The 71,859-nt window shown below is 45.3% G+C and overlaps 1 protein-coding gene across 7 annotated transcripts; it reads right to left on the reverse strand.

Annotated features, from left to right (window-relative positions):
• Positions 1-4,171: 4,171 nt before the first annotated feature.
• On the reverse strand, positions 4,172-25,116 carry EPCIP (exosomal polycystin 1 interacting protein). Of its 7 annotated transcripts, none has more exons than XR_010825243.1 (3): positions 19,890-24,156; positions 8,103-10,709; positions 4,172-4,952 (listed from the first exon to the last, which is right to left on the reverse strand). XR_010825243.1 is itself a non-coding variant. In XM_066978200.1 (3 exons), the coding sequence occupies exon 3, from the start codon at positions 9,006-9,008 to the stop codon at positions 8,331-8,333; it is 678 nt and encodes a 225-aa protein (XP_066834301.1). In that variant the 5' UTR covers positions 9,009-10,709; positions 19,890-23,753; positions 24,368-25,116; the 3' UTR covers positions 4,172-8,330. The 7 variants fall into 7 exon arrangements, 4 of the variants coding, with proteins under 4 accessions (XP_066834301.1, XP_066834308.1, XP_066834306.1 ...); XR_010825240.1 differs by having other exon boundaries at positions 4,172-6,630; positions 6,840-10,709; XR_010825239.1 differs by having other exon boundaries at positions 6,175-10,709.
• Positions 25,117-71,859: the final 46,743 nt, after the last annotated feature.

A 71,859-nucleotide genomic window follows, 5' to 3' on the forward strand; every position in this document is an offset into this window, starting at 1 on the left:
AAACAGATCTTTCAAGTACATTTGTTGGAAACTGGAGGGGTTTCATCCTTCCCACACTATCAAGAGCATACCCAGCAACCACTCTTTGCCAAGCACTGCTGGAGTCCACACAGGATGAGATGTGACAGGCTTGGCTGCCATCCTGCAGCCTCTCCCTGCTGTGGAAAGCTTGCTTTTGTGCTGCTATCAGTCCGCACTGGCTTCCTAAAGTTACACTCAAACTACTAGTTGGAAGGAAAACTACAGCCTCTATGTCATTTTTTTTTCCTGTTATGAAAAAACTGCCTCAGTTTCCATTCATTGGGATATCCAATAATTATACATCAAGACTAAAGACTGGCACATACATACAGGTTGAACCTGATACATGGAGGACAAAAGCATTGTGTATATAAATATTAGTCACTGTAGATATATGATGAAACACCACAGGTTGTTGGTTCTTGACCTAATGCTAAGTTTTAGAGGGTGGTTGAATGCAAGTATCTTATGCTGACATTTAAAAACAGATTGACTAAATCACATAATTGTTTCTGCTGTGTGATACTTAATGTACTGCTGCAAGTAGTTCATGTGCAGACAAAAGAAACCACCAACTGAACTAATAAAGCTCGCCATGTATGCATTATATACTTTGGTTTGTATTTTGTGCTTTCCATTGCTCTGAGGAAATTCTGTAAGCCTCTGAATGGCAAAACCATATAAAATTTAGATTGGGAGAATCAGGTTTTAGTATCTGTTGGAGAAGAATGGGTGAACTGCAAAGATCAGTGCAATATTGGTGCTGTAAATTTCTGCTGGTCATGTAAGTGAGAGGATGTTTTTTTCCTGATTCCAGGAAAATCTCTGCAGTGGTTACTTGTGCACAAGAGTAAGATGTCTTTTACACGATCCTTACTCAGAACACTGCTGTGGCAAAATGAACTGAAACTTTAATTTGCACCTTTAGAAAGCATATGGATTTATTAATGTCGTGATTTCTTCCCTACAAGGCCAGAATACGCATATCCTCAGTTACTGCTGCATGTGTGGATTTCAAAAAGTAACCTCAGCAAAGCGTTGCTGTCATGGCAAGGTACTTTGTTACTGTGCTATTCAGTACATTTTTTACTAGAGGGCAGCAAAGCATCAGTTAGTGAATTCACGGAAGGTGATTTAGGCTTGATTTTTAACAAATTTTTAACAGAAGGTTGAGAACATTTAGAAAACAATATATGTGCCACACTTTTTTTTTTTTTTTTTTTACAACAATATCCTGTGCAGGATTACTGATTAGCCTTTGTGAGGGCAATGTTAGTACTCTTGCTCAGACTGTTAAAGGATGAGATTCCTGGACAGCCAGTAAGACTTACTTGTCTCTGTTTGTAATATGCACCAAGCATGTACATGCTCAGAATGACACCCCTGTTCCCAACATCTGTCAGTTCAGCTTCAGCTCCTAACCATGTTTTAACTTGTGACAAAATTGTGAGAGGGATCACTAGAAACATTTTTGATTTGGGGAGAAGGCTTACAGTTTATTTCTAAGGTGCTGACAAATTAAAACCGTCTTTACAATAGCTGATTTAATAGCTCTCTGAGTTAAATCGAGTTCAGTCCCCAGCCTTCAAACATCCATGTGCTTAAATCTGTTAATTTGCAATTGCAAAAGACCCGATTACTTCACTAGTTAATACATGGTTGATTTCAATGAGAAAGCTCGCAGTAATGAAGTTATACATGTATTTAAGTAGTCTGAAAAATTAAGTTGTGTTACCTATCAAAACCACTCCATCATTGATTACAGTTATAGGAAAGACTTAGTTTAAAGTTGCTGAAGCAAACTCATAAGTCCCTCAGAATCTTACTAACTGTTCCCCTCAGCACATGTATTTTATCCTAGGTCAAGAGAAAAAAATATTATCTAAATCCTTTGCTGGCAATGCAAGACTTATGAGTCGCTATTCCAAATCCTTTATTACATTATATGCATTGATCCCAGCCTTAATCGTATCTCATAGAACGTGAATCCTGCAGACATGGGCAAGGAGTGGTCTTCTGACTATCTATGCTGCCCTGACATTTGATTTTCAGGGGAATGGCAATCTTTCTCCCACAATGCCGCTGCAAATTGTTTGCTACTTGTCTGCCTGAAGCCTTGTCTCCCTTATCAGATGAGAGTTGCAGAACGGGTGGTTCTCCTTTTTTTTCAGAGGGGAGAGTTTACCATTACCATAAAAGATGAGGTCAAGTTCCCTGCATTTGGGGAAATTGCAGGAGCCAGCACACCCAAAGATACAGGCTTTTTTTTCTTTTCTTTATTATTATTATTTTTTTCTGGAAAAATCATCTTTGTGGTTATGGTGTCCCCCCTGTCTCTTGCCCAGCTCTTTCCTAAGATGTGCAGAGGGTGAGAATACCCTGCTACATGTACCCTCCATCACCTACCGAAAATCCAGCCCACCGTACCCCCAGCAAACACAGGTTGCTGTCCATCTCACATATGCAGCACCGGTTGTGCTCTGAGGTGGGATGCAGACTGTGTACCCCATCCCTGCTGTCGTAAGAGGCTTGGTTAGGCACGAGTAGGTCTTGGGTGATGCGCTGGAAGTCCAGGCGGTGCCCACTTGTGGTGATGTTGGTGACATCCTTGCCAGGTGTGGTGGTTTTACCCAGCTGGGCAGCTGAGCTCTGCCACAACTGCTCTCTCACTTCCCCTCCTCAAAGGGAAAGGGGGAGAAAATTCAATGAAAAGTGCTCAAGGGTTGAGATAAGGACAGAGAGATCACTCAACAATGATAGTCACGGGCAAAACAGTCTCAGCATAGGGAGATTAATAAAATGTATTACCTATTACTAACAAGCTAGAGCAGTGAGAAAGAAACAAAGCACAAACTAAAGACACCTACCCACATCCACCCTATTCCACCTCCTCCCCCTGCGTGGCATAGAGGAATGGCAATGGGGGCTGTCGTCAGTTCCTGACGCTTCGTCTCCGCCTCTCCCTCACGGTCACTCTGACCCTGCTCCACGCGGGGTCCCTCCCACGGGATGCCGTCCTTCCTGAACTGAGCCTGCGGGGGCTGCCCGCAGGCAGCAGCTCTTCAAGAACTGCTCCAGTAGGGGTCCATACCATGGGGTCCATCCCCCAGGAGCAAACTGCCCCAGCACGGGTCCCCCACGGGTGGCAGCTCCCCCCAGACCCCTGCTCCTGCGTGGGCTCCTCTCCACGGCCTGCAGCTCCGGCCCGGGGCCTGCTCCTGCGGGGGCTCTCCATGGGCCGCAGCCTCTTCTCCTCTGCATTTGTACAGGGTGAAATGGGAATCATCATAGAATCATAGAGTGGCTTACCTTGGAAGGGACTTTAAGGACCATCTAACCCCAACCCCCCGTCATAAGCAGGGATGTCACCCACCAGATCATGTTGGCCAAGGCCGCATCCAGCCTGGCCTTGAACACCTCCAGGGATGGGGTAATCACAACTTCTCTTGGCAACCTGTTCCAGTGCCTCACCACCCTCACAGCGAAGAATTTCCTCCTAATATCCAGTCTAAATCTATCCTCTTTTAGTTGAAGACCGTTCCCCCTTGTCTTATCATTACGTACCTGAGTAAAGAGTCCTTCTCCGTCTTTTTTGGAAGACCCCTTTAAGTATTGAAAGGTCTCAAGGAAGTCTCCCCACAGCCTTCTCTTCTCCAGGCTGAACATCCCCAGCTCTCTGAGGCTTTCTTCACAGGAGAGGTGCTCTAGCCTCTGATCATCTTTGGAGCCTTCCACTGGACTCGCTCTAACAGGTACACATCATCTTGTGCTGGGGGCCCTAAACCTGGAGGCAGTACTCCAGGTGGGGCCTCACAAAGGCAGAGTAGCAGGGGACAATCACCTCCCTCAACCTGCTGGTCACCCCTCTGTTGGTGCAGCACAGGATGCAGTTGGCCTGGGCTGCAGGTGTGCACTGCTGGGTCCTGTTGAGCCTTTGGTCCACCAGAACCCCCAAGTCCTTCTCTGCAGGGCTGCTCTCACTGAGTTCTTCTCCCAGTCTGTGCTCATGTCTGGGATTGCCCCGACCCAGGTGCAGCACCTTGCACTTGGACTTGTTGAACCTCATGCAGTGCACGTGCGCCTGCTTCTCCAGCCTGTCCAGGTCCCTTTGAATGAAGAGCATTGGGTGAAGAAAGGAGGAGTGTCAGGCTGGCATGCATTAGAACTTTATTGAGGAAGACTCATGAAAAGGAAGGAGCACAAACAGAAGGGCCCTGCTCAGAGGTACAAGCATAGTGACCATCAGCAGTTATGCATGTTGTGCAGAAGATATTCCCAGAGCACAGAGATCAGAGCATCCTCAGTCCATGAAGTGGCTTGCAGGGCATTGTTAGCTGCTGTCAAAGGTGTTGGCGTGGGTCCTTAGCAGGGGTAGCAGGCTCTTCTGCCAGAGAAGCTGCCCAGTACTCCGAAGACAGAAGTTAAAATTCAAAACACCAAAGAGAATGATGTCACCAGCTCAACTGATTCAGTCTCTACCAGTAAGGAAGAAGTACCCGGTCCATCAGCTGATGAGGTGATAGCACACGTGCAGTCAGCTGCTAGCAGTGAAGAACCAGATTCCACCACAAACCCTGTTCACGTGTTGCAGACTTTATCACTAGCTGATGACAAACCTGTAGACTTGTCAACTAAAAACGAAGGTGATTCAGAGTGTTCAGAGTCAACACAAGAAAACAAAATCATCTCATTTGGTTTTGGCAATACTTCAGACTTGTTCTTTGCAGATCTGGCTTCCAAAAAGTCTGGAGACTTTGCTTTTGGCTCAGAAGATAAAGACTTCAAATGGGTGAATACTGGAGCAACTGTGTTTGGAGCACAGAAAACCAGTAAAGCACATTAAGACGAAGGTGGTAGCAATGATGAAGTGGTACATAGCGACGATATTCATTTCAATCCTATTGTGTCCTTACCAGAGGTGGAGGTAAAATCTGGAGAAGAAGATGAAGAAATTCTTTTCAAAGAGAGGGCAAAACCTTACGGATGGGACAGAGATCACAGAATCCCAGAATCACAGAATCATCTAGGTTGGAAGAGACCTCCAAGATCATCGAGTCCAACCTCTGACCTATCACTAACAAGTCCTCCACCAAACCATATCACTAAGGGCTACATCTAAACATCTTTTAAAGACCTTCAGGGATGGTGACTCAACCACTTCCCTGGGCAGCCCATTCCAATGCCTAACAACCCTTTCAGTAAAGAAGTTCTTCCTAACATCCAACCTAAACCTCCCCTGGCACAACTATAGCCCATTCCCTCTTGTCCTGTCACCAGGCACGTGGGAGAATAGACCAACCCCCACCTCGCTACAGCCTCCTTTAAGGTACCTATAGAGAGCGATAAGGTCGCCCCTGAGCCTCCTCTTCTCGAGGCTAAACAACCCCAGCTCCCTCAGCCGCTCCTCATAAGACTTGTTCTCCAGACCCCTCACCAGCTTCGTTGCCCTTGTCTGGACTCGCTCAAGCACCTCCATGTCCTTCTTGTAGCGAGGGGCCCAAAACTGAACACAGTACTCGAGGTGCGGCCTCACCAGAGCCGAGTACAGGGGGACAATCACTTCCCTAGCCCTGCTGGCCACACTGTTTCTTATACAAGCCAGGATGCTGTTGGCCTTCTTGGCCACCTGAGCACACTGCTGGCTCAGTGGAAGGAGCGTGGTGTTGGAAAGATAAAGATCCTCTTCCATACACAGAAGAAATATTATAGAGTCCTAATGAGAAGGGACCAAGTTCTTAAAGTCTGTGCAAGCCATGTTATTACCAAAGAAATTAACTTAGTACCATCTGATACATCAAACAATGTTTTAATTTGGACGGCCACAGATTATGCTGATGGTGAAGTAAAAGTAGAATATATTGCAGGCAGAGTTAAAAGTCAAGAAATGGCTATTTCATTCAAGAAGAGGTTTGAAGAATGCCAGCAAAGCTTGTCAGAACTGCAGAAGGGACAACAGTCTCTGCCAGCAGGACTGTCAAAGGACACCAACCCCGTTGTGTATTTTGAAGTTTCTGCTGATGACAAACCTTCAGGACATGTAACCATGGAGCTGTTTTCAAACATTGTCCCTCGAACAGCTGAAAATTTCAGGGCCCTGTGCACTGGATAGAAAGGATTTGGATTCAAGAACACCAAATTTCACAGAATACTTACTGACTTTGTGTGTCAGGGAGGTGACATAACTGACCATAATGGAACAGGTGGACGGTCAATTTATGGAGATGCATTTGAAGATGAGAACTTTGAGGTGTTGGAGGCTTCTGTCAGGGGTGTTGGCGTGGGTCCTTAGCAGGGGTAGCAGGCTCTTCCGCCATTGAAGCAGCCCAGGCCTCCGAAGCCAAAGCCTCCAAAGCCTCCAGAGGAGATGGGCACTCTATGGGAGCTGAGGTTGCTGCCCACGGCAGCTGATGCGGAGGATCCAACAGCGGTGTTCTGGGGGAAGGAGCTGAAGATGGGTCCTGGCAGGGTGACCACCACGTTGGGGGCTGGATGGCGACATGGGAGTCCTTGCACTGCCTGACACAGGGCTCGCTGCAGCTGTTAGCCAGCGGGGTGGGTCCGCAGTGGCGGACATGTCGTAGCAGGACATGTCTGTGGTGCAGAGGGTCCCTGGAAGAGAGGGTGTTGGGAAGCTGGAGGGTGTTGGGGGCGTGAGGAGCGGTGCTCGGGGAGGCCAAGGGAGTGGGGAGGCCTAGGGTGGGGCTGTGGGGAGCATGGCGATGGGGAGGCAGAAGGGCTGCTGAGGCTGGGGGCAGAGAGCGTGTGGAGAGATAGGCCTGGTGGGGCGGTTGAAGGAGGGGAGCAGCGTTCAGGCTCACCTTGTTGAGCGCAGGGGAGAAAGCGTCGGGAGGAGTGTGTAAGGGTGCGAGGCACAGGGCCGGCTTTTACAGTGGTCCCCAAGTGCCCGCGGGGCAAGAGAGCCTTTGCGCATGACAGCATTTGGTGTGAGCTGCTCTTACACGCCAAAGCTGATCAAGTAATGAGGTGGGGTGTGTTGTTCCTGCAATGCTCCACCTTCATTTCCTCCTGTTGAGGATGTTGGAAGTGGCAGAACATTTCAAGTGAGAGTATTAAAGACCAAGGTGTAGTTCCTGAAGGTTCGTTAAATGGCTGGTAGAAGATGCATCCAAAGCATGGGAGAAGTGCGTTGTCATCAGTGAGGCCATGGTTTGGCACTCATGAGGCGTGGTCAGCGGCTTTGTTGCGAGGAGGGGGCCCCCTTGTTGGCATCCCCAGCAGGTTGGTCAGGGCTTCTCAGGTATGCTGGGCGTGATGCGCTACCACTTGCGTCACGAGCACAAGCAGGGGTTTCCCAGTTCTGACCATGTAGCAGAGGGCAAGGACAACTGAGCTCTCTCAGTTTGTCTCTGAGTAGCTTGTAACCCCTTCAGATGCCTCAAACTTCACAGCATTGGGATATGTCAACAGGACAAGGCCAGTAAATGTAGGGAAGGGATTATTCCCCTTACTATACTGCATACAGAGTACTACACGCAGTTTTGTCCACCCCCTGTGCAAGAAAACTGTTGGTCAACTGGAGTGAGCCCAGTGGAGAGCCACCAAGATGGTCAGGGGCTGGAGCACGTGGCTGTGAGAAAAGTGTGAGGGAATGGGGCTTGCTCGGCCTGGAGAGGGGAAGGCTGAGGGGGCCGTAGTAGCAGCCTCTCTATGTGGAGGAAGAGCTCTCTGAGAAGATGGAGCCAGCCTCTTTGTTGAGGTACAAGCTGGGAGAACAAGCAGTGGTTACAAACTGAAACAGTGGAGGTACTGACTTAAAATGTGAAAAAAAATTCCCCATGAGGACAGGCAGACAGAGAAGCCTTTGCCCAGCAAGGCTACGCAGGCTCCCTCCTCAGGGTTTTTCAGGACCTGCCTGGAAAAAGCCCCAAGAACCTGGTCTGGTCACGGAGCTGGCCCTGATTTGGGCAGGGGGGCTGGCTGCAGACCTCCTGAGCTGCTGTCCAACCTGAGTGATTCTCTGGGAAGCTCAGGCTGATCTACAGCTGGAGGTATGTGGCTATGTTTTCTTGAGACACTACCCTAAAGTAAAATTTATCAGGAGATTTTGGTTCTTAGCTTACAACATATAAGAAGAATTAGTAGTGATGTTTTCCCATTGTTTCATGTTTTCTTCTTTAAGGAAGCATTTACTGAATTAGTCTGATGAGTCTGTATTGCTTTAAATGTCTCCTTGTAGAGAACACAGTCAAAATTCTCCATCCCGTAATGGCTTCTTCTGACCAAACCAAAGAAAAGTCCCATCTCTTAGTGTTTTGCCATACCTGTGGCTACTGACTCTGTTAAAGAACTCAGTAAATGAACGTTACAACATAGCTCTTGTTGTCTGAGGTTGAGAAAACATCAGAATACAGCAGGCTGGGAAAATACTCCGTGATACTAGAGACATTTTCCACACTGTACGACTTCAGCAAAGAGTATCCATTGAAAAGAGAGGTATCCAGAAAAGAAATGTATACTAGCATTTGCCTGTCTTTGTTGTGCATCGCAAGGTAGTCCTCTTTTTCATTGTTGCTGCTACTGGAGATGGTTACGCTCTGCTCTGGAAATTGTCCCTTGACCTTGTTTTTCACCCGGAGCTTTCGCAGTCCCCAGATGGTCAAGTATTCTGTCGGGAGAGGAGCGGTGCCACAGAAGGAGAGCTTCAAATCACACACCCTTGTGAAATTGAGGAGCATCTCCAGCACGGAGGTGTCTGTGAACCAAATGGTCAGGTCACTGTTGTAGTTAGTTTTTTCCATGGTAGAAGGCAGCACTGTTCTGCAGTTGCACATCAAGTTTGCCAGGTTGTAATCACAGTCATGGATATCCGCCAAGCAGCTGCAGTTCCGAATTATGCTTTCCTTGGTGAAAATTAGCGTATGGTTCTTCTGACTTCTCACAAAACTGTCAGCAATGTGTAAGCCAAGGAAACCAGCCAAAAAGAGAGATGGCCAAAAAGAGAAAGTGGAGAAGGCTATCGGCTTCATCAGTCCTGGTGCCAAGCTGCCAAGCGTCTTCTCCTTTTACACAGTGAATTATATCACTTGTCTTTACCTACTGAGGAAAAACAATTTCTTTATTATTCTGAAGACCACTCAACAGTTAACATTACTTTTGCTTTACTTTTGTGCTTTCTTTGCTTCCCAACAGATAGGGGTGAAAAACGACCCAGTTCTGCACTCACTGTGTGAGGCAGTCTGAGAAAAGCTTAAGACAGAAGCTGGAAGCAGTTTGTTTTACACCTGAATTGCTAAGCAAGGCTTGTGATAACCTCTTTAAACTGAGTGTGGGATGTACTGGGCACGGGGAAAGAAAGACAGAAAGGGTGGCTATGGGCAGAAGCACTGCTGGATGCAGCACATATCCTTCTGAGCTATGTGGTATGGTAATAACTTGTTGCCATAAAACCTGCTTTTCACTCATATGAAGCTACATCTGCTCCAGCCTTAGCCTGTATGTTCGGGGGTGCAAGGATCATCTCTCACTGTGTCTCTCCACGGTAACCAGCATAGGATAGACCTTGGCTTTGCTGGATCCCCCTTCATTTAACCCAGCAAAGCAAAGTAGCACCTACAGGAATTGTCATGGACAATGGAGCAAGTTTCCATCCCAGAAACGCTCCACCTCAAATGGCTGGAGCAGGTTTGGTGGGGACTCTTGGATTCTCAGCTACCAGCTTTTCAGAGCAGGGTCAGATCTTGGGTTCTCCTGGCATGTTATTAAGTGATGGTGCAAGCAATGATGAAGAATATCATTTCTCAACAAAAATCATTAGATTTTGGAAAGTTTGTCTGATTTGACTGCAATTATTTTGAAGCACAAAGGGACATTAGAGCCACATTTTGACCACAGGCAGCAGGTACTAGTGAAGGCAACAGTAGGGCATGTACTGGGCAGAATTTCATCCTTGGAATGTGAGAAGAAGGTTGATCCATGTCCAGAATGTGTGTCCAGCACCTCAGAAAACATGCCAATGCAACTACGGTTTCGCGAAACATAATGGATAAACAGGAAAACAATACTATTTATAATGAAAATGTGAATTGGTTTGGTATATTATATAATCTACCATCATTAGACAATGAAATCTTCTGCTATAAACTTCATCATAATTTAATAGAAAATTAAGGGAAAATGTATGATTTAGATCTAAATGTTTTAAGCTCAGTCCTTCCTGAAAAGTCAAGTGAGAATGTTCTTTGACTAATATAAATTATATATATATAAATGTATTTTGATCAAATAGTGTGTGTCCTACTTTCCCACATTTCTCACTTACAGAGGACATAGTCCTTTAGTTGACCTTTTTCCTTCAATTTCAGCCTCCTGACAGTGAATCTACAGAAACTGTGATGGTTTGCAAATGGCTAGAAGTTTGACATCTGTGGGAAAAGGTAGAAAAGGGAAAGTTATGTGCACATGGGGGGGGAAATAGTCACATAAGAAGTGGTGGTCTCTGGGCTGGATTCATTTCCAAGAATGAGATCTTTAGTTTATGATATACAGGTCTGTGAAGACATCAACTCAGTGTTTAACAGCAGTGGAAAAGTAATTAAATTGTTAAGAAGTTGGATGAAATGAATGGAGAAAAGGAGGCACTGTTGTTGAGCTACTGCATAAATCCTTTGCTCATACTTGCCTGCTGTGTGCAGTTTGGATCCCACTGTTTCAGAAAGGGTATCACAGACCTAGAGTTTGGAGAAGAGCAAGAGCAATGAGATATGGAAGGGCTTCCCTTTAAGTAAAGTGGAACTAATGAGGTAGGACTCTAGACAGGAAAAGGGATGGTTGAGGGAGGATATGGTGGTGATCTGTAACAGCACAAATAGCATGGAGACAGTGTGTAAAGATCAGTTGTTCAGTGATTTTTTGAAGTACAAGAGCAAGACATCTCAAATAAACCCAGTAAGGTCACACCTGGCTTGTTAATCCTTGGCAAAGGATGTTGGTGGTACTAAAAGTTTACACAAACTTGAGGCAGGACTGGATAAGTTCAGAGAGGAGAAGACCACTGAGGTTGTCATGTACACAGACAACACACCTATCACAGATTGTGGAAGGCCCTGCATGTAAAACAGTTGGAGGCTAAGAAGTTATAGCAATAGGTATCACGTGTTGTCTTCCCGTTTGAAATCTCACCTGCAGGACTTCTTACAGCTGCACTTGGAGATGGCTACTTGACTAGACGGATTTTTGGTCTGACAGATTATGCCCATTCTTATACAAGGCTTCTATATTGTAAAAGTAAGCAAACTAACTCAAACATGATTTAATTTTGTATGTACTCTCTGAATTTGACATGTTGTTTTCTCAAACGGAGGATACAGACATTTTAATGTTTAAATCAAATATTTAACCCATGTTCCACAGACTTATTGTGGAACATACCAGAAATACCAATCCAACTGTTAGATAATGTTTAACTTCAAAGGTCAGGCACACACAAGCTGTGACTGTTCTGGTATCCTTAACGCTAGATGAATTTGATCTTTGGTATCTAAGCATTTAATCATGCATCACGTTGAAAATCCTGTCTACTAGAACTTCACATTGTGTTTATTTGCTCAGCTCTTCAGCTTTGGTTAACAGTTGTGATAAAATAAATAACAAATCTGTAATATCACCACTGTTTCACAAGTGAATGAAATTACTTGGATTTGTCTGTTTTGGAGATAGTATTTGCAAGAATTCCTAACCAATGTTAGCAGTATGAGTATGAACTAAGTAAAAGAGATTTTAACTGAAGATTCATCAGTTTTACATTTCAAATTCCCACCTATGTCAAAAGGGGTAACGTTTTTTCCACTAAAATATGAGAATTTAACAGTGATAAAATATTAGAAATAAAATAATTTGCAGCGTCCTTATTAGTTCTAGCTCTTGATTCCTTTTAATTGCTGTTGTTGTTATTGTTGTTGCTTGTCTCCACTAACTGAAGAGTAGAGAAAGTTCTCTACTGTCTTGCAGCCTACAAAAGAAAATTCTCTTAAAAGTTTAGCTGAGCTGATAGCATTTGGTCTCTGTCCCTCAAAATCCAAACAAAATTCTAAATCTTGGCATTGCGGGAAATGCTATCTCCAGAAACACTTGCTATCTTCTTCTGGTCCCTCCAACACAGAAACACTCCTATCAATTCATTTTTCTGTATTTGGTTTCTGTGTGACTTTGGTGAGTGATACACAAGCAATGAAATACATGGTGCAGGTTGTCTGTCTGTGAAATTTCAAAAGCACCTGGAATGCACCTTTACTAAAGCTACAAATTATCTACAGGAAAAAAAAAGGGTGCCAAAAAAAGTGCTCTTACCCAAATTACTTTATTGTCTGAACTGGTTAAGGCTTGGGAAAGGCTTGGCTTTAATTTTTTGTGGGAGGTGGCAGCCCTTTAAGGAACTAGTATCTTAAAATATAGATGAAATTTAAATGCACTAACATGATGGTTCTTACTCCGAGTAGTATCTTGTTGAACTTTCACCACTGCCACAGTGCTGCTAGGAAGGAGGGGCCACAGCTTACCAAGAGGTTCTTTTCACTGAAAGCCTGGGGGACAAGTCTATAACTTGTCTTTGTAGAGAGAGGCTCAGAAGAGCCTCTGTTTCGGTAAGGAGAATGCAAAGCAAAAGTCACAGACTTTTAGGAGAGGTGTGGGAGCTGAGGGACAGGAACTTGTCATGACATGATGTGGGGAAAAGAAAGAGGATCAAAGAAGAACATGGGTCTGAAAAACAGAGGTAATTTTGGCAAGGCCTCTCCTTCCTCCAGGTAGTCAACAGCACCTCCCAGTTCAGTATCATCAACAGACTTGCTGAGGTTGCACTCCGCTTCTGCAGATCATTGATAAAAATGTTAAACAGGACTGGTCCTAGAACCGAGTCCTGGGGGACACCACTGGTGACTGTCCACCAGCCAGATGCAGCCCCATTTACTACAACCCTTTGAGCTCTACCAGTAAACCAGTTCATCATCCAGCATAGCATGAACCTGTTCAACTCACAGCTGGACAATTTTTCCAGAAGGATGATGTGAGGAACGGTAGCAAAGGTCCTACTAAAATTCAGAAAGACCACATCCGCCGCCTTCCCTTTATCCACCAAGTGGGTGACCTTATCGTAGAAGAAGATCAAATCACTAAGGCAGGAAACTTTCCCGTGATGAACCCATGTTGACTATGTCTGAAAATAGCTTTGGTCTTTAAGCACTTTTTAATATCCTCCAGGACAAGCTTCTCTGTAACATTTCCAAGGACTGAGTCTAGACCTATTAGTCAAGGACTAATAGGTCTGTAGTTTCCTGGGTCTTCTCCTATGCCCTTCCAGTCAGCCAGGACCTCCTCGGACTCCCGGTAATTTGGTAAATTGTTGAGAGGGGTTGAGCTGTAACATCCACTAATTCCTTCAGCACTCTGGGGTGAATTGTTCCCCATCAACTTGTGAACATTAAGCTGATACAGCTGTTCCCTTACAATTTTGGTGACCACAGACAGAAAATTGTTGCTCCCCCAGTCACGCATGGTCCTCCAACTCTGAGGTCTGGGCAGCCCAACATCTGTTGCTATTGTTAAATACTGAGGAAAAAAGGCATTAAATGCCTCTGCCTTTTTCTCCTCCTTACTTGTTAGGTGACCATCCTCTCCAAGTATCTCCAATATTTTCCTTTGACCTCCTCTTGCTGTTGGCATACTCGAAAAAGCCTTTATTGTTTTCTGACTGCACTGGCCATTGTCAACTCAAATTGGGCTTTGTCTTTTCTTGTTTTCTCCCTGCAGATGTGTACGGCAGCTCTGTACTCTCCCTGTAAAAACCAGACCTTTCTTTCAGAATTCATATAATTTATTTTTCTGCCCTAGTTCCAGACGGAGTTCTCCATTCAGCCAGGGCAAATCTTGCTAGGTTACTAGCCAAGAAACATTTCCCGCTTCAAGACAGGTGGGTCCCATCAGGTCCCAGCAGATCTCTCATCTCAAAGACTCTTCCATGATTATAAAACCCAAAATTCTGGTGGAGGCAGCAGTCTTGGAGCCAGGCACTGATGACCTGGGCTCACCTGTTTTGTTCCCTGTCTCTCCCGATTACTGGGAGGATTGAGGAAAACACTGTCTGTGCTCCTGAGTCCTTCCGTTGTCTCCCCCAGGGCCCTGACACCCCTTTTTACAGACCTCGGGCTACCTGTAGCCATGTTGCCAGTACCCACTTGAAAGAGGAGGAGTGGGCACTAGTCCGAGGGCTGTATTATGCCCCTGATCCGAGCCCTGGGGAGGCTGCAAACTTCTCTGTGGAGAGGGCCTGGAGTGCAGATGGAGCTCTGTTCCCTGAGGAGGGAGCCACCTCTGACTTCAGCTTGCCGCCATTTCTTCACGGTGTGGGTCCTGGTGCTGCGCGTGCTGCGAGGCCATGGTTATGACCTTGGAGGCAGAACTTGCTTCCACTCCTTGGTGCCCCTCACGCTGCTGCCTTTATCCTGATGCCGATCAGGTGCCAGGCCTGCTTCAGTACTGGCCATGCCAGGTTGGCACGTGCGTGCCTGAGAGGGCAGAGCATGGCCCCACTGATCCATCACCTCCACATACACAGGGTGCACAGCCTTGGGGTGCCGGGGCTCAGGGACCCCCTCAGACACCTCGTGAGCCTCATGCTCTGCTCAGCACTTGGCATCTGCTGTTGCCGATGCTGCTGCTGCCATTAAGAGTGAAGTAAAATCATGTAAGCATTTTTTAGCTTTTCATTTTATACTAGCAGACTGCTGAACTCAAGAAAACAGAATGATATTTCAAATCTAAACTCAGCAAATGATCTGAATGCTCTTCCCTCACAAGTCAGTGAACAAAATCTACCTGCTTTTACATGCCTGTTCTGGTGTCAAGCATAACTCCTTTGTCTACAGAAGCTTGAGTTAAGAAGGAGCTGGGCTGCATTTTATTTACATGTAACTGTTCAATTCAGCTGTTTTAGACAGCTGTTCTTGTCCAACCTCATACCTGATTTTCATCAGCCTTTGAAAGTGGCTGGAACAATTAAAATGGTGACACATTTTCAAATAAGAAATGATTGAATTCTTCATCAAGCAGTTGCAGTGAACTGACTGATAAATTCATTCTGATTAAGACAGACCGGCTCTGTAGCCTAAGTATGGCATATGCTGTAGGACTTCTGTGCTACTGGTGGAGGTTTGGTTTTGACTTTCAAGTAACAGAGTCTAGAGCTCCACCGGGCTTCAAGATGACCTCCAGCAGCAACAGTACCACCATGGGTTCATCTGTTTGTCCAATGCAGCAAAAAGACAGTCTGTCCAGATTGTTGGTGTTTTATTGAACACCATCCATTTGAACAACATGGTTTATGCATGGCAGCATTAATTGTAACATCCCAAACGACCATGTTTCAAATGAGAGATAGGTGGGATGTATAACAACAAGGCCTTCACCCAACTTCACAGATACTTCTTCTAAGTTAGTCTCATACAGTCAGCGGACAAATAGTGTTTTGAAATGATGTGCTGTAATTGCAATGTTTTTTTTTATCAATGACCGATCATCTTCTGTTTCAGCTTCCACCTCCAACAAATCCACCCCCTACTGAGGTGAATTGGATGAAATAAAGCCTGCTTTTCTTCCCTTCACAACTTTGCATAGTCTTGTTTTGGAAATGTATTTAGAAGTAGAAAAAACACTAGCAGGTAAATAGCTGCTGAGTTATACCACCCACACTGCCTTGCCATCTGGAGTGACACAGTGGTAAGCCTTTAGCATTTAAGAATGAAGTGAAAAATTAAATCAGCATAGAAGAATAAGCCAGTGCCTCAACTAGCAATTAGAGTGCATTGCCCCAGAGGTCTTTATACCTGTTTTTTCTCTTGCAGAGTCACCCAACTTCACTAAGCACTGGCAGAGTACCACTACGCCATGGGAATACTGGTGGTTGGTCCAGTTCTCCTCTAAACAGCTGGCTTTTTCCCTGTGGTTATCTGCCAATCCCAGCATTACAATATCTCAAAAAGGTTTTGAAGTGCAGATTTTGGTTTCAATGTATTGAAGAGATACCTCAAGTTAGGTATCAGAAGAGAAAGACTCAGCAATTACAAAAGAAGTACTGGTCAAAACTTTGCCACCTCAGGTGCTTCCTGGGAAATGGAGAGGTGGAAGTAGGGTATATTCAAGATCAAGATATTCTTAATCAATCTGAAGAAGTTAATCATCAAGAAGGCTTGGTGATTGGTATCATCTTCTTGAGTTTCATCTGGTATTTGAGTTTCCTGAAGCCCACAGTCAGCTACCATACTCTGCTTTAGATAAGTCCTCCTTGACATTGAGGGGAAACTCCTTCACCAGCACAGATTTTAGGGCTTTTTGTGATAACCAAATCTGTAGAGCTGATTACTTGTAGAACAGGGAAGAAAGCTCAGCACTAAGCGCCAACAACTAAATAAATCCATAGTAAAACATGCCTAGGAGTACCTGGACACAGTACCTAACTCACAGAGCACAGCCAGGGAAATAACGCATGGTGCCCCGACCCCAGAGCATGGACTCAGCTGACACAGGTGGATAGCACAGCAGCCTATATGTTCAGTAATGAGTTCTTCTTTCCATGCAAAAACTGGAGGAAAACTAGAGCCTGGCTTGATCCTGGCCACAGTGGGGAAGGCAGGGCTGCCCTCAAGCTGGGGTCTGTGCTCTGGGGAGGGGGTCAGAGGGGCTGCATGCTCTGCTCAGTGTCCTGCTTAGTGGCAGCCACAGGCTGTGATGGTTTTAGGGAAGTTTCACATGCTGAAGATAGCACTAACCTGCTTCTAGAAAGAAAAAAAAAAAAAAAAAAAAAGCCCAATTTTTGAACAATCTAAATCCAGCTACTCATTTGTTCATTTTTACCCTGAGTGGGGGGCCTTTTAAGTGAAAATCGGATTAGACATAGATACCAGCAGAAAATGGTTCTGGTGTGACTGCTTGAGCCGTGAATGTTTTACTTGTGCATCCTCTTTCCAGCATTGAAATCCCTATTTTATAGCATGTAATCCCAAAAGTTTTCTGGCAAAAGTTTCCAACCCCCCTCCTTTTTCCTCACAGGTTTTGATAGCTCAGGGAGATTTCCAACGCTTATTTAGTAATAGTGTCATTACAGGTTTCTGAATTTGCTTTGATCATTCCAGTAATTTTTTATTTTATTTTTTTGCTAATTGCAGATCTGTGTATGAAGAAAACCGCAAAAAAGCAATAAAAAGCCTTTGACTGTTATGTGAGAATGCTACTGTCTCAAGAAAAGTTAATCCTATTCAATGGAAGTCCCGAGCCTATACAATTAATTTCTTCACAGGGTGCTTTCTTCCATTCTCTATTCAGAAAAAAAACTAATTAAAACCCCTCATTGATCACTTGTGTTAACATGTGCCTATGTGAAAGTGCTGTATTAAGCAACTTATTTAAGAGCTTAAATCCATATAATCTTGTGCAGCTTGGGTAACGTACACAGGATGAATACCAAAACCACCCAATTTAAACCAAAATAACATGAAAGGCTGGACAAAGCCAAAAGCATTTAGAAGGAGAGCAACGAGGACTGCCTCTTTCTTTTCCTGTGCACATGCAGGTATGGGAGAGACATGTAAAAATACATTGCACTTCACAGCAGAGGTGGTAGCAAGGAGGTGGGCAGAGCAGCGCAGATGGGATGACAGCTTCTCCAGGGAGGATGCTGCATTCACCTGCCACACAGGAGCTTTGGAGAAGACCACGGACATGATCCTGTTACACAAAGGAGCAAAGTGTGCTCTGGGCTTTTGTCCATCTTTTTCTGTGCTATTTAACACTGATCTAACCTGCAAAATGTTTTTGGAAAAAAAAGGTGGATCTAAAGAATGCTCAGGGCTGCCATTTGATGACTGTGTTCTCCTCCTGTTGTGATGAAACACTGGGATTTTTTGAAGTGCAATTTTCACTTTGAAATAATAAATTGAACACTTCTATTATTATTATTATTATTATTATTATTATTATTATTATTATTATTATTGTCATTATCATTAAAAGATAGTACTAGCAATTTGCTTGGCAGTCTATCAGATGTTCTGGAAATAACTTTTATTGTTAAATTGTAACTGAACAAAATCGGAGCTCTGGTTTGCTGAGAGGAAGGGTGAGGTCAGCTCCTAAAATCTACTGAACCAAGCAGGTGTTACGATAGGAGGGACATTACTGGAAAATGGAAATGACTATGCAAAATGTAAAGAGTCAGACTCCTAGTAAGTCTAGTCGGAGTCTTCACTTCTGAGAAGCCACATTATCTGACCAGAAGGCCCTAGGGAGGCTCAGGCCTTGAGGGAAACAAAATGCCTTTTGACTCAGTGGGAGTTTCAGGAGTTCCCCAAGCGTGCTGTTGGCACAGGGAGGTATTTCTTTGTTTAAACAATTACTGTATTTAGTTACGCCACAGATAAATGTAGGAAAATAAGTTGGTGATAAAAGCTGACATTCTACACACTTCCAGACTGCAGCATGAGCCGTGCTTGTTGCTGATAACTTGAAAATTGTTTCCTCATTTGCCCGTACAGCAAAAGCCTGAGCCATTGTCCTTAGGCTGAGCAGCCAGTGCTGCTGCAATGGTGCTGTCATGTGTAGTGGAACAAATTCCTAACTAGCAATGATAAAAGTGCAAGATAAGACCAGCCATTCTACTGTACGGAATGTGAACAACACACCGACCCTTGGAAATCCTGGGCAACCAGCTCTAGGTGGCCCTGCTTGGACCAGAGGACCTCCAGAGAACTATAGAAATTTCTTTCTGTTGCTATCTAACCATGCAGCTAACAGCGTCAGTCTGTTGGCTGCCTGATACTTCTCAGCAGTGACTCCTACAGCTTTCCACTAGTGGGACTGCCAGCAGCTTGAACGCTTGTCCTGATGCTTGTGAGAGACCCCTCTAAGAAAGAGGGGCAAGGAAACAAGACCAAGCTCTGGCTTTGCACCAAAGAGAAACCATAGAGTAAGTGGATATATGTTACACTGTGAAAAGAGCTCACTTCTACTTTAAATCAAATATTAACATTTCCCAGCATCTTCCTGGCTCCCTTCTTGGATGACCTAGTCATTTTCCTTCCAATAGGCTCATTTTAATGATTTTTATTAAAGAGAAGCCTTAACAAAAACAATTTTCTTCAGTACTGGGGCTGACTCTGAATGCATTAAATACACATAAGCTACAATGTCAGGGCTTTTGTGCTTATTGTGATCGAAAGACTGATTTTTCAAAAAGAAGTGTATAAACATACTTTAAAAATAAATTTGCATGCTCATGAATGTAATTTTCATAAAACTAGTAATTTTGTAATTATAAGATATGAACCATCAAATTCCTCTTTATTCATCTGTCCACAGGAGGGGACACCTCCTGGGAAATCAGGTGTCCCAGGGGTGGGCGATCAGCACTGTCTGAACACCAGAGTCGTCTTTGGTGAATCAAGCTGAGTACTTCAACACTGAAGTATACGAACGTTAATTTCAAAACCACTTTTTAAAATTCTCTGGGTTTTGTGTCAAGCCAACTACTTCCTGGAGCAAAGGTGTGTGAACATTAGGAAAGAGATCTTGAGTGCAGCTTTTTGGCTTTACTATGTGCAAGTGCTCTTTCTAACCTAACCTGCACAAAAGTTCAAGTTAAGCATTACACTAAATTAAAGATTGACCAAGCCCCAAAAGTTTAGCTTAATTCATTAATGGAAATGGTGTACAAAGTGTATATTAATACTTCATTTTCTTTTGTTCAAATCTCAAACTAGAGGAAAAAAAAGATGTGAGAAAAGAAAAGCAGCATGTTAGGAAGCTTTTAAGAAATGCTAATTGTCATTAAGCAGATGGAGACTGAAATCCTAGAGCAGGATTACCTGGTGCCAGGTGTCTCGGTTCCCCTTCACGCTTTTGGATAGCGCATGGTGTCACTGCCAGGAGACTCCAGAGCCATGTAGTGACAACGTGATTATTTTGCTTTGTGCTTACTGTGCTGCTGGCCTGATTTATAATTAAATGGTAGAATAAAGCACAGATCCTAGATACTTCTTCCCTGATCCTCCTCCCTCGGTGTTTTTCTCAAGGCAGTTTTAACAGAAGGCAATGAGACAACTCTTCTCCACTGGAATAATTCACAGCAATACCTCTGCTGCCTTTAGCAGAACGACTTGCCTAAAGAAGTGTTTGCAAGACGGAGTAAAACCTTTCCACAGATCTTTCAGGTTATTATTCATAGAGCTATTAATTATTACCTTGAGCATACGGGTACAGCGTATAAACAATTGCAACACGTCCAAGACAAACTTTGCCTAATCTGTTATTTCCCCATGATTACAAAACAACAAATCTGAAACAAAATACCTGCCAGGAGGAAAGAGTCAGTGGCGAGGAAATAATTGTGCTACAAGAGAAATGGCCTCAGTCATTAATACACAAGCTATGAAGTGTACCCCTGTTGTTTACCACCCCCTTTTTAAGACAAAACAGAGGCAGCAACTTACCCTTTCTCTGTGTGCCGGCAGAGTGTCCGTCAGCGTGCTGCAGCCCTCCTGGAGGCAGCGATGCTTGGCGCTGGGGTTAATCCGCAGGGCAGGCGGGGACACCACTGGCTCTCCCACTCGCTGCTTTTTCAGGTTCCCCGTGGGGCCGGCAGCCCCCACGCCATTCCCCTGACAGCCCAGAGAGCAGTTCAAGGCCAGCTGGTTTTGTGCCACCACGACGGGGCCCTACCTGTCTTTGTTACCTCTGCTCCCACGCTGCTCCCACGCCACCGTGACTGGCCCTGAGGGTTGTGCCCTCCGTTGCCTGCTTTCCACTGTACTGAGGCTTTGGGTGCAGGTTTAAAACAGGAAATTGCCTGTCCTCCACAGCCTCATGTCATGCTCGAAAGGCCGTCTGCCCAACTTGAAGGACATTTTCCATCGCAACTCTGCTGTCAGCCACTGCTCAAACTCCGTGGATGCTCCTCCATCACCCAGCATGGAGAAAATCAAATTTGTCACCTAAAGCTAAAATCTTTACAGCTAGCAGGTAATACCCAGCCTGAACAACCAGCAGCACTGTTTGTAAGGATGGTGCAGTTGTAAGCAGCTTCACAAGGAAATGCAGTAGGAGGATCCTAAAAAATCATGAGGCAACATGCTGCAGGGCGAAAGTGCTCTGGCAGGGCACTAGTAGGGAGCAACGAGTGAGAATCTTTAGGAGGTATTTGTTGGTTTGGTTTGGTTTGGGTTTGGTTGTGGTTTTTTGTTGTTTTGTTTTGTTTTTCTGTAAACACAGCCAGACCTTTGCATGCCCGAGATCCTTCTGGGAAGTGTTGATGTTGTTACCTGAGTCAGGTAGCTTGGTCAGAATTATTAAGAATTTTGGAAGCAGTGTTTCAGTTTCTGCCCTTCAGATTTTCATGCAGGCACCTGGATTCACAAAATAGCCTTGCTCCGAACCATCCTAACTTAGCTTCGTGTTTTTCTGTAGGGCTAACACAAAGTGCCTTCAGGCCTCCCTCAGTCCACTGGATGGAGTCAAACAATTTAACACTGGGTCTGGCTGGCAGCCACTTCAACATCCTAGCCACAGAAACTGAGCAGACCTGGGGGCTGACGGCTGTATGTGCTTCCACACCAAGGGCCTGTTACCAACACGTTTGGAGCAGCTCTGAGTGACCTTCCTCAAAAGAAAGCATTAGTCACTTTACAGCACTAAATGTGAGAAAAGGTTAAAACCAATAAAGAGTCATCTACTAACCTGACTGTATTTATTTTTCTTTCAAGGTATCATCTGGAACAACCAATATGTCACAAGTGAACGGTTCTTTTAGAAGAGTCACAATCACAGAATGGTTTGGGCTGGAAGGGACCTTAAAGACCATCCAGTTCCAATCCCCCTGCCATGGGCAGGGACACCTCCCACTAGACCAGGTTACCCAAAGCCCCATCCAGCCTGGCCTTGAACACCTCCAGGGATGGGGCATCCACAGCTTCTCTGGGCAACCTGTGCCTCACCACCATTCATGGTAAAGAATTTCTTCTTTATATCTAATCTAAACCTACCTTCTTTCAGTTTAAAGCCATTAATCATTGTTCTATCACTACACTCCCTGACAAAGAGTCTCTCCAAGAAAATTATAGGTTGTTAAGGCTGGCTCATCCTTCCTTTTAGCAGGGATAAATGCATCCCACGCTCTTCCACCATTACTGCTCAGGAGGGTACCACCAAGCAGGTAGATTCACAGAATCCCAAAGTTGCTTAGCTGGGAAGGGACCTCAGGAGGTCTCTGGTCCAATCTCCTGCCCAAAGCAGTGCCAGCTCTCCTCAGGGTTTTCTCTAGTTAGCTCTTGAAAACCTCCAAAGATGGAGCCTGCACAACCCCTCTGGAGAGTCTGTTCCAGTGTTTGATCACTCTCACAGGGAGTTTTTTTCCCCTTATATAAAGTCATATCCTTTCCTATTTCCCACTGTCTCTTGTTCTCCCATTGTGCACCTCCATAACAAGCCTAACCTTTTGCTGATGACTTCCCCATAGGTCCTCCATCACCCTGTCCTAAGCCAAGTTTCTAGACTTTACTTAGTCAATATGCTGGCTGAAATCCTCCCCAGCTTTTAGCCTTTGTTAAGCCATTGACCTCTATCTCCCTGCATCTAGTAGGGTCTCTGCAGCAGAAACATGCCATCTTTCCCGCCCACGAGTAGCTCTCAGCTCAGCCACGGTGCTACCACAAGCAAACAACAATCTCCGTAGTACCATAGTCCTTTAGACAGCAAGTTCTTCTCTTAGTTGGTAAGACTGCAATATGCTTGGCACTCCCACTCATGACATTTTGTCCCTCACAGCACTGCAGGATTGGACTCTAAACCTGTAATTGGTTCAGAGCCAGGCCGAGGGATGGATTTGAGCCTCGCCTGGGTTCAGCACTCTTTCACGGACTCACAAATTAGCCAAGTGGTTTTTGTCCAAAAACGTTCCTACTCCTGTCCAGCAACTCTCAGTACGTCATCGCGGGTGATGGTAACATGTTCCCAGCTGTGTGCAAAGCGGGCTGCCACAGAAGCACTTGCATAAGATAACTGATAATTTTTGCTGTTTGTCTTTGAAGGAAAGTAAATATGCCTTTTATCTATTCTGTGTATGTGTATACACATACATAACTTCTTGAATCAGGAAACTATTCTGAGTTTCATGATTCCTCAGGGAGAATGTGAAGGCTTCCTCAGGGAGAATGTGAATGAGAGAGCAGGGGTGCTCTCTCCCCTAATCCTGTCCATTCTTCTTCAGTGAATGTAAAGAAAAATCCTACAATGCATCATAAATGCATCAGGTCATTAAAAATAAGCAGCAATTATGTAAGAGGTTAAGTAGCACAGCAGGTTTACGGAAGAGTGCATACATCCCTCAGTATGCACTAGCATCATATTGCATATTATGACATAGAGTAATAATAAACAGGTACATTATGTATATGTGTTACAACAGTATTAAAATTATAAGAAAACATGAACTAAATAATGATTCAGAGTGATAAATTAATGTTTGCGTTAACCATTAAGGTTGGTACTCACTGTTCAGTGCCAACCATAGAGTGAACAGGATATTTTGTCCTGTTGTCAATGGATAAACACTTCTAAACAAACAAACACCCAAACCCCACTTCCACGCTTGGCGGCTACCAGTGCTCTTCTGAACCTGCTGGCAAGGACTGTGTACACAGAAGCGAGGTCATCTCCCCATCTAAGGCTCGAGAAACCTGATGATAAAGAGGAAAAGAAGCTAGCTACTTGGTCACTTCCAACAGTCCACAGAGGAGCGTGTTGTCAGGTATGGCTGTAGTTTTTGTTGTGGAGACGGTTGTGCACTGACTGCTGGACTAAAACCTCTGGCTGATGGCACCATTCAGGCACTTGGCGGTTATGCCTAAACTACAGTTGACATGCAGCTCTACTATCTTCGCGTTGTGAACGTCATTGCACCTGAGCAGTGGGGTACAGACTCCCCATAAAGCTCAGTTCTCTGCAGTTCCCCCTGAATGCAGCCCCTTAAAGATCATTAAGAAAATTAGGTTGGTGGCGTTCAGTATTGTGCCAGGCCAACTCTGCCATTTGTCCATGTCCTTTGACAGCGGGAAGCTTGTACCTACCACCTGCAGTAACAGCTCCCTGAGGGGAGGAGAAGGCCTGGACCCCATAGGCTCTGAATCAGTTCTACAAGTACCTATACTGCTAATAACAATCCCTGCCTAGGAATAATGCCCTCAATAGCATGCTTTAACTTTTGGTTAGCCCTGAGGTGGTCGGGCGGCTGGGCTCGATGGTCTTTGAAGGTCCCTTCCAACTGAGCTCTCCTCGCCTCGCCTCGCCTCACCTCTCCTCTCCTCATGTTCGTCTCATCTTTTCTCGTCTAGTCCTGTCCTGTCCTGTCCTGTCCTGTCCACCTGTTTGATCCTTCAGGAAGCTGTAGTGGGTTTACATGGCAAGGTTTTGGTAGCAGGGCGCCATAGGGGTGGCTTCTGTGAGAAGAATCTAGAAGCTGCCCCATGTTAGGTAAGGGCCCTGCCGCTGACCAGAGCCAAGCCAATAAGTGATGTTGTTTGCGCCTCTATGAGAGCATATTTTAAGATAGAGGAAAAAAATGTTGTGCCACACAGCAGCTGGGAGAGTGAGAGGAGTGAGGAACAGCCTTGCAGGCGCCAAGGTCAGTGAAGAAGGAGGGGGAGAGGTGCTCCAGGCTCTGGAGAAGAAGTCCCCTGCGGCCTGTGGAGAGGCCCCTGGTGGAGCAGGCTGTCCCCCTGCAGCCCATGGGTCCCACACGGAGCAGATCTCCACGCTGCAGCCCGTGGAGGAGCCCCCGGTGGAGCAGGTGGATGTGGCCTGGAGGAGGCTGCGGCCCATGGAGAGCCCCCGCAGGAGCAGGCCCCGGGCCGGAGCTGCAGCCCGTGGAGAGGAGCCCACGCAGGAGCAGGGGGTCTGGGGGGAGCTGCCGCCCGTGGGGGATCCGTGCTGGAGCAGTTTGCTCCTGGGGGATGGACCCAGTGGTACGGACCCATATCTGGAGCAGTTCTTGGAGAGCTGCTGCCTGTGGGCAGCCCACGCCGGATCAGTTCAGCAAGAACTGCATCCTGTGGGAGGGACCCCATAGCACAGGGGACGAGAGTGACCAAGAAGGAGCGGCAGAGAAGAAGCGCTATAGACTGACCATAACCCCATTCCCCCGTTCCCCTGTGCTGCTCGGGGGGAGGAGGTGGAAGAGGGTGGATGAGGGGGAAAGGTGCTTTTGGTTTCTTTCCTTTGTTTCTCGCTTCTCTAGCTTGTTAGTAATAGGCAATAAATCTTACTGTCTCCCTATGCTGAGTCTGTTTTGCCTGTCACGATAATTACTGTGCGATCGCCTCGTCCTTATCTCAACCCTTGAGCCCTTTTCATTGTATTTTCTCCCCGTTCCTCTTTGAGGAGGGGGAGAGAGAGGGCGGTTGTGGTGGAGCTCGGCCACCCATCCGAGTAAAACCACCACAGAAGATTGCCAGCTTTCCTTACTGTGCAAAAGCACCAGAGAGGCAGGAGAAGCTCCTGTGCTGCAGGCACGTCCCTGTGGTCTTCCTCAGGCACAGAGAGGTGGCCCTGCCACTGTGCCAAGCTGCACTGGGGGTGCAGCAGAAGGGAAAGGGACAGAGGGCAGAAAACGTGTCAAATTTCAATTTGTAGTGGGCTTTTGCTTAGCTGGTGCAGGGTGAGGGCAGTGTGAGCTTGGCTTTGCCTGCAAAACGCCATGCAGACATAGACTTGGTTTGAAAAACCTGCTAAATTGACATGACAGACATCGTGAAGATCTAAGCAGCAAATTAAGGAATTAGTGTAAATAGAGGGATTTCCAGTACTGTGGGATGATTTTATCTTTCAAGTAAATAACACACAGAATGGAATGCAAATTTGAGGGGGAAAGCAATCAAAACTTCCAGTCAGCAAAAAGCTCCTAGCTAGGCTACTGTTTCCAAAGTTGATTTCTGCTCCCGTCTGTGTGCCTTCAAGGATAACAAGTTACAGCAGCTAAAAACACCCCGTCCTGAGTTCACCTGTCCTTTCAACATTGCGGTGCAGGGCAGGCAGCAAAATAAGTGTGTGTGCATTGAGGTATGTGTGCACCTGTAACACATCCGAAGAGCCAGCATGCCACACTTTTCCCTTAAAACTCGTTTCCGAAGCCTTTAAGCGGGGATGTGCGTGTAGCCAGAAGGGGAATGCGGCAGAGGGCACTCGTGGCCTGGCTGCTGGCTCTGCGCTGTGGCCACGCGTGCTCTGGCAGGGCTGGAAATGCGTGGCATGGTGGGCACGGCCTGTGCCCTCCGAAATAAATGCAGGCCTGGAGAGAGGGCCTGCTGGGAGTGACAGCCTCTCTTCCGGCAAAGGAAAGGTCAGATCCCTGGCTGGTATCAGTCAGGGTGTGTTACAGATTTCATCTGTGCTATTTAATGAGCGATTGGATGCAGCAAACCTCATGCAGCAGTGATGCCAGATCATCTGCGGTGCAGCAACTTCCCTCTTGCACGTGAATCGCTGGCACCAGTGCACAGCAGCTCCCCAGCACCCAGGGGAGATGTTTCTGGTGGTTGAAGCCCCCCAGCAGCACAGGGCAGGCCGAACGGCTCCCCTCAGCCTTGCCCCCCGGCTGGGACAGGACACAGATGGCGGGGGAGAAACCGGAGATGTCTTGAGTTTTCCTCTTTCTGGCCACCCTTCACTCTGTCATCACAGACTGGGAGGCTCTGGAGGGGCACACGTCAAGCAGCCACTGCTGAGAAGAGATGCTCGGGGAGTCTCCCCCGGGGCAGGCCCTCCCTGGAGCATCTCGCTGGTGGCGTGGGACATGGGGTAATCTCTGCTGCTGCATTTCTGGGAGCTTTGGATCAGGTCTGCCAAGCTGCTGGTGCCTGTAGCTGCCCCAGCTCTGTCAGGGCTGCCTCGTCTGGCACTGGATGTGCCTGGCTGGAGCTACGTGCTGCCTGGGGCTCCTGAGCACTGCCCCTCTCCAGGGCATTACTGCAGCCAGGGCCAGAGCAGGTGGTGGGACCTCGGTACCCTGAGCTGATCCTCCCAGGCTCGGTTTTGCACAGCCTGAGTTGTGAGGCACATTGACCATTAGGCTGCACTGCTGATCATGTATCTTTTCCTTCCCTTCCCTGTCCCTGTTTTTTTTTTTTTTTAATTATTATTATTTATTTTTTTAATTAAGGAACAGGGAGGTGTGGGCTTGGGTATTTTTCCAGGGGGGACACTGAGGGAATGCTGTGCCCCTCTGTCTCTCCCTGAATCTTTGGAATTGCCCTCCTAAATTCCTGGTTCAGGGGAGATGCTGTGTGGATCTGTGTGCTTGAAAGTGACAAGAAATTAAAATGAAAGCAAGACTTATAGCAAAGGGGCAGCGGAAGGGCCTTGTGGCTTGGTCAGGAAGACAAAGCAGCAGGTGCTTAAGACTCAGTGGTTTCAGTGGGAGTTAAGATGTTGGCTGAAGCAAGAGGCATTCCTGACAGCATTTTGACCATATGCTCATGGGAAAATCCATGGCCTTTCAGAGGCAGTGATACTAGTAGGAAGCAAATAATTTTCATTGCCATTAAAATCTCCTGAAAAAAAAAAAAGAATAAAAAGAGAAAAAGAAATCAAAACCAAACCAAAAGTGTGTCACTCATACAAGCATTATGTTCCAATTTTGGGGACCATGCTCATCGTTTCTTTCTGTGTTTTACTAAAGCTCTAAAAGTTCACCTCTGGGTTAATAAATCTCATTACTGGTGCACTGAGTATCGTTTTAATACATTTCTATGTTTGAAGTGGAATGCTGGAAATGATCACATTTTTCCTGATGAGCAGTCTCTAGTAATTTTAACATGTTGATGCAGTACACTTGAACCAAATATCATGCAGAATTTCTATAATATGTCATTCCCTTTGTGTCACACCTTCATCTCTTTATTCAAGGTAAGAATGGCATTTAAATAGTGCACATTTATTTTTCACTGAGGAGAAATGTTTCTTGCTTCTTATTTAAATCATTCCTAGTTAGGACTCTTCAGATTAATTAATTTTAGACCCAGATCTATTTCTATTTATAGGATCACAAACACACATCCAGTACTGACACCCAGCTAGATAACAAATCCTATCAGCAGGCTGACTTTCCACTCAGCACTCCTAGTACTTTCGTTCCTACCAGGCTGCTGTTACAAATCCATCCAGGACAGAAAATTAGGAGCAGCTGGATCATCAGAAAGTAGGAAGTTATTCTAGCTAAAAGGACCTCACTAATACACTTTATTCCCAGAAGACAGAGGGCATCAGCTAGCTGATTATTGAGAACAGTTCATTTTCAGGAAGCCAGAAACTCCAGAGAATACAAACATTTTACAAACTTGGAGGTTTTATTAACTCCCAGCTGCAATCTGTGGAAAGTGAAATCACAAAAAATCCCTTTAAAAATCTCAAAACTGAACATCATGCTAGCTTTGCTACAGATACTGGAGTCAAGTATGGAGGCACACCTGACTTACAGGGTTGTTGCTACTCCAGTATGTTGCCAGTTCTTTGAAATACCCCTTCATATAGCCTTCATCAGCTCAGTTATTAATACCAAAACATCTTTTTCATTTCATTCCTTCAGATTAATTTAATGTTTTTGAGGACCTTCCTTCCTTTTTAGGATGAAATCCCATCTTTTTCGTTTGTACTTGGCAGGGACAGATCTCAACACAATAAGAGGGATTGTCTCAAAAACAGTGAGTTGTGAGCATTTGGGAAGAAATCTGAGAAATTTTAGGTAGGATGGTATTCAAATTTGTTAATTCTTTCAAATTTTTTTCCTAGGAAATAATTAAGTTAATTCTTTCAAATTATTTCATAGGAAGTATATGCATTACTTTATAGATATACATCTTTTTAGGTTGGCTTATATTATCTTGGATTGTCATCTTTCAGGAGGCAACAGCCCCTTACACTTTTACTTGGCCAGCTGTCTATTTATAGACAAGATGACTCCGTTAGCTTAAGTTTATTGCACAGATAATTGTTTTGCTGTGAGAGAGTACACTGGCCCTAAGCACATCTTAAGTTATTTCTCCGAAATCACGAGAAATCTATTAAAATTTATATTTTAATGCCTGCAGACTGTGGGAGTCTTTATGGTTTGAGAACATCATTGGCCACATTTTTCATTGTCTTTTCCTTTACTAGTTGAATCTTTCTGAGTGTCTCCCATGTCTAGGTTCCCTTGGGAGCTCTGCACTTGGATTTCCCCTTGCCAGCTCTTCTGGCCCGTTCAGCAAGATGATGCCTGGGCATTGGGGCACCAGTGGGGAAGTTTCACAGGGACATCTGGGGTGTTGGAGAGGATGAGAGAAGAGCTTGGGGAATGGGTCCCACCATCTTACGGTAAACAGCTACTTTCCTCTTATGATGTATTGTATCTTATAATCTAGTCTTCAGGCTAGTGAGGCATCCTAGACATTGCAGCTCATGGACAACAAAGAAAAAGGAGAAAGGGGAGATGAAGAAACAGCTGAGGGGCCCGCAAACAATGTTTAATCCTCTGCAGACAGCAGGTACAAAAGACCATGAAGAGAGCCCCTTCTTTCACAACAAGGGCACTGTCTGCCCAACAGCAGCTGTGTCCTTGGTCAGTCAGATCAGGATGGAGCTGAAGGAGTCAGTGTAGTTGGGTGCCCTTACACAGATAATACTGAGCAAAGAAAAATGGGAGTAGTGGGGTTCAGGATTACTTGATATGAGCAAGTTGGCCAATATTCAAGTGCCAGGTAAGCCTGTTTTGGCATAGAGCTAACACCTATAGGATTGTTCAAGTGAAGTGCTTGAAGCTTGTTTCAAACACACCTTTTCAGCACATTACTGGCTGACTTAAGCAGATTGGTTGCTTGAATTGTGTCCCATCCCCAAACCAAAACTCTTTCCGCATACAGGAAGCTTGGGTGCCTAGCTGAGCAGTGGAGATTTCATGTCAGAACCCAAGCACCTAGGGGCTAGGTATTGAGTTAACAGGCAAGGAAACGCTGAAGCACTTGGCCTCTGGCACCTAGGTGGGTGATGCTTCTGCATTTGCTTGGACAGAAAATGGTTGCTAGAATAACTGTTTAACATGAGAACTGTGATTACAAGCTGTACTTGTGCAGCTGGCAGCATGTATCATACAATATTTCTCTTCTCCTCTGGAATAAGGCTTAATAACTCTCAGTAATGCATACCCATTTGTGTGGCTTTTAATAACACCACTTTAAAGGGAACATTTTTACCACTGGATATACTTACAAGTGATAAAGTCATGGAATGAAATTCTGCCTTGCTTGAGCTGGTGAGGACTTAAAACCACAAAGAGATTTAAGGCCTGTCCAGTAGGAGAACATAAGGTATATCAGACCACAGGAAAGTGTCAGTGCTTCCAGCTAGTCATATAATTGATAGTTACCGTGAAGCTCGACAATTATCTAAAATGCTGCCCTTAAAAATGAACATTTGGAAATGTGCCAGATTGCAAACTTCAATGTTTATGATCAGACAACGCAGGCGATGCTTTCTTTTAGAAAGTGGGTACAATGAGAAACAAATGACAAAAGCATTTGATTTCATGTGTGTGGTCTTCAACAAATTAGCAAAAAATCCTCTGAGGGCAGGATGAGAGTTTGCAGGCATCATGAAAGAAATTTATTTTTAAAAGGACCTTGAAAGAGGGCTGTATGAATAGCTTGTGGAAAAAAAAAAAAAAAAAAGTCTGATTGGACGGTATGCAGACAAATTAGGGGAGATATTACTAATTTTTATCTTCATCTTTGGTAGCCAGGCCTGTTTTCTGGAAAGAAAATTTCCTTGAAAAACTTGTTACTATGAAAACAAGGTCTGTTAATAGAGTCCTAAGCATACCACCCAAAAGCAGAGTCCATACACATGTATGTTTTCACATGAAAATTTTGGCCAGCACTAGACAAGTGACTTCATAGTGTTTTTCTTATTTTATGTGAAAAGTAGATTGGATCAGTATATGCTATAATTCAAATTTGTCTTCTTTTCCTGCGGTAGGAGCACTCTGACACCAAGACTGGTCATTCCTTGTTTCTGTGTTGCTAGTTAAATGTGTTGTGGGTTTTGTGTTTTGTTTTGTTGTTTTGGTTTTGGTTTTGGTTTTGGTTTGTTTTGTTTTTTGATAAGCAAAGATAAATACTGATGGACAAGAAAATAAAGATGCTAACAGGTGTTCTTTGTACCATGTGCTGCTCAGCATTTTACACTTAGCCACATATGTGTGTGCTGAGACTTTTTTTTTTCAGAACTAAACCTAATTAGTCCACTTATTCTACATGCAGCAAGCATTTGAAGAAATATCTAATGAACATGCGATCAGCTCCAATGCTGTAAATACAAATAGCTGGTGGAACAGCTTCTGCTTGTGAAGTCTCCTGATTTAAAATGTAGATCCCAGGCTGATGATCATGCTGATCTTTTACTCAACCTTTTGGATGGCAAAAGCCTGCCCAAAACAGAGACAGGCATGCAGATATAGCCACTTTTGGGGTGAAGTTTTAAATCTCACAACTCAAACAAATAAAATAAAATAGATTTTTTTTTGGTTTCTTCCACTTTCTCCAGAAAAACAAAACAAAAAAACCACTATTTTTGAAGAAAAATAGCTCTTTAGATAACTATGACAGAGGACGATTTTTCTAGTTTCAAAGTATATGAAAAAATTGTAACGTTATATGCTTTTGTCATCTAATTATCAGAAATTAAGGCTTCCACCTTTTCCAGTTTTGCATTTGCATTCGTAATAGCATGTTGCCATGGCGAAATCTTATAATCCTTGACTTCCTTCATGAAAACACATCCTTACAGGAGTATAGGAAAAAATAAAAATAGTAGGGCGGCATCTGGGTTTTCTTGCTCCGATCCCACACGCAGACAGCTACGGAGGCAGCGAGGCAGCCAGCAGCCTGGGCCTGGAGGCTGAGGCTGTCGGAGGCCGTTTCATCTCGGTGACACTCATCCCGTGCGGAGCACGCGGAGGTGGCGTGTCCTCGCCGGGGGGACAAAAGAGGGCTGGATGTGTCAAAGGGAATCAAGCCGCAAAAAGCTGGAGAAGCTGCCTATTGTCCCCAGCTCGTGCTATTAAATGTGGGATTAAGGAGGAAACAGTCCCCCGGCTCATTGGGCCCATTCAAGAGGAGCTTGTTCCAAAATTTTTTGACAGGGGTGGCTTCTATTCAGAGCCCTGGCTGATATCACCGGCCACACAAAGGGGCTTTAGGGGGTTAATTAAAACCAGGTAATGGAAAGAATCGAGTACTGACACTTCACAAATGCCAGCGTGGATCCAAAGCAAGAGAAAAGACATATGGTAGGAAGAGCAACCTCCCTGCTGCCACCCGCTCGCTTATCCTCAGCCGGTGATTGACACTTGATTATTTTTGGGGTGAAACTGAACATTAGCAGTTAGTTCCTATTCTTCTGCTGCGAAACATGAGCAGGATTGGCTCGCCGTCAGCCCCGCAGAGATCAGCAGCCCCTGCAAGCCTCAGACATTCCCAGATGGTCCCTGAAATGCTCCTGTACGAGCAGACGGATGAATCATGACGCACCCTTCCCATGTTCTCGTCCAGTTTATGTAATGCTGCCACCACTGTTTCTCCCCTTGGCACTCCAGAATAAGAGCAGGCGGGATGCCCAAGGATGTGCCGGGTCCATCTCCACAGCCTCTTTTCCTCTGCACAACCTGGCAGCCTGAGCGCAGGCAGTAAATGTGGTACATGGTTATCCAGTTCCACAACTTCCCAAAACTGAGTGACTAAATGGAAAAATCTTGGGATACACACTTGGGGCACACGCAAAATGTCACAAGCTTATGCCAGGTTTACACAGATATGAACTCTCTGGGAAAAGAAGTGTTTATTATTTATACTGGGAGATTTCAAATGGGTATTACCTAGGCATTTCTTTTACTACACTTATTCTAAAGTTAAATTACCTAAAAATGGAACAAAACACTTCTATCTTGATCAAAGCAAAAGGTTTGTGTTTGTCATTTTCCTTTTCTTTCTTTCGTTCTTTCGTTCTTTCGTTCGTTCGTTCTTTCTTTCTTTCTTTCTTTCTTTCTTTTTTTCTGCTGATTTTTTCAAACTTTTGTGGAAATCCCATTTTTGATCCTCTATGGGGAACTCGGCTCTAGCTAGAACTAACTCAGCAGTCCCAAACTTTTCTGATTATGCCACTATTTACAGAGTGAACACTTCTTGTGATTTAACTGCCGGATGACATTGTGTTTCAAGTGTGGTCTCAGCTCCTAAATTCAGAAGAGCTGCACTAACAAGACATGCATATTACTGCCTGGAAAGAGGCTCTCTTCTGGAGATATTGACAGACAGACAATTTGCTGTAAATCAACCTGGGCCACTAACGTGCAGCACAACAGCTGCTTCGTGGCAATTTGTTTGCAAGTGGGCTCTTACTCAGCAGTAAATGAGAAACAAATGTCCCTTCTTTGTGGGAGCAGCAAGGGTCACTCCTCCTGACAGGGTTACCAGGTTAAGAACACGGTTGCAAGCACTTCATGCGAAATAACTGATGTGCAGCAAAGTCAGACCACATCACCTAGCTTGTTGGTCCTTGCTTGTAAGCACCGGGTGAGGCAAAGATTGCTTGGAAGAAGCTGACCTTATTGCAGCACCTACAGGTAGCACGTACAGCTATGGCTGCAGTGTTTTCACCACAGAGGGGTGGCCTCCTATGGATGTAAGTACAAGCACCTTCTGCCAGCAATGGACTAACTGGAGATATTGACTGTCTGACCCCTGTGGACTCCGGAGGTACCACACATGAGATGAAGCTGACTTTGGTGGATTCCCAAGTGTGCCACACACACCTGGGCCACTGTGCAGTAAATGTAATCCTCACGCATCTGTTGTTCCTGACCTTCAGAACGGGTTTACAGCATTGCCCCGTGTTGTTGGTGTGTTGCAAAGGTATGTCTGTTCATGTCTGGAAACAACTCAAATGCTGGGGGGTGAAGAAGAGGAAAGAGAAGGAATGTATCATTGTTAGGGGAAAACCTTCTTCCACATAGACGTTTTCTGTGCTTTATTTTTTACTTTTAAGGAATTTTAATTAAATCCTAAACGTAACAAATATAACAAATATTGGCCTATCCTTTGCAAAATGGTAGTAAGCAAATGTTACACACGCCTGGAGGCAGAAACCTATTATAAAAGCCTGCCTGCTACTGAACACACTCACCAAGCAGCAACTGGCAATCCTTAAGCAGTCTGAGCAGCAAACTGCTCTCAGCTTCAGGCAGAGGGCTCCTTTCCTCACCACAGGAAACACCCCTATCCATCCCTGGGACTTTGTACTGGAGATCCCTTGCACTGGTCCCCCCATCCCTCTTGTGAAAGAGGCTGAACTGTGGGGATCTGAGCACTGCAAGTGTTTGCCTCCTCTCCACCCTTGCTTTCTCCCATGTTTTAAGAAAAGCAGAAGGAAAATAAATGCCTTAAGCCAGAACAGGGGTGCATGGGCGCTGGCTGTAACCACGCAGGTGTGTATATCTGGTGCAGCTGGATGAAACAGAGGTCAAACATCACACCGCAAATCAGAGAGACAGAACCAATTTTGCCATGGCCCGCTAAGTGCAACCACCATGGGCACCCTATGGAAGCTGGCCCTGGTCATGGCTGCAGCACCTCTGTCCTTGACTCACAAAACTAACTCTATAAACTTATGCCTCTTTATCACAGAATCCAGTCTCCTCCAGGACACCCACGGCCCAGGTGGGACCCCCGGCACCGGGCCTGGGGGCTCAGTCTGCCTGGGGAAGGAGCTGGGGCCGTGGCAGGGCAAGGAGTCTGCCGAGCAGAAAGCCTGGGAACAGGCCAAGCAGCCTGAGGGGAGAAAGGGGCTGTGTAAAGAACTGTAGGGGTAATACCCGGAGGAAATGTCCATGTCTACACTAACTGCTTTTTTTCATGCCTATATTACTCAAATTAACTCTGTGATATTTCATGGCTTGGCAACTGTAATGTTTAGTCTGTTGTGTGACCATTCGTAATACAGGGAGGCCTGCACTTACTTCATGGCATGATGCAGCTTGGCTTTCAATCTAAAATATTCAAGTTCTGTGTCTACTAAGCTGTCGGGAATTTATCTTCTATATCTATGTACCTGCTTGTTTGTTTTAAAGGCCAAGAGCTGACTGTGCCTTTGAGATCTGTACTCATCTGTACCTTGGGCATGGCTGCATTACAGCGTCACTTGTGATAACATGTTCGCTTGCTGCTTTTTCATGGCTTCCTCCTGCTTCATTTAGTTTCATGAGGTTTAGCACTAGCTCAAGTGTCTCTGCATCAGTGGTGTGCCTTATTCGCAAACTAGGAGTAAACTATTGTACAAGAGGCATTTGGCACCTTTACTCAAAATATCAAAAAGTTATGTTTCATCACCCGGCATGGTTTCCCAATCTGTTGCCATTTGATTTTAAAAGTAGTCAAGCAAACAATATATTCCTACCATCAGCAGGCTCAGCATTTTACCAAAAGCGTCAACTTTACATGTAAGCCCTGCAGTGATGTTCATCACAGACCAAAACCCTTGTCTCTGTTCCACCAGTGACTGAGCTAATTCCTTGCCCAGTGGTGCATGGGTGTGGACATGAAAAGCCACACAGGAATGTGCAGAGCCCAACAAACTGCTCATGTGCTGTACCTGGGAAGGCCTGAGCTTTGTTTGCAGCAGGGCACTTCGCACACCTAACAAAGGTGTAGAAGGTCCTGAGGTGAGTGAGAATTAGGTCCAAAAATGAACAAAAAAGGGGAGTGAGCCAGGGTGCTACCCCGTTGCCTGTCTATCACAGGCACCAGCACAGAAGGAAGGTGATGGAGCAATGCCAAGGAAATTGACAAGGAAATTCCTTCGTACCAAAGCATCCTTTTTGACCCTGGATGCAAGAAGCCATTTGTGTAAAATTTAAGGAAAGTCTGCTGCCTGTTTTCTGAGTTATGCAAACAAGGGGAAGGCGCTCCTTTACTTTTGGATAGCAATGCCGTATACACGTTCACAGCTTTGATAAGTCTTGCTTGTTTTTATTTCCTGTACTTGTGAAGTAATACAAGTTTAAGGAAAAATTATTTCATACGACCAAGTTTCATACTATTTAAGCCAGAGTGGAGAAATATGCATAGCTCGCAGAGGTGTGTATGTGTTGAGAATTAGCTTCAAAAATTCTGTAACAGTTCAACGACGTAAACGCTGGAAGATATACCAAGATACACCAAAAACATGCAGTTTATTTTCCTCCCTCACCTTTCTCCTATTTCTCTTAATCAATACAATGAAAACACGGGAATGAGGCAAAAACATTATTAATGACAAGGTTACAAAATCAAGCCATAAAAGCGGGGAAATGCAAATGGTTAGGGGTTCTCCCATCAGAGCGGGTTGGCCGTGTTATATTTAAAACTCCTTACGTTGTTGCTGCTAGAGTGTCCAAATTTCCTAGGAGCATACAATTTCCTACAGTCAGAGCAGACAGTGACAGTGGCACCCCGTGCTGCAGGCAGCGATAGTACCAGTGAATGATGGCTGCAATGTGTCTCAAGCTGTTCCCGTTTGCCATGCGTGGTCTTCAGGGCATCCTTGCTGGTGGTAGGGCTGCAATATGCTGTGCTGTGTATGTAGGTAGTTGCTGTCCCAAACTTACTGTTTTTTTTCTTTATTTGCTGTGGCAATTTCCACAGTGCTCACATGTGAGGGGAAAATATTAATGCCCTTCCCTGCACCGACCAGAATGGTCTGGTTGATCTACGGTTTAGCAACAGCTCGCAATTAGCAGGTGCCCCTTTACCAGGCCAGCTGCAGGAGAAATTAATTAAATTTAATGGATGCTGTTTTTGATTTGAAACCATCTTTTATTTAAAGCTTCAGGAGGAAGCAATTAATTGTAGCATATACCATGGATTCAAAAAGAAATGAAAATCACATAGGAAAATGTGATCCACTCTGATTTGAAAAACCGATATAAATATGTATTTTGCTTTAATAGGAGGAAAATACTTGCTTAGTGGTTAATCACTCTGATTCCCATTCTGTCTATGGAAATCCTATAAAAAACATTTCCAACACAGATAAATTCTTGGCTGCCTGACATGTCTTCATTCTTCCAAAAAAAAAAAAAAAAAAAGAGAGAGAAAACAACCAGAGAATCTGCACTGGTTTATGTTCTGTAGTTACAGAACAGCAACACAACTTAAGGTTAAGGTAAAGCTAGATGTGTTCCTGTTCACCCAAACCTCAAGAATTGCTATGAGTTTAAATAATTTTCCAGTTCTGAACAAGAACAGGAATTTGAAAAGCTTCTGTGAAAAGTCCAAACAAATATTAGATCAAGTCACTGTAATGTGTTTCAAAAATTGCAAATTTATTTTGAAAGTGAGGCTTTTTACAAGTTTGTGTATGACAACAAATGAACTTGACGTGGAACGTCATTTTCGGCCCGTACTGCCTTTACCTGGTCCTGGGCTCCAAAATGCCTGGCAATGCCCACTACACAAGTGCAGCAAGAGGAGGAAAATGCCTGCAGACATGTGGAGTTCCCACTGTTTGATTCAGCTGGGGAGAAACAAACAAGAAATGAAGTCTCTGTCCTGAAAACTGACGGTCAGAAGGACTCTCCTCCTTTATTTAGATGGTTCCTTGGGAAGAACAACAGGTGGTAATTTTACCCAAAACAGCAAACTATTGCAAAAAGAGGCACTTTTATTATTTATAATTTATTATCATTTATAATTTGAAAGCCACCTCTCACCCTAATAGTCTGGGATAAGCAGGCTGGGTAGGAGTCTCCTCTCTCGTGTTTTGGCATTCCCCCTTGGCTCTGCTGGTGATGAAGGGCCTGAGCCAGCACCCAGTGAACCCAAGCCAGCGTGAATCTCTTCTCTGACTCGAGCTGGCTACGAGCAGCATCCCCCAGCCCACAGACTGCAGGAAGGAAGCCCTGGGCTCTACTGCGTGAATCCAGTGATGTATTTTGAAACCATTGCTGGGTGCACCTCCTATCCCACCCCAGGAGCCAGTCTTGCCACGCAGTCCCTTGCACAGCAGTGGTGCGGTGGTGGTGGCACCTCCGCACAGCCCTGCCTGCCCCCCAGGGGAAGCGGCACAGCCGGACCCCTGTGCTGTGATTAACTTCCACCTTGCTCCGCTGGGTACAGAGAAAGGAAATGCAAGGGTTTGCCTTCAACCCAGGGGGAGAAATCATCCGCCCCGGCCTTTTTTTTCCAGCCAGTGATGCAGAGAGGGAGGAGGAAAAGGGTCTTTTGGAGGCTCTCTTTTTCATCGGTGAGCGAGTCAGCAATTAAAGCTGACTCCGCTGATTCATTAGATCACATTAAAAAAAAAAAAAAACAACACACAGCACGAGCAGAGGGGGAACTCTCTAAATAAATTTGGTGCACTCTTCCCTCATTCATCAATAGTTATGACTAGTCAATGTGCTCAATTTGTAAGCTAACTGCTTCTGAAGTAGAACCATATGGTTGCTTTAAAACATCTTTTTCGTGCTTAATTTGAGGCAATGATGCACCCTAATCAGCCGTGTGCGGATGAGACCCGTAATTGATGAATAATGAATCACGTGCTCTCGCTCTGATTGCAGCATCACCAAATTAATCCTTTTAATCACTTGAAGTTGAATTGTTTTGCAGGACGAGGTTTGTTTTAATGGCCAGACCGTGGCACTGCAGGTGGACGGGATAAGTTGCGAGACGCTGCTTTCGAGTCGCTCTGGCAGCAAGGGCCGCTCCTCTCCAGCTTTCCCAAGATGCAGAAGACACCTGGAGGAGGCCACGGCACGACCTGCAGCATCAGGCTGCAACCATAAGGACTGAAAGCTCTTGGTGGCTCAAAGGTGTTTCATTTTCCTCTGGTGTTACCACATTGCTGCGGTGAGCATTGAGCATCTTTTGACTTTTAAACAAATTTTGATGCACCTGAGTATGGAAGCCCACTAACATGAGGAGAGCTCGGATGACCCCCCTCATCAGAACAGGACAGGACAGCATTGCTGACCATTTTCATGGCAGCTACCTATGCACTGAAACTGCAAAGAGAAGACTTTACCACATTTCTAAATTAACATCCTTGCTTAGATCAGGACAGAGACTGAACTTACAGCAATATTCTAAAGCTACATTTAATCAAAGAAATACTTGTGCGCTGGCACTTAAAATAAGTAAAAAAAAAAAAAAATCAATAATGATTTGTCTGGTGTTCATTATAACCCTGAAACATTTGTGCTGTATTATTTTTCCATTGCTACCTCTGAGCCTTTCATACAGAGGCTGAATTGATTATCCCTATCTGTCAGAAGCATCCAGCTCTGGCATTATTGACCTCATACAGTTAATTGCACAATTATCTTTCAACTCTGCAATGAAGTGCTGCTTATTCTTATGTTTTGAATTTTAAAAATCTTACTGTTGAACTTCTGTGCATGGACCTTTAGCTGCAGCTGAATAAAAAAATCCTATTTTCCCTTCTTCCTCACACTAATAAACATAAAATAGCGACACCGGGCTGTATTGTCTTTCCATTTTTAATGGCAGCACAGTTCACAACTGTTTTAATAGCACAGTGCATAAACAGTACATATGCTGCTAGTGATGTCTAGTGATCTCAGGAAGCCTACAAATAAGAAGGTAATTTACATCAAGAGGATGTGAATGCTTTAAATTAAATGATGAAAGGCTCAGCAACACTGGCATGGAAAATAGTTACAAAACGTTTCAGTGACTCAGTGTTACCAGGGTGCTTTGGTGCACTGCTCGTCCTCATATACAAAGAAAACTCAGTCTTCTCTCATTAATGTGATACTAGGCAAAAAAAAAAATAAAAAAATATACACAATGCTATTTACTCTTTAGTGTTTCTGCAAAAGCTGGGATACATTTAACTTTTAGCCTCCGCAGCATTTTGAAGGATGACCAGGTGTCCAAAGGCTATAGACTTTCAGCTGGCAAGTCTCTCAGTCCTCTGTTTTCTGAAGGGTCTGCAAATTGGGGAAGGGAAGGCTTATTGTTAGGGCGGACAATTTTAAATGCTGGGCTCTGATTTTCAGAAATTCTGGGTAACCACAGCTACCACTGAAGAGTTTAAAAAGTGGGGGAAAAGAATTTGTTGACAAGGCTTTAACAAAGTGCCTTCCTCTTTATTTTTCTTTAGATTGTCAGCTGTCAGTAACACTATCATTTTATTAAAATACTTCCCTCTAAAACCATACTACAACACCATTAAATCTGTCATTCCCCTGCCAGACATCCACAGGGACACAGCCTTCTGTCCTTTCCAAAATGCAATAGCTTCTTTGCTACCCCATTGCAAGCTCCAGCAAACCCACACACTTCCAGTTTTTCACCATCATTCAACTTTTCCCCAGTCTTTTCTCTTTCTGCTTTATTTATTTCATTCACTCCCATTCCCACCCCTTCTCCCCTTACATCTTGGTCCTTGTAGATGGGAAAGGACAAAGAGGGACAGCAACTTTTCCATCCAGGGAAGACCTTGCCATGTCACAGACTACAGAGACGCCAGGTTAGGTGCTGTGCGACCAAGCACGGCTTACAAGCTTGGGCTTCAGCTCCAAGACAGGGGCAGCCCCATGGCTTCAGGCTGGCTGTGAGCCTCTGCAGGGCAAGCTGGCAGCAACCTACTGCAGACAGCATGGAGACACCGCTTGGGCTCAGACCCAGCCTGATGGAGGCCTGGCGTTACCTGTACCACTGCCACCGTGTCCTCAAACTGGCTTGGGAAAAAAAAAAAAAAAAGGATTTTGGCTGATCCAGGGGCACATGGGCTCGCAGAAGCATCCATCGCTGCCCTGATCCAAAGGCAGCTGCTCACCCCCCCGTGCATCACCAGAAACCTTGCTTTAAGTTTATCTGCATCCATTTTCCATAGGATAAGAAGGTGGCAGGGAGTTCAAGTGTAGCCCCCCGTGAGGAGCACGCTGCTGCTGCACGGATGCTCAGCCAGTGGCAGGGAACGGGGCTCAGCTGATGCCCGGGCAGAGGGTTTTAAACACAGGCACTTGGGAGTGAAATGCCTGTTGGATGAGGCTCACAAGTTATTTCAAACACGTCCTGAGATTAGCCTTGTTTGTTACTTTAAAAACATATTTGGCTGGCTATTTTGGGGCTTTGCGGAATGACAGTCATTATGTGATATCGCAGGCAGCTATTATTCCTGCTTCGGCTTTAATAAATGCGTGGCAGATTTAATAAAATTGAGCCAGATTTAAAGTGTCCCTCTGGTGATAAATCACCTGGTGAAAATTTTCCACAATGCACTCTCACTCTGGGATTTCTGCTTGGTTCAATTCATTAGTCAAAATAAGTCACCCTACCTTATGAAAATCAAACTGTTTTTATCCAGTTCATGCATAGTTTCTGAACAAATGAGTTCATAAATCTAAACAGTGACAGTTAATGATCAGTGCAATTAAAAACGTAAAAAATATTGCAAAAAAATTTCAATCAGCAGGCACTAAAATAATTTAAATGCATTCTGCAAACCCACAGATCTGGGAATTAATTTGGTCAGACTTTCTGCTGCTTTGAAAAGAAGCAGGGGGAAGCAGCTCAGGGGGCCTGGCAAAACCAGGTTGCCCTTCGCCAAGCGTCGAAGCGGATGCTTCCCCGTCCACCTTTTTTTTCTTCTTTTTCCTTTTTTTTTTTTTTCTTTTGGTGGCGGGGAGGGGAGGAAGCACTCCTAAAACAAACTAATTTTTGGTCATTTCATTCCTTTGGCAAACAGTTTGAACACTGGGCAAGGCAATTTGTACTGACAAATCTGGGCCATTAAGAGACGGGGGACCCTAAATCCACATGCACACAAGCAGTAACTGTTTGTATGCCAAGCTGTTTGTAAGCCTGATTTGACAGCGCTGGCTATTCATTCCTTTGTCCCCCGCCGGTCTCACAGCGCTAACCTGCATGGGTCTTGGGGTATGGGAGCGCTAAACCTTCCTTCCACCCCCGTATAATGAACGGGCCGTTTCATTAGGAGGACAATTCCCCCGGCAAACCCAGCCCAAACAACTTATTTCACGATCTGTGAGTAGAATTAAGCTTGGGGGGAGCGGGGCGGGGGCGGTAGAAGGTGAGAGGCGCACAATGTGCGGCGGGGGGACGGGGCCCCGGCTCATCCAGTGGCCACCGCGGGCCAGGCCCCGCCAGGCTCCCGCATGCAGATCAGCGGATTAGGGGGTCCCCGGCACCGGGTCAAGTGTCTGGAGGGGAGCTGATAAACACCCCAAACCTGGCAGCAGATTTTCCTTTCTTCCCGCCCCACTTGTGAAGTGTCGGAGCAAATCTCCTGAATGGCGGCGGAGTTTACTTAGGGGCCTTTTCTTCCAGAAGACACTCCATCCATTTTCTGAAGCCTGTTCCAGGCAGTCTCTAGCATAAATTTGCTACGCATCCTGCACAAAAACCTCTCCCCGGCCCCCCTCCCCGCCTCAGCCCTGGCCTTTGTCTCAAGGTGTGTGAGCGGGGGGGAATCCGCACCGAGAAAAGCAGCACCAGGCCCCGCGGATTAAGTCGAGCACTTTGAAGGTTGTCTGAACAACTGACTTTTCATCTTTAAAAATCTTGTTGTTTTTTTCTTTTTCCTTAAAGATGGCTCTAGTTTCCAAAAAAATGTAACAAATGTGTATATTTTCTCAATATCTTAATGAAAAGTGGCAGTTGCGGGGCTGAGAATCTGGCCACGGGACAGCTGAAGTGCTGCTGTGCCATGCTGTCCCTCCCTCCCCGGTGGCTGCTGAAGGAGAGCGAGTTGTTTGTCACCATCACCCAGCACTCACAGCTCCCACTAGGGAGAAAGGAGAGGGGACTCCACTGAGAAGTCATGAAAGTATTAAAAAATCAGGCCAAGGCCAGCTCCTGTACCACAAGCTTGAAGGAGGCCTCAGGCTGATGAAGATGGACGCCTCTTCAGGCTGCAGCCTTGCGTTCCACCACACGCCGCAAAGCCTCAGCGCTTCACCAATGCCTCCAGGGCTGGGGCTGACACACGGCACACACTAACGAGGTGAATGGCTGCAAAGAGAGCTCCATTGGTGTTGTTTTCCTCTGGGCCATGGCCAAGAGCAGTGGAGACATCAGATGACAGCAGATGACAGCAGACTTTGCAGCCAAAAGTGCAGCCAGCTTTCCTCCATCCCCTCGGCTGCCCTTGTGGCCTACATGATGGCTCAGGTGTGGGACGGTCCCGGCTTTTGGGAGCACACAACAGGTTATTCCCCATCCTATAAGGGAGCCCTGAGGCAGGCGACTTTGCAAAAACAAACAAGCAAAAGGTTGGAAGATGGGAATACACCTGACCCAAGAGAAGAGACCCTGTAGCATCTGTGTGGCTTCCTCCACCCTCCTGCCCTGCTTCAGAGTGCTCTAGGCGCTCCTAAAATCTACATTCACCCTCCTTATGTCTACATATGGCAACTCTGTGCTGTCCTATTCCTCTCCTTCGCTGGTCCTAGTTCCTTGCTGCAAGCTCTTGTGTCTGCAAAGAGACTCCAAAGGAGCACTCAAAGACCTGAGTTTGCAGGAAGCTTTTGTGATCGACTTCCACCCTTCACAGGTACCCACAGATCTAAGGGAGGCCAAACCTCCTTTTTCCACTCTCTGTCAACCAAGAGTCACCACAAGAATCACCAGACTTTGTTGTTGTTGTTATTTGAACCCTACTCCCCACCCCAAACAACGGCAGGGAAGCACAGAGTAAACTACCCCCTAACAAACGCACCCTGACATTGCCCCATGTCCAGTGGAGTGAAATTTTCCACAATGGCTGTGGGACTTTTTCAGCACCTGGGGACCTAGCAAGAAGCTGGTGGCACTGACTGTAGCATTCACAGGCTGAAGAATAACCCTTTCCTTCACACTCACCTGCGTTTGACTCGGAACCACATCCATTCTCCAGTGAACATGTCACCCGATCTGACTCTGCACTTGCTATTCTCATGTTCAACGACATCTTCATTTTGAGATGGCTCCTTTCATACTAGCTGAGATGCACTTTGGGTGGAGGAATGGTAGGATAAGGTGCTGTGTCAGACAGACATGTTTGGCAAGTAAACCTTCTGTGCCATCTACAACTTTCTTCCTTCCTTGCATAGATTTTGCTGCCAACTGTGCCAATGATACCTCCCAGCCATGCCTAAAACCATGAGCAAGCAGCTTCCCCAAAGTATTTCTGTTACGGGCAACAGCCTAAGGGAATGCCACCTATTGCCTTCTTGTCAGAGGTACAGGCTCTGGGAGTGCTTTGATGCTGGAGGATCAGTGGTGACAGTACCTGTGACTTCAGGGTGCCAGTGCAAGACTAATTGCCACTGCTGCAACAGTTCATTCAGCGATCAAATTTAATAGCAAGACTGGAACTTGGATTCTTGCAGGGACATTGGAGAGGAAAAGCAGCCAGTGTGCAATAGCTGCACAGGGCCTTGTCCAGAATGAGCATGGGTGTATTGCACAGCTGGGCCTGCCAAAATCCCTTGGACAGAAAATCAGGGTGGCCTTGACCCCAGTGCTCCAGATGGAAAGGCAGCAATTACCCAGAGGAGAGCCCGGCTGCTTGCCGTGGGGTGGAAGGTGGGACCTCCTCGGAAGCCAGTCCCAGCAAGGGCTGGGGGAAGAGTTTCTGCATCAGAAGCAGGTTTTGTGCAGCTAAGTGGCCTAAGCCTGCCGGCTGCACTGAAGAAAAACCATTAGAAGAAATCAGCTTTTGATGGGAAGTGTGAGATGCATACAGGTCAGAGCACATAATGAGATAAACTTTAACTTGAAACTAATTCTTGAGCTTATTATACTGAAATGGCTTTGGGAAAATCACTTCACATGGACATATTACAGTCTCTAAGGTAGCGCTTCTACCACCACTAAGCCAAAGAGGTTATTTCCCTCTTTATTTCTAAATGCACCAGCTTTAAAGAATGCTTTCATGGATTAGAAAAACATGTTCCAGTTAAGTCGCCTTACCTGTGTGGAGGTTACACGTAATTAAATTCTATCACTGAGATTACCAGTTATTAGATTATATATGTATTTTTTTAAAAAGCAAGCATGTTTTTGCTTGTGTGACAAGGGGTGGCATAAAGAAAAACAGTAGTATGTGCAAAGAATCGCTAAATAACTGATAAATAGGCTTAAGTTATTTAAACTGGCATCACAAGTAGCTTAAGCAGTATGTTTTGTATCATCTAAATTTCTAAATACCTGTAGTATATTTGTAAACATGGCAATCTAACATTTTGCTGAACAGCACATTCACATTCAAATTAACATAAATGAGGATTTAACAGCTGATTGCACAGTGTGAATGATAGTAACTAATTGTCAGAGAGGGAGAGTTGTAAGATGATGGTCCTAATGCGATCAGTGAGGAGGGAGATGCCTTGTAGGAAGAATGGGGGAATTTTTTAAGACCATGGTCTCTGTCTGGGGAGGCAAATGCCACCGAGGGGAGACGACAATGTGGGTAGAGGGGGACATTGGAGGAGGGAGACTCAGAGAGTGGGAGCGGGTGCGAGGGGCGGCGTGAAGCCTTTCTCCCGCGGGCCCCCACCTCCTTTATGGCAGGGATCAATGGGCTCCCTGGCTATTGAATGCTGCTCCTCCTGGAGGATGCAATTGTTGGGAGGTGTGGCTCATTTCAGGCATTTAATCTCCGCTGAATGGGGGCTGTGTTACCCATTTTGCTTGTGGGCCGGGGAGCACAGGCAGCTGGTCAGTGGGAAGCAACAATGACCATGAGTGGGGGCGAGGCCCGGGACGCGGGCGCCTGCATCCACACCGCTGGCCCTGCTCAGCCCAGCTCTCCCCCACCCTGCCCTTGGCTTCCCTGTGGGTCTTGTCCTCGTCTGATAATGCTGAGACCTGATGGACACACACCACCTCCAGGTAATGATTTCAGCACAAAGCATTAAAGGCAATGCCATGGGGCATTATCTCCGCCTCCATCTCCAGCACGGACACCTGGAAAGAAGAGCGGTGGAAAAGATCTGGGCTACCTCCAGCACCTGCCTTTCATTGGGAGGGATCTGGGTTCCTCTGGGAGCTCTGGATAACTCCCTGAAGGAGCCCTCCTCTCTCCATGCCTTCCTTGGTACCCACATAATCAGGCAGCTTCACTGGAGTGAACTCATAGCAGTAATGACACCAGAAAGTACGTGTGGTTGGGGTAACCTAAGCTTCCCATCTGGCCTGACTTTACCTGTTTTGCCTAAGTTGAAGAGCAAGTACAGAACCCAAAAGATCAGATTCGTGGCAGCAGGAAGAGCTGCTGGCAGTTTTACTCAGGAGCCATGGTTCACCTTGGTTCCCAGGGTGAGCTGCCTCATCCCCACACGCTGCCCATCCTATCGACTTGGCTTAAGCTCGCTGCGACAGGGACACTCCGCCTGTGTGTCTGCACAGGGCCTGGTCTGAGGATGTCCTCACTCTGCTGCTTTGCACGGATAATTATAACCAGGAAGGGAAATCCTGACAACTGACTATTCGCCATTGCTTCTCTGTTATTTCACTTGCTATTGCGAACACCTCTCTTGGACTCTGGACAGCCCCATGAAAAGATCAGACAGCATCAGCAAGTCTTCCTTTCTCTAGGCACAGAGGCCTGGCTGCAGGATAGAGGAGATGGAAGGATCTCATGAGAAGGATCCTCCTGCAGCGGTGTTAGCCAAAGACTGGCCTTAGGGAGGGAAAAACACAGTCGCAAACCAAACCGTGAGGCTGTAACTCATTCAGATGTAGGCACAGAGTGGCAGCCCCAAAGAAACCCTGATTTGCTTTCTCTCCCACCAGCTTCAGCGAAAACCGGCTAACAAAGCTCCCAAGTGGAGCTCGATTGCAGATGCAGGGCAGTAGGCGAGCGTTCAGCCGCTGGGAACACCTTCGGCACTCTGTTTCCTTGAGCAGCCCCTAATAACTTGGCAGCTCTGCAAAGGATCTGCTGGAGGCAATCAGTTCCCTTAACTCAGAAGCCTGGACGGCTGGAAATTGGAGAGCTGATTGTGTCTGTGCTCCCCTTGGTGTCTCTGCCTTTGATGGTTTTATGCCGTGTTACAGCTCTGCATCCCATCATAAGAGCCACTTGCCAGGCTGTCTCAGCAAGGGATAAAATTGCTGAACATATTGGAGGTTTCTTTTTTTCTATCAAGAACTCCTTATAGTGTAACCCTATGATTAGCAGTATTAACCAGCCTGGCTACTGCAAGGGTGACTTTTATTGGAAACAATGACTTCGGGAGATCTACTAGGCAAAAATAAAATAATTACAAGGGCCAAAATCTTAAAGGAGATCTCTGGTTTTTAGTAAAGACATTTTAACGCATCTAGGATTCAGGCAAAACACTTTCCACAAAATCAAATGTTTAACTCAAAGCAACTTCAGAGTTGCTTAAAGAATTCTTTGTGGTGTGAACAAGAAAAAGGAATTTTAAAGCAGCCCTAGCTTCCAGTGTAAAACACCAGCAATGTCAACTTAGACACCTGAAAACAAAGCACATGGGAATTTGGCTTTTCTTGGTTTCTGAATCACCAAATTAAAAATAGGTGCTTAGAGTCTGGCCACGGGCTCATCCAGGGTTAGCTGCAGCAGTGAATTACTGATCTGATACATGAAGGCCGTAAAATTCAGAACTCAGCTATGCAATCGGATCCAGGTTTTCCTTGGCTATGCCCCAACACAGCGTGGCAGAAATTAATTGTTTATAGCAGAGACTGAACTGGTGGTATTAAAATATTTTTTTTTCCCAATGGTAGATCTTCAAGAGCAACTACTATGCACCAATCAAGAGCGGCTAAGGATCAATAGTACTGAAATGAAAACCATGGTATTGTGTAATTGAGTAATGCTTTTTTTCATCGGCATTCTTTTTTTTTCTCTGAAAGGGGCTGTCACAGTCACTCACAAATCATACCAGCCAGACCCAGCTGAGGCCAGACCCGATGGCAGAGGAAGCAGCAGTCAGCCAGGACCCTGGGGCATCACCAGTCGGAGCTGCACCAAAACCTAGCCTGGCAGTCAGGAGCCACCACACCTTTGCAGTCTGTGCAGAGGAGATGAGCTCTTCCTTTTAAGATCTCAGTTGAGACACAACCAAGCGTCTTGATTTCTGGTCAGTCTCCGTAACAGTCCCTCTCACTCTCTTTCCTTGATGTTCTCCCACCAAACGCTGGCGTGTCATTGTAGCCACGTCCCTCTCTCCAACCATTCCTCTCCAAAATCCATGGTACATAGGTGAGAGATTTGACAAAGGTTTGTCCAGCCAGTCCTTGCAGCCTCCCAAAGGGGAAGGCCTCACTCTCCCTCCATGAGACCCCTTCCTGTACCCTGTGGTAGGAAATCGGAGGCAGGAGCTGGCCGGGAGCTAGGGGCAGGCACAACCAAGGAGCAATGACCATGGGCACGTCTTCTCCCAGCAGCAAGATAGACAGCCACAAAGCGGCCATAAGATTGCTTTGCTTACCACGAGTGGAAGGAGAGCATTGCTCGTGTTAAGTGGCCACCCCATAACCCTTCCCGGTGGGGTGCAGCACACTGGTGCATGCAGGGCTGGAGCCACGGGGTGCAGCTGACACCGCTCTGGTGCCTTCAGCAGCAGCAACGGCAGGCACTCCAAAGTGAGGTAGGTGTCTTTGGCGTATTTAGCACCACAGCCCCTCTTGAAAATAATGAGAGCTGGATTTTTTGTGGGTCTGGGGCTAGTAAATCTGAAGTAAATCTTCTCACCTTTAACTTCAACGTCCGGGGAGCAAGGCGCTCTCCACTCGTTTGTTAGACCCTAAGTCACCCTATAGAGGGAAGGGCATGGTAGTACTTCCTGTATGCCCATGCTAAATCACTTTATGCAGACTGGTTTTTGGTACTCTCTTAATCTCCTCCCTGTATGCCTATAATGCCTAGCCTTATTAAGGGCTTATGGCCTTGTCTTAATTTTCCCACAAACCAGATGCATGTAATGATATTCATTTCTATTATTTTCCCAGATGAAAAAGCTGAATCTTTGCTTCAATATAGTTTAACAAGGGCTATGTGGATGCACATAGACCTCTTGCTAACTCCTAAAGAAAAAAAAGAAAAAAAAAAGCAGCCATGTTTTATATTTCCAGACTTTTGTAGAATGACCTTAGCTATCTGGTATCTGTACTAGTTGTGATCAAGCACGGTGAGAAACCCAGTTCTGCCCCCAGAGGAGCTGCTGTCAGGACGTCTCCACAAGTAGCACAGGCCATAGGGGCACACTGGTGGAGAGGAGCAGGCTCTGCTTCACACATCTCTTGTTACCTGGATCACAAAAGGGGTTGAGTCAAGCAAAACATAACTCAAAGCTTCAGTGATGAAGTAGCCAATAGCATCAGGTGAAAAGGACTCCTGACAAATGAGAAGCAGCATCCTCTTTTCTTTGAGGTTTTTATCTTGAGGCTACATGATGCCAATGGGAAGGTCCACAAGAAGACCTCACTGTCTTGGTGCTGCCCACAGTTGGGTTCAGAAGGACGCAGGCTCGGTCTGGCGTTGAAGCCTGCCCTGACCTGCAAGGATGCGATGGGCTGAAACCTAGCAAGCCTGGTTAAGCATGTGCAAACTGCTGCTTTTTGAGAGGCTGTGCTTTGACCAAGTGGGTGTGTTTTCTCATTCATGGAAAGGCTAAGCAGCTGCTCGATTTAAGATATGCTGCCTCCAAAAAAATTGAATATGACAGTTTCTTTAGAGAAAAGGTTCACAGATTTATTTATTTTTTTTTAATGTAGGAGAAGAATGATATGCTTTCTTCTGCCCTGATTTTCAGGAATTGTTTTGATAGAAAAATAAATTGTGAAGAAAAAATATGAGCCAAGATTTCTATGACCTTTTAAACTTACAACTAAAAATGAGACTGAAGAAGGAAATTGCTCCTTGGGGAGCATTACTGACTTGGAGGTGCTTCCTTTCTCCTTTCTGGTAGAATGAGGTAAGAATGGCCATTTTCTTCTCTATTCCATCAGATTTAACATGTTTGGGGAAAAAATTTTTGTCTTCCCTATGTTAAGATGTTACCATGATGCATATTTCAGTTCCTGGTCTTCAGAGAATGCCGCCACTGCATCCCTTCTTGAAAATAAGACCCATAGGTACTGGGGTTTGCCTGTTTCTTCTTCCCAGGTACAGGAATTGGAAGAATAATTGTCAGCTTGGTTGTTTGATTTTGTGCAAAAAAAAGAGAAACTGGAAGCACGCTTGACCAAGAATCCTTATACTTCGTGACATCCAACTGGCGGGCAGGACAGGGCTCAAGGCCATCTGCCCTCGCTTCTCCTGACATCTGCTACCCTAACTGGCCAGCCTGAGGATCCGAGCGAGTTACTATCAATTATTGAAGGCAGCATTTTCAGTACAGGCTCCTTTAGCAGAGGTCAGTGTAATGCCCATTCAGTTGCAGACACACTGAAAACTAAATGCGTGACCCGAGTCAAAGTTCATTGTAGAGACACAGATCTGGGCCACGACCTCAGAAATAGCTCAGCCTGTTCTGCAGGGACGAGAAGGCATAGAATTACCAACTAGAATAAAGTTACCATCTTCAGAATGGGTGTCCATACAGATCAGCAACTGTTACCATTAATAAGCAGAAAGGGTGAGTTTCTGAGGGTGAGTGACAGCAGCACCCAACCCCATAGATTTTTTTTTGAGTCATCCTTTCACCTGCAGGGTCATCTCATTCATCCTGCTGACGGGGACAGCAGCGTTCCGTGTCCCCAGGAAGGCAGCAAGGCAATGGGGAAAGTCACAGTGACAATACAGCTGCCCCTGAGGTGGGACAGAGGATTTTTACCCTTTTTTGTTAAAACATTTCCCAGTTCAGGTAAGCAAACAGTGGGGACAAGTGGCATGACCCAGCCCATGCCTACTTTTGCCACTGACTGTGTCTCTGGATGGTGTTTCAGCAAGCAGATAAAAGCCTTCAAACACTTCAAAATGCAAGGAATGTGTGAAAAATTATCTGAGAATGATGGAAGGCTCTTGCAGAAGTACACAGAGGAGTGGCCGGTGGAAAAAAATCAGGGTGATCATTATATCAATGGCAAAGGAGACACTTAATGAAAAGACAAGACAAAAGACTGACTGTGTGTTTTGAGACAAAATGGGACAACAGAGCACAGATAACAGCTGGGCTGGGAGAGCCCTGACCACTTGCCCCCCCCAGTGAAGGAGACAGGGGCAGTGCAAGCCAAAGAGGGCACAGAGGTGTCACATCCGAGCCCTGTACAGACCTGAGAAGCCAGTGAGGTTGATCCAGAGCCATCAACAGCAGGGGAAACCAGGTAAGAAGCCAGGACACTAACATGGTGCAGGGGAAGGTCCTGCCCCCTGCAGAAATCTTCGGTGTCTTTTCGGGGAGGAGGATTTCACTCCCAGCTCTGAATCACAGAAATGATCAGCCACTCTCAGAAAAACGCTGGTTCTCGACAGTCTGTGATCATGCAGCTCTGGAGAACGCATGGCTCCCTGGGGCTGAGTCTATGGATTAACCTACAGTCAGCATTTCTCAGGGGATTTCTTCCTTTTCTTGCTTCTTAGCCTGTGAATACAGCGCATGAACCAATGCTTCCCCCACCCCCACCCCTTTTTTTTTTAATATTATTACTTTGAAATGACAGGCTTAAGTTTCTGTTTTAGGATAACTGGCATTTTCTAACTTCTGATCTTTGTCTACAAGAAAAACCAGATAGACACTTCTTTCATTGCTGTTAATTTTCCCAGCTATGCCCCAAAGCGACGGGATTACTTCACTTATTTTCATAGATTCCTGCTTGGTAAATGCCAAGAATAAAAATAATGTATCGCTTAGTAAAGTAACAGAAGCTAAAAGACACATCTACGCTGTCAGTATGCCCCTTGTAATTATGAATCCTGCTACAAAGCACAACAATGCAGCTTTCCTGGGGACTCCAAGATCACCCATAAGGTGATGGTGCAGCTCCTGCTGCAGGGCTGGTTGAAGACCCTGTGCAAAAATGATCCAGACGACTCCCCTCAGTCTTGGGTTTGCATCAGACCAGTTTTACAAGTGGTCACAAGTGCACAATATGCATGTACATGTAAGATATAGACCTTCATAAAACATATTCTGACCTCTGGTATCACAGAAGATCAAGAATTTTTACTTTGCAGCCTGAAGTTCTTATTAACGACCTGAATTGTGCATCTGATTTGGTAAAATGGATGAATTGACAAATACCTCTAGTGACAAAATCAATCAGACTGATTTTGCTGCTGTTTTGCTTCTGGAGGGAATATTCCAAAACTGCTGGATGGATATTTGGCTTTTCTGAAACTCAGTGTGCTGTTCATTTATTGTTGGGTTCTGAAATGAATTATAGTAAATATTATAATATTTACTAGCTGTGGCTTTTTCGTATATAGAATATTGTTTGAAGTTTCTTCCCTATTTAAACATTGTCAGATAATTTCACCCAATGCAACTCTGTTTTACAGAATATGAAATACTTGGTGGAAACTCAGCACCCAGCTTTCAAGTTGAGGAACTCTGTTTCTCCTGACAGCAGCACTATGATCTCCATGTTTCATTAATTTTACCACCTGTTATACCTGCAGCAAGCCTGTTGCCCTGTCTCCTACTTTCACCCTAGGTTGAAACTGAAGAGGACAGCAGTGAATTTATAACTATGCTTTTTTAGCTTTTCATATTTTTTGTTTGTCCAATTAAATGCTGAACAGGGACAGATTCACAATATTCTGTACCTTCTCCCTTGCTTCCATGCTCTGCCCTTTATTTTCAAGGACAAAGAGACACATCTCTGCAGCCTTGCCCTATGTTTACCTGAGCCAATTTGCCATCATTACCCATAACCCATACTGCCACAAAGTTTGAGTTCCTTGTTTTCTCAATTTCTTTTAATGAGGAATGTATGCTTTGGCAAACAAATAACCTTCAACAGAAATGTTGGCTAGTTTTAAATGACTTGTTTCAATTTCTTGTTCATAATCAGCTGTGAGGTTCAGGAATGTATCTCTTCTGTTTTTAAATTTAAAAGTTCTGGAATAAAGTTCAAATCCACTAGAAATTCTTGGAAGGGAGAGGATGGAACCAGCCACTAAAGGAAAAGCTCGATGATTTCAATATAGCTAAACGTGCAGGTGTAAGAGATGAATACAGAGGTGGTGCAAAGACCTGCAACTCAACTACTTTGGCTTCTGCCCTCAGCCCGGGTCCAGTTGTTGTATTGGTCACCAAAGTGTCCTGTTGTCTCCTCAAGAGAGGCATGAGCTTGGCCTTTAATTGCAGACTTGTGTTTCCCCTTAAAGAGGCTTGAACAAACCTGGACAGAATTGGTGAAACCCATGCTGAAGGAGTGAGTACTGTTGGGATAACCCAACCCTTTTCTTTCAGAGCTAAGGCTTTTCCACAGTCAGAAAAATGACTTCTGATAGCTAGCACACATACAAGAAGTTTTCAGGCAAATCCATACCCAATTAGTTTTCACCAGAAAGAGAAGCATGTTCATTAATAACAGCCTGAAAGCCCTTGATGCAAAATCCGGTCAGGGCAGTGCATTTGCCTTCACAGCTCTGCACTTGCAGCCTGTGGCAGATCCCCTCTCAAAGGCATGAGACAGTCAGCAAGGCGATGCTGAAAACCCAATGATACTGCCAAAATGGAAAGGGAACTTCCTTGTTCTGTCTACATTTGAAGAAGTTGAATGTACATGCCACTTTGGAGAAGGATCGCAACCCCTTTGGAGTGAGAGATTGTCAGTTTATGAAAGAATTAAGGAATGCATGAGATTTGTCTTTCACTTCTTACTTCCAAGCTTTTATTGTTTTCGGCTAACGAGGTACATCTGGATACTTCCTTAAGTGTCACAAAATCAAGGCCTCTGCTTATTCCGTGGTTTGTGTGAGAAGGTGTTCTGGGGTGCTTCCAGTAATTGTAACACTGAAAGAGCTTTTGTATTTGTTTCCTAGTTGGTTATCTCTAACATATGGAGTACAATGGCTCACTTGAAACAAAATCCTTGCTTATTCTTTCACTGAAAAAAAGGTAATAGGACAAACGCTCTGTAAGCACTGAAGTAGGATCCACCATTTCTTAAACAAAAGTGCCCTGTGAAAAAAAGAAACATATTCAGGTGGTGGTTTAACTTGAATTAGGAGAGGATTTGTTGTGATCATTGCACCCCGGATTCCCTCATTTTTGGATCTAAGGGAAACAAACATTTTTTTTCTGCAAGAAATTCTTGGAGTTGTGAAATCATTCAAATGTTTTGTCCTGAAAATTTCTCACCAGCATTGGACCCATGAGCCCTGGGTGACAGTTTCTTAAGACCTAATCATGACTGGATATTATAAAGGGATGGAGCACGTGTGATAAAATAGTCAACTTGTATAAATCTCTCTGTATCTGTTCAAATCTCTTCTGAATGAAGCACTCGGCACATTTCTGTCATGTCATCTTAGCTAGGATTTGTTAACTCCTTCTGTATAGATTTAGAGCACAATATTTCTCTCATATATTTATGTTATCAATAAACAATTCTCCAAAAGCAGTTCCCCAGTCAAGGCTCTGACTCTGTGGTTAGGATCCTGGACAAGCACTGCAAAGAGCTGGATTTCTGTCCATCTTCTACCCCTTAGTGACCTTCTCCAGTCCAGCTGTGACCTGCAAACATGCTTGTTCAGCTCTCTCAGCAGTTCTCACTAAGGCAGGAGGGAAAGGATTAGTCCACTCACCTGAGTGGTGAGCACTCTTTCCTGCAGCACTGAATCCTTTAACCTTAACCTTCCAACAGACCAGCGCAGTTTTTCTTGTTTGTGCACTCCCTAACCTGATAACTATAACTATTTTGGCAGTCTGCTATGCACTAAGAGGATACAAGCAGCAATAAACTTCTGTTATCTTTGATGCCATAAATGTAGTCCTCAAGGCAGTATTAGCAGTATAACTTTAAGCACCATCCTAAGTATTCAACCTGTAATTCTTCCTGAGTTTTTCCACGGACAATGATATGTTCCTCCATGCACAGGGACTTCATCCAGTAGGTGGATTGTTGGCATCCTGTCTCATTGCACCTCTGGTGGGCTTACCCGATTCACACTAACTTCAGAAGGCATTATTTAGACAAGTGAAAAGGATCTTTCACAAAAAATGACACACGTTTTGGTGATACAAAAATGAGCACACAGAGAAGGCTGATCTTGCTGATCTTGCAGAGAAGGCTTTATCTTGCACGTAGACCTACCAGAGAGTAATACAGACATACAGAAGGCACTACTAAATAAATAAATAAATAAATAAATAAATAAATAAAATAAATCTGTGGTTTTAGGCTGCTGGGAGCATTGTGCCAGAGTTGCACAGGGTTTGGTGCCATCAGAATAACCTGAACTAGGTTGTGTGTAGGTGTGTCTATGGCCAGCATGTGACCCCGTTATAGCAACTGGAAGGAGCATAGGTGAGACTTCTGTCCACACTGCATGAAACAAGGTAACCAGTAAATAATTTTTAGACCAAGGCCACACGTACTTAATTACATAAGCAATTATATTACATTGCAATCAAAAATGCTGCCCCGCTGGCCACATAGAGCCATGCGCCTCTTCATAAAAAAATGAATTTGCCTTTCTACCTCTGTAACACACAACAATCCCAAGTGCTCATAAATCCCATCTAAGTGAGGAGCGCAGAGATGCTTAGAAATATTAGTGTTCCCTCCATGCTCATATATACAAAAAATGTGCCAGAAACTAAAGCAAGCCTTTCTGGCTCCTAGAAAATATCTCTGATGTTTTCCAAAGAAACTATGCCAACAAGCCTCTGTGCCACAGACACCCACCCAAAACGATGAATGCAGTAGCAGCCTTTTAAGTCCAGTGTGGTCTGGCTTCTTCCCACAAAGTGCTGGCGCACGAATTTGAAGCTTAAGGGACACCTCAGAGGGCAGCCACACACCAGCAACCCCCCTTCCTCTGCTCATCATCTCAGCTGTGGCACCACAAAGGAGGCAGGTGGTTATCCAAGGAGGAAGACCATGGGCTGTTTCAACTGCTGAGAACCCAAACTTACTCCCTGCATTATAACTGATGGTCAGAGAATAACCAGACCCAAAGCACGGGTGGATGTGCTTGTGGAGGTAAGCAAGCCTCAGTGATTTATTCTTTGTTTTCTGCACTGATTTTGCTGGAAGCCAAATGCAGAATCAGATCTGGCCGAGGCAAAAAGCACAGACCACACTGGCAACATCCACATTCGAGAGGAACAAGAGCAGCTGTCTTTGCCAAAGGCAGATGGAAAATAGCTGGTCTGGTTGCTGCTGTTGTTTGAAGTGACCTGGGATCCTGACCAAACTCCAGAAAGCAAACTTTGACAGCAGCGACCAAAACGACCTTCTCCCTACAAGACAAGAAACATTGCTGTTAGATGCCCTGCTAGACCACTTTAGGGCAGTTTCATTGAAGCTGAGCACGAGCCTGTTCCGTCTCATGCATGCTCCCTGTCTCCCTCAGATAACGAGGATCTCTCAGAGGTGCACGCTTTGGTTACGTAGAAGCTGTGGCTCACCGCAGAAATCAATGGATAAAATTCTACCAAACTGTGCTCTCAGGGGACCGTGCCATGTAATCACAGCGGTCCCTTGATCTTACAATCTGTTGCCATCCATAGTTTGGGAAATCAGAAAACTAGCCACGTGCTGGCCCACTAAGACTGGAGATATTTGGGTGGTTGATATTCAATCAGACACACCAAAGTAAGCCAGTCACCTCTGGATGATAGATCTCAAGCCTACACCCACCTAGCCCTGCTGTATTGCTGGGAGCATGGTTATTCTGTCCTATTAAGCTTAAACAGGACTAGCTGGTAGACTTTGAGCTACTCTGGGGGGGTTGAGGTGGTTCACAGCAAACAGGCTGGCTCATGTGCCCTTCAGCATTGGCAGTGGGGCCCCTCTTGCCCCACAGAGTCCATTTTCCTCTGCCCCATATTCTGACTTATTCGTGGGCACCCACAAGGATGGTGCTGGGCAGCTGTGAGACCAAACCCCTCACTCTGTGATGGGTTTTCTCTGGTCCCAATGCCTCTTGGGCTCTTGGCAAGCCTTGGCTGGACCTGTGCAAAGGTCTGATAAGACCCTCCCAGCACTAGCCTTTTCTGCACGGGAGGGAAAAAAAAAAAAAAGACCCACCCAAAACTACGGCCCCACGTCTGGTGGCGCAGTATGCATATGAGGTGGATTTACTGCAGCGCTGGACTTAAAGCCACCCCATCTGGATGTGTTATCTGCTCGGTAACCCGAGTTTTCTGGTGACAGAAGGTCTGCTTCTCCTCTGCTGGAGACAAACACAACCAACAACAACAACAAAAAACAAAAAAATCAAAACAAGTGTTTTTATTAAGCTTGCATGCACTTAAGCCATTTCTTTGAACCTTTACAATTCAGCGCAGTGTTCGCTGGCTATGAATGTCTTCATCTGGGTTTAAAAGGTGGGAACAATGTCGTGCACTTAAATCCCTTAACTGGAAATTTCGTGCCTTTCATTTGTTTAGCCACAGTAGAGAAAAGACTAGTCACAAAACTTTCCTCTGTGCTTAAGAAGATTTCTCCTTTGAAGCAGCACCAACAATAATACTGTAATAGAAGTAAAGCCTGCTCTTCTTACACCAAGCATATTTTCTTCTGAAGAAACGTGCTGCAATTGCGGTGACAAAGTAGGGCTCGCTGAGCAGGGCCGTTTCCCCCCGCTACTTTGTGTTGAACTTTTACAAGCAAGCCATAAATACATAGATACCAAAGAGTTAATTTGCGTTTTTAAACCTCCTTCCCAATATCCTCTCTCATTCCTGCATAAAATCCCCATGTCCAGACATCAAATCAGTAAACCCTGTTGCCTGTCAGAGAATACAATGTCAGGCCATTAGTATGTTAATAAGTCCGGAGGGTGACAGGTGGCCTAGTAGACAGCTCAATTAAGCTGCTCATTAAACACACGCTAACGAACAGCCAAGGCAGGGCCTGAACAGCACCATTCTGTAATGACATGATGTCAGAGCGAACAAATGAGGAAAAATAACAAAAACATTACAGCAGTGACAGACGCCACTAATAGGGACCCCTTGCACTACATCAGCCCTCAAATCAATGAGCAACAGGGATCAAAAAACTCGACCCAACATTCTCAGGGGACTGAATACAGCAAGATTTTTTTGGTCAGTTTTTTCCCTCTTTTTTTTTTTTTTTTCCCTTAACTAAAATTATCACAGAATATCACAAATTAATAATGGGGGGGTGGAGGGGGGGAGGAAATAAAGGGACAGAATTTGTTTCCTGCAAGATGTAACCACGAAACATGAAAACTGAAAAGTAAGGTCTGAATGAAAATCATTATTTAATGGGATCATCATTTAAATTTGATTGGCATTTTTCCCTTTATCTTGCCTTTTCCCCCCCTTTTTCTGAAGCCCACAGGTTCGAATGATTTACCGTACCTGCTCTGCCTACTCGTTCGGCATAGGTCACCCTACCAGTTAGAGGGAGCAGAGACAACTTTTAAAGTGCAGATTTGTAGCTATTATTTTTAAAAAGGGGACTTCTGGCAGCTGGTAGAGAAATCCTGTCATTTTCAAGTAAGAAGCTTTCTGGGTAATAAATTCAAGCATGCGACTGGTGCTGAAACGACATTCGAGTCCCGCACTGCTAAACTAATAGGCTGGTGGACCATTATAGGGTCGCGACCTTAGCTCTTATCCTAGCTGCAGAGCTGTGTTAAGTTAACAACCGATACCTTAAAGGTCTAACTCCAGATTTGTGCTAATAACTGCGATAATCAAGTTGAACTGCGCAGTGAGTTTACAGCAGCGTCTTCCAGGGAGAAATAGCCGATCACTTGGCGGCTATTAGCAGACAGGTGTGAAAGCAGCTGCAGCGGTGAGCGGGCTTGCAGGTGCAAGTCTGCCGTAATATTTGGGAAGCCCGTGTAACCTTAAGGGTAGGCCAAATTCAGCCAGACACAAGGTGACGGTTTCTGCTGCCTGCACCTTGTAAAGCATTGCGTATCTGCCGATGCAAAGTGGGTGCAAGGAGCTGTCATATCAAGCGATTGATTTTTCCAGCCCTTTTGGCCTCCTGCAAATAAGGTACCGAGTGATGGAAAATGAGTACTGAAGGGTGCAAGGCCGGTGGGTGTTTCTGGGCTGAATCCAGCTGTGCCATAGACAATGATGCGAGGCAGACATCAGATGTCAGATTAGCGCCGAGTAACAAAACAGCACGGCTTGCCCCAATATGGTTACAAAAAATGAACACAGCAGAGGGCTGGCTCGTGCACGGTGTTTGCACTACTTTCCCAAGGTTTACACATCTCTTCTTATCAGGCTGGCTTCTGAGGCTGGATCATTTTAACTACTCTGATTCTTAGCTGGCGGTGTTAAATTGGTATGAAAGCCGCACACAGATCGATTCTCTCAGGCTGATGGCTGGATTCGTCACTGCATTAAATGTATACAGCTCCACAAAAGTGCAGGCAGAGAAGTAATGGGAAATGCAAGCCGAGCAGCCCTCTTCTCCGCTTCACAAAACATCAAGCTCCCCCGAAGTCAAGGGAGCTGCATCTCTTCTTCCCCCAGTGAAGTACTTGTTACTTCTTCTAGTAAAAATCCATCCATTTCCTACTGTCTTTCACACTCTTTTTCCTTACACAAAGTGTTGGCTAAAACAGTGCAAGTTGTATTACTTTACCACCGAAGTGCAGAGGTACCTTGTATTTGCCATCCACTCATGCCACTGACTGTGCTCTGCTCGCACGGATCCCCAGCCAATTTTCTGTTAGCTATATCTAATTTCAGCATGGGACCAGAAGTGGTTTTGCCCTGGAGAAGGCAACCGAAATTTCTGTTGCCACCAATCTGGGAGTGCAAAATGAACACGGTAAAAATGTGCGTTCATTGCCAGTCGAACTGTGTTTCTTGTGTCTATAAGGCTTCAAAAAGTTGCTAGGTGAGGTATATTAAACAACATGAACTTGACCAAAACTGCTGGAGTGCCACATCTAAAGGCTGAAAGAAGTGAAAAAACCAAACCAGTTTCTACTTGCTGCAGCTACATTCAACATCAGCTGCTGAATTACAACTACTTTAGAAGAACTACTTAGCTACTTTAGAAGCAAACACTACCCTGAAAAAGAAACCATTTCGAAATGATGAGGAGGTGAAGAACAGTGTTGAGCTGAATATACCACCAAACTCTCCAACATCAGTCCTTCTCTTCCTCCTGGTGCCTGCTGCTGTCCCAGCACAGAGGGGCTTGGGGGGTTTTCTTGGGTGGGGGGGAAGCACTACTGAGCCTCACTGCTGCTGGCGAGCACTCGGCAGAGTCGAAAGGGCCTCCCTGATGCCTTCTGGTGGGTTTGTTTGCACGTAGTATCTGAAAGCAAAACCTCTGCAAAACCTCTGCCTGGTCCAGCAGGGAGCAGGGGGCTGCCAGCGTTCGATGATGATCCATGATTAACTTGCCCATGGTTGGTGCCCACCAGCCCTCTGGAAATCACACAGGAATGGGACTGGAAGGGGTGGCCTCATGGGTACAGGTAAAAAACACAGCTGGGATTAAAATCTGAAAGAAGTTGATGACATCTGACTGAGATTCAGCATACCTGCCTTGCAGAAAACAACAGGAACTTCAGGATACATCCTACTGAGTAAGGATGTATGTACGGGTTTTGGAAGACCCAGGATCTGTGCCCTACTGGCATTGCTCCTGGCCTTCTATGGGCTCTGTCATAGCTGTCCTCATACTGGTCCTGCAGTTGTCCATTTAAGACAGAGAACAACTGGATGGCAACCGAAAGAAAGAAATGCACCTCATCAAATAGTTTTGCAGTCCCATTCCACCGGGAAATGGAAAAACACCACACACATTACAAACTGCACAGGGCAAGGTAGTGACCATGAGGAGAGAGACCTGAAGCTGAGAAGTCAGGCTTCACACATGCCCAAGGGCCTTCTTATTCAACTTCTTCTTCACTAACTCAGAGAGCAGCTTTGGAAGTTCATTTTTTCATCCAGGTTGGTATATAGCCCAAAATCTTATTTACCGCAGGCTAATATTGCAGGCTATTTAATGCAGATCCTCTCTGCAAAGAATTATTTGTGCCCTTAGGGGCTTTTCCATGGGCACAGCAGTATCAGAGAACCCCACAAGTACTTTTCTCCACCACTCCTGTGTAAAGTGTGGCAGCAGAAAGAAGATACTACTGGGTTGAGCTGAGGCACAGGGTCACAGGATCACAGTCACAAGTAGTTACTAACCTGGGGCCTTTGTCGATTTACAGGCATTGCCCTGTACTTCATTTGTCTAAATCACCCTCTTTACCAATGCCAACTGCAGCTGAGACACTCTACATCACTCACTTCCATCACGGGTAGCAGAAAGGAAGTCCTCCTATAATCTGAGTTCATGTCAGAGACTCTCCTATAAGCCAAAAGAAAATTGTAACTGCAAAGATTTTTCTCAGCAAATGTACCAATAATCATAGTTGTCACCCCAAACCAACAGAGTTTTCAGAGAATTAAGTTGCTAAAACTGACAACAGCTTTGTCGAGCATGTGCAAAACTCTCATTATTACAGTTTTATTATAATTTCTCCAGATTTGGCTGCATTTTTGAAGAGGCAGTACAACACAAATCCCCAACAAACAGCCATTTTGCCAAATTCAGATCATTCACATTTTCTTTTGAAAAGCCCTTTGCCTCTGTGTTTGGAAAATGTCAAAAAGTATTATTTGCAGATAAAAATTCTGTTTTGTTTTGCTTCTCCCTGAGTTATATGTCTGTAAATGTCCTAACCACTTGGTTTGGTGTTTTCCAAGTATTCAGCTTTAGCAAATATCTGTGCAAAAACTACCTGTCAAGGTATCAAGACAGCATTTCTACTGCAAGGGCAAATCTTTCATGTTTGTTTGTGTCTGCATGCGACATGGAATTCAATCCAACTGAATACTACATCTTTTCACAAGTCTTGCTTTTGGGTAAGGGTGTCTTTGTCTGGTCAGTTTAAGAGCTGAGTTTTGTTAGCTCCATCCTACCAGAATCTAAGTAAGTCTTTCTGGAGGGCTCGGGGGGGGTTTGTCCCCATGGAGGACCACCCCTTCAGGGTGCATGGTGAAACCTGGTTGCAATACTTCAGCCATGACTGTCAGTGGACTTCAACTCTTCCTCAAACTCATCCTCCATCGTAGCAGCATGGCTCCCAAATAATATATCAGCAGTGATGCAGAAGACAGAGTCCAGGTGACAGAGGCCCCAGCACGTATCCTGCCAGCAGACACCAGGGTGCAAACTGCACACTGTACCTGTGCCACCAGCAAAGGAGAGCTGGCACGGTGCTCTGGCATGGCTCCTGCTGCAGATGCGTGGTGAAAAAGCAGTGGATGGTCTGAAAAGCCTTCAGTTCAAAAACACATAGCTTTAGGGGTCATCTAGGTCATTCAGGTGTCCTGTGTCACAGCCTCTGCACAGTCCTCATCCTACTACTGATATTGCCGTCAGCCTGTGGGCTACTACCGTAGGAGGTGGGTGGCCTCTTCCCACTGTGCCGAGCTGGAGCAAATGCCCAACCCCTCACTCCGTCATGATTTTGCCCAAACCTTTCCTTTTTTGCCCAGACTGGGGCACAGATGTAAGGGTGCTTGTCCCACAGCCAAGGGCTCATCCTGTGCCTCCAGGCTCAGGACAGCCCAGCACCAATGCCGGGTTACGCCTCTCCCAGCTGGAGGTGCCCAGAGAGACCACAGGCTCCCCCAAGCCCTTCTCCAGTGTGAGCTCTGCCCATCTTGTCCCAGGCAGAAAATAATAAGCTTTCACCTGTCCCCAGCACTCTGCAATCATGCAGGGAGGAACGTCCCTGACCCCCACAGAGGAGGAGGGTGCCTGACTGATGCAGAGGTCTTTGCTTTCAGCAAGCTGGAGGCATTATTCTCAGCATAGCAGGCATTCCTGGTTTTTTTTTGTGTTTTAGGTAAATGCTACTTGGTAATAAACACAATAAAACTGGGTTCAAGTGTAGCACGGGGAATTCTGGTTGCCTAGGCTGGTTCTGTGACCTTATCTTTGCTCATCACAGTGAGTATTAGTCTGTCAGACAGGGGCACTAACACAGATGTAACAACTCCATGTTGGGGTACTTTGTGTAGGCTCAAAAGAAGACACATCGAGTTTTTGAGATCTTCTGGGAATTTTCTGCCTGCTAAAATTTAAAAGGGGAACCAGGGTTTTAAAACCTACAACTATACGGTTAAAATATTCCTTGTGACAAAAGCCTGGAAAATCAATATAATCTTTGTGGTGTTATTAAAATAGTCAGTGACATGGGGTCATTTCTTGTATGTGGGATGGTCCCTGGAGGACCAGGGCAATCACTGAGTACCCAACACAACACAACCCAGCCACCACAGTTGGTCATGCGGTGGCTGATAGCCCCTATACAACACTGCAGGTGTTTCTCCTCCATTTAGTTAAACCCACAGTTATCACAACAACTGGAACACAGGGTGTGTGAGCCAAATCACCCAGCCTCTCTTTCTCACATTGGCAAGATCCTAACTTCGGCAGGACACATCTTATCCATTTCTTGTAAATGTCAAACTGCTGAACTTGCCCACATGTTGTTTGTCACTATGAACAGGGAAAAAGAAGCTTCTGAAGTAGGTTTGTAGTTCCCAGGCAAAACCAAACTGCCAAAATCATCTCCTCTGAAATATTAGACCTGAACTGCTAATGAAGGCTTTTCTCCAACTACCTGTGTGTTTGCCCTCTGCTAGGCACATCTTTGAAATTAGGCTACCTCTCTTCAGGATAACCAAGGCCCTGAGCTTTTGGGACAGGCTCTAAAGCCTGGTTTTGGCATAGAATTTTGTGAAAACCCTTCATAGCCCTCATAAAGTATCCCTGCTTGACGTGGTTTCTATGAACAGGGGAGAACCAGCAGTATTTGACTTGTGGAACAAACTTGTTTCTTGGAAAAGGCAAATTAGAGTTTTGACAGATTTCCTCCATGGAAAGCCCCTCAGCTGTCCCAACCGTATTGCTTCATAAAGACCTACTTTTATTCAGACCACTTCAGTTTTTGCCTTATGACCATGAACACAAGCCTGTGTGGCTTCAAGGACCTAGCAATGCAATGAGATTTTGGGGTACCACCAGAAGTGTGATGGGAGAGGCAGAGACTCCACAAATAATTCTGTCTTGGGCCTGGGATATAGGATAGCACATGGTGCCAAAATGGCACCTTCCTCTCATCATCCTCTTAGCGAGGATATCCATGACAAGGAAGAGTGACAGCCCTCCCCCCTTTTAGGAGCGAGAGGAAAGGTCATCCCCTCAGTGTCCATCACACTCACGTAGGGCAGGACACAACTTCTGGAGGATCATGGCGGGCTTCCAAAAGCCTAGTGGCAGGACATGTTGTCTGGAGGAAATAAGGCACCTCCCATTAAGGCCTTTTGTCTGATGACATCTGTTGAACTCAGTCTTCAGTCATCACCCTAGGAAATCCCCATTTTACTTTAAGTGACGGTTTTCTTCTGTTTTAAAGACACCTACCCAGCTATGTCCTTAAAGGTCTCCACCTCACCAAGAGTAACAGTAAGTTTGGGGCCTTAGAAGGGTTAAGAATGCTCTGGCAGAATTGAAATACTCACTTTGCACTTTAAGCTGGGCTTCGATATCAATGTCACTTCTCTAAATATAAAGTAGAGGTTTTGGAGAAACTACATACTTGGAGCACCACTGGACTTCATAGGTATTTATGGACAGGTTCCTTTTCAGTAAAAAATAAAATAAAATAAAAATCAGCTGCTTCCTTTGAAATGCCTAAATACAAAACTTAAGAACTCACGTTGAGCACTCTCCCTTCCCACAGACAATGTTCCAGCTTAGACTGATCTGGAAAAACCTCCCAGGAGGTGGGAGGTGAGCATAGAAGACATCTCCATGTACGTGAAAACATGACAATATTATCAGGAAATGGTCCGGCAGAGAGGGTGCCAGACCAGGTCTTATTCTTTGTTTTCCCTGAGCCTGCTACTCCGGAGCCAGCCGCGGGGGGACCACTATGTGCTGCAGCCCGATAATCCCACCCTGCCTTCACCCACCTCCTGCCTGAACCGAGGAAACCGTGAGTAGGTGAGGGATGACCACTGGTGACTGGAAGATGGCCAGGTAGCTCAGTTCTCTGTCTCCAACACAGATGCCAAAAAACATTTTGTGATCTCGAGGTGTATCATGTTTCCCAAATATACCGGTGAGACTTTGAAAATTATCTCCAGGAAAAGACGAAACACGATTTAAACACCAGAAGTAGCCTGCGTGTATGTGTGTGATGTCTTGTACCTTGCCTGTGTGCTGCAGAAGCAACCTGGTGCCCTGTTAACCCAACAGGGCATCCTTTCAGGGCCGGCTGGCCGTTCCCTTGGAAGAGGAAGAGGACCAGAAGTAAGTGTGGGATAATAGCCCACAGGCGTGCAGCCCTCCCCTCCAAGGTCCAAGTTATTGCGCCTCTGCATGTGAGTTTGTTTTTTGATTTTCCACGGTCCGGCCCTGTGTTTAGCAGAGAAAGACGCTGCAGAAGTTCTGACACTGATAACAGCCCTAAATACACACGTGCACAAAGCCCGGGGCATGTCTGTTTTGTCCCCGCAGACAAATTATGATCCACACATTGTGCTCACGCCGTTTTTTTTTGTTTGGTTTGTGGTGAAGCTGTTTTCTTCTTGGGTTCTAGCATGCTGTTAAATCCAATACCCCCTCCAGAAAAAAAAAAAAAAAAGAAAGAAAGAAAGAAAGAAAAAAAAAAAGAGTCGGATTTAAATAAGGTTTACACAGTTGCAAAATGCAATGCAGCCCTTCCTTGAGGATCAGCGAAGGACTGTGAAATCAGCTCAGCCTGGTTAGTTCAGTATAGGTCACACCATGACACTTGCATTGGATCAAGGACGGAAATTATAGCATAACGTTGAAATTTAGATATAAATATAAACTCTAGGAACTTTTGTCTGAGGACTACAAATCCTCACGCAAGAAGATTCTCCCTGGCAGCAGTGGGAGTTTTGGGTGGTTAAGTATTTCCCGATAAATGTCACACACAGTAAGTTCTGTATTTTCACTTCCTAGCACTGAACTGCTTCGAGAATTACAATTAAAATTCACTTTTATTTCCATTTTAGCAGGAGAGAATTTCTTCAAAGGATCATATATTTATTTTCTACTTGATAACTAGAAAGATTATTATTCAGTTTCGTAGAGGGATTAATCCTTAAAATCCTTGCACAGGGAGAGGGGATATTTTTAAAACCACTACTGGGATTTTTAAAACACTTTTTAAATCTTTTTATTTAGGAGGTACTGAATAGATATGAAAGAAGCTCTCGTTTTCTTACTTTTTTTGGATGTTTGTGTTTAAAGGTGGGGAAGCTGGACAGTGGAGAGCCATCAGGGCCGTCTGTGCACAAGTTGTGACAGAATGTGCCTGGTCCCAGACAGGAGGGATAATTACTGCACCTTGTTGTTGGTCAGATAGTGGGGTGGGTTTTGGTTTGGTTTTGGTTGGTAAGTTTTGTTTGTTTGCTTGTTTTCAAATGGAGAAGGCTTCCTATTGAAAAAAAAAAAAAAGAAAAAAATATAAAATTCAAACAGCACCTTTCAAATTCAGAGTGTTTGCTCGGCGGTTCTTGCAGCACTGAGGAGAAAACCTAAGTCAACAAAAGAAACGACAGTGTGTATTCTTGCCCTGAGCAGCTAACAGAATAACCCACTGATGTTCTGAATTAGCAAATATCTCTTTCCCGGGACCGCTATAAGAGGATGTACTAGAAACCAAGTAACACAGCTGACCAAGAAGTCTCTGAAGTTGCAGCCTTTTGTGTTTATACTTTTGAAATATCTCTATTGTGATGCAAATGCTGAATTTCAATAAAAAATATCTCTTTCTCCCTGTGAAAACTGTTGTAGGAAGTAAGCTTAACTCCAAATGTTTCTATTGAAGGTTAGGATTTCTTTTCCCTCTTGTTTTCTGTAAAACAGCGAAAATGGTAGATATCGAATGAGCTGCTTTTCTGTTTATTCAAGTCTTGACAGTTCCCAGCTTCCATCATTTCCACTCCAAATGCCTGAATTTTTAAAATATCTTTAACTTATCATGGTGAGCATTTTCGGGAGAGTATCTGTGGGTGGAGAGTGCAGCAAAAGCTTAGTGTGCATTTGTTTTATTCTCCTTTTAAAATTGAAACCCTCTCTTACAGTTTCATTGAAAGATTTCCTCACTAGTGGATAGACATGTAAATTATATCTTCAGAGAAAGAGTAACCGAAAGGACTGCATAAGCTGGGCTGATATATCTCGAGTTCATTAAACTGTGGGTTTTATACACATATATAATTTTTATTTATTATTTTTTTCTGAGTACAGGGGGTCTGCAACAACAGCCACCGAAAATTCCCAAAAACAGTTTTAGAAGAGGCAGCTGATACCTTGCCCAAGGATTTTGATGCCTTTCATCTGTATCGTGTTAGAAGTGTTTTTACTGTATCCCTCTCGATGCAGTTCTGAAGAAACATTTCTCCTGCCAAAATACACACACAGCCTGGGATTAAAAGGGCTGAAACCTACCACCAAGTTCTTAACGCCCTCCCACAATCATTAGACTAAATCCGCCGTCATTCCAGATTCATTTTTCCCTTATTCATCTGTCCAACTAATTCCTGCTGCATTCACTGGGCTTACATCTTAATCTTTTCTGTTACATAGAGAATACATAATGAAAAGCTGCATTTTCTGGGTACATGCACACATTTGGAGCGGATGAACCATATGTGAAGTGACATACAATACTGAATGGAGGCTGAATGGTGTCCAGTGCTAAAAACAGTGCAAGTCCAGGAACAAAAAGCAGGAGAACAAGAGCCCTGCGCTGGGCTTGCCTCGCCTGAACACCAGGGGATTCGCCGCTAAAACATGGGTATAATTTCACTGTTTTCACTCACACAAGCTGTGGGAAAGGAGTCACCATCTGATGTTTGATTGTGCTGGATATGTTTTTGGCAGTGGCCTTGTATTCCACAGTGGAAAAAAAAAAGGGGGGGGGGGGGGGGGGGAGAGAAAGGGGCCGCATTCGCCGCCTTGAATCCGGCGTCTGGCGGGGAGGAGTCCCTGACTGCTTGCCACCTGAAGGCAGGCCGTGGCCCGGCTCCTCTGTGCTTTTCCCTCTACCGTGCCCCAGGGCGAAGGCAACCGGCCGTCAGCGATGCTCCGTGCCCCCAGGCCCTGCTGGGGGGGGTCCTGAGCACTGGTAAACCCACAGGCTCTGAACACCACACACCAGCCACCACCTCATCCATCCAAAGCCACTCTTCCTGTTGTAACCTCAGTTTCTGTGGTTCAGTCCGGTGACACCAAGAAAAGCCAACGTGGGCAGGACTTCCCTGGGTGTCCGGGGCTCCTCGGCCTGCGGCCGGCCCAGCTCCTGGCCCAGCAGCTCCCGGTGTGCCCTCCCTGCCAGCCACCTGGCAGGGGAGCGCGGTTTCTGGGTAGAGAAAGCCGGGTGCCTGGCTTCTTCTCCCATTGAAGAGCTCACGATGTAATAAGGTTGGGATAGTTTCCAAAACATGTTGTCAGTTGCCAGAACAGACGTGTCACCAAATTCTCCAATGGTGCTTGTGGGTGACCTCCTCCTGGCACGTGGAGCGGAGCGCCCGAGGGCGGCAGTAAATGGCAAGCACACTGACCTGTGCAGATGAAAATGTCTGCAAGTGTCACTGGCGGGACGTACATCGCTCCCTGTGCTTTCCTCCTGACCCAGAGGCAGCTCTGTTGAGGAGGAGGAGGAGGAAAGGAGGCTGTGCTGTCGTGGTGCAGAGGAGATGGGTATTTTTCAGAAGGCAGAGGCTGGCTCCTTTGTGCGTGCTGGGATTTCTCCAGCAGGTGGAGATATCAAAACAGCGTTGTGCACCCAACAAGAACACTGTCCAAGACAAAGCAAAAACTGAAAAATTCTGGCAATTCCAGCAACAGAAACTTTCAAGGAGGTGGCTAGGAAAAAAGCAAACACGGAAGCTGTAATTTTTCTAGCAGCTCCCTAAGCATCACCTTTGCGGGCAAGTGATGCCATACCTTTGGCTAATAGAGAGGTACACTGTGTGGAGGAATGAATCTTTTTTTTTTTTTTTTTTTTTACATAGGGTGTAGTGGGCTAATGGAAGCATATAATTACCGTGTTAGTATTAGGGAGCAATATAGCTGCAATAAATTAAGACTGCTTTGCAATTAGAATGATGAACACAGCTGTGGAGACAAATGGCATATGTGCTAATTAAATAATTTGTCACTTGACTGTTAAGCAAACAATACAGCCTCTTTACATTACAAACTACCATCTCTAGAATGGCATGATGGCCTATTAACAAAATGGAAGGAACAGATTGCATTGCCCTGTTTGTCTGATAGCAACCGCAAAAGCAGGGTAAAGGTGGTGTACTGAAGAAACTAACATTAGTTTTTAAAATATCGCAGACTTTTATGTGAGGGAACGGCAGAGTTCCCTGGAAATAATCCTGTTAATGCACATATAGCTACAGTACCTAATGATTCATTACCAGCAAGCACTGGCCTTTTGTTTCACATTAAATGAACTGGGCATTTGCCATCCAGCGACTGTCAGCGAACAGTAGAAAGTAATGACAGGATGTGGTTGTGCGAGCCCCTTTCATCCCGGGAGCTCTCAAAAGGCATTTGCAAATGTTTATAGGGGCAGCTTTTCTGCACGCACCAGCCCTCCAAGCGGGCGAGCAGCCCCGCAGGGCGCGCATCCCAGCCCGAGAAGTCCCCAGGAAAGCCTGGGAAGCCAGACAGGTTTGTGGGGAGGTATTCATCAGCCCGCTGCAGCACACAGCAAACCCTGTTTCTGCTGTATATGCTGTCTTTATATAAAACATCAAGACAGGGTCCGAGGGCGCAGTGGCTGAAAGCCTGGCTGGGTTTCGGGACCAAAATGCAAACGCTACCTCTCTCACAGGGCTCTCCTCGCGGGAGGAGGAGAAGTGAATGGCCTGCACGCAACAGATGTTTCCCATGTCCCTGAAAGCTGTACTCGAAAGTGCTTAGTTACTATGGTGCTGGAGGTGGCATTAGACTTTACACAGACCGAAAGAGCGGTCTGTGAAAGTGGGCGACTTCATCTGTCATTGAAAGCCCTGGAGTAGCTGGCTATCCGCACGTCCCTCCCTTCGAGGAGAAATGCTTCTGCCACAGAGATTTGGGGTTTGTGTCATCTCCGATCACTTTGCGGACACACTGGAGATGTAGAAACAAGATGGGCTCGCTCGCCATCCCCCATGAAAACTGACCCCAAATAAACAGAAAAATAACAGGGAGACACCAAGGCCCAAAGTGAGTTAAATATGCAAAGAGGGGGAAACAGTTTTATTCAAAAGGTTTTAACATGAAAAAGAATATATGTAGAATTGTTGTAGAATTGTAATAATAATTACAAAAATAGTTCTATTATAGACTATATAATTAATTAAACGACACTCAGAGACAAAATCACCAAAATGGAGTTTTAGCACATGGAATATTTTTCCGGCTCTGCACCAGGGCAGCACAAATTATTTGCCAGGGCACAAACCTGTGTGCAAGCTCCACGGTGGGGCTGGCAGCCCCGGCCCTTTCATCATGGGGACCACACTGTGAGCCCATCGCCCGGCAGTGTGTGGGATGCCAGGAGATGCTGGCTGCTGAAACGGCATCTGGATTGTTTCTTCATGTTAGCCTGGCCTCAACTTGTTTGTAAACCACTCTCACCCCTGCAGGTTGGGGAGTGGAGAGACAAAGCTGGAAGCAAAACCACAGCAATACCTCTTATGCTGAGTGGGAAAGGCAGGGAGTCTGGGAGCTGTTCTCTAAAGACAGAAACACAGAGACTGGATATGCCTAAGCTGTGGCAGTGCTTCCTAAAATGTGGGCAAAGAAATATGATAGTTTTGCCTGTTCATCCTGTGATGAGATCTGGCACTGTCAGTATTTTCAAAACAAAAAAAAAGTCTGTCGCCCTACACAAATTGTACAATCAACTGTAAAAATTTTAAGATCTTCCTGCAGGGATTTTGTTATGCCAGCAAAGGCTCTATGCTAAGATTTCTAGGCATGCAACAACCCGATTTCACTGTTTCTCCTATTTTTTTTTGTTTTTGTTTTTGGTCTTGTTTTGCTCTTAAGCAAATTGCAACAGATGAGTACATCCATGTAGTGCTTTCCCATATATTTGAAAATTTTACTTAATAATATATATATATATATTATTATTGAGTGCTGACGGAAGTGTAATTAGCAACAACAATAAAAAGGGTTACTTGAAAGTCTCTGTGGCATCTAGGTACATTACTATTTGGGGCTTTGCTGCACTTTTGAAAGCAGCAGTATAGGGAATCAGGGCTGTACATTACCATAGGGCAGAGACTGGGGGAGAGATGTGAACTAGTGTCATTCCTCACCACAAAATTTTGCCAGAAAGGATGCCCAGTCCCTCTGCTGCTGGCTTCCCTGGGTGGTGAGGGTTCAATCTGCCCCCAAATCCCTGGTCAGCCCCCTTGCCCCAGAGGGAGGACAGGTGGCTCTAGGTGCTGATGGGACTGAAGGAGCAGCACTTTTAAGTGCTTGGGGCCAATTTTGAGTGGTGGGAAAACACCTGCCCATCCCCAAGATAGCAGCAGAAATGGCA

This window comes from Anser cygnoides, chromosome 1 (genome assembly GCF_040182565.1).
Source record: "Anser cygnoides isolate HZ-2024a breed goose chromosome 1, Taihu_goose_T2T_genome, whole genome shotgun sequence".
Classification (NCBI taxonomy): domain Eukaryota; kingdom Metazoa; phylum Chordata; class Aves; order Anseriformes; family Anatidae; genus Anser; species Anser cygnoides.

What these genes read in the sequence shown, in the direction of transcription:
- EPCIP (XM_066978200.1), bottom strand. Translation starts at nt 9,008, where the DNA reads ATGAAGCCGATAGCCTTCTCCACTTTCTCTTTTTGGCCATCTCTCTTT.